Source organism: Echeneis naucrates, chromosome 12 (assembly GCF_900963305.1).
Source record: "Echeneis naucrates chromosome 12, fEcheNa1.1, whole genome shotgun sequence".
Taxonomy (NCBI): Eukaryota; Metazoa; Chordata; class Actinopteri; order Carangiformes; family Echeneidae; genus Echeneis; species Echeneis naucrates.
Genome location: NC_042522.1, coordinates 12,500,329 through 12,572,417, shown reverse-complemented (window position 1 = coordinate 12,572,417; position 72,089 = coordinate 12,500,329).

Here is a 72,089-nt window from a genome sequence, read left to right as displayed (position 1 = left end):
TTTCCTTAAGTAGATTTAACTGTTGATACTTTTGTCTTTTTACTTCACTACGATTTACAGCATATATACCTTCTACTCCGCTACAATTGCACATCACGTTGCGGGTTTTATTGTTTGTTTGTGTTATTTTAAGCCATTTTATGGTTCCACGGAACACTGCAGACAATTCCATTGAATTGAATGGGCCATCAGATATATCTTATTATGACAGCTGCAAAAGATGAACGACCGCTGCCACATTAGCAAGGGGTTTTGTGCTTCTGATTCACACCCTTCATATCACTCTGCATTCCTTATTTAGACTTATTTGAGATAACCTGTCCAAAAATGATTCATGGAGATTCTGGTGCTATCTTTGTCTCCCTCAAAAAAACGAGATACTCGCTTACAAAAATTTGCTTGAATGTATTTACTGCAGTCAACATAACAGAACGGTTTTGCATTAGATGGCTGTATCGCAAAATAAAAACTTATGGGTGTCGCAGGGGGTAAACACAATAAGAACAATAACCTTTCAAATAACTGATATGAGGTTTATGCCAGTGTTACCAGTAGCATCGTCTGTATCACTGTTGATTAAAATGGCACAGTCCATACTATTGATGTGTTAAAATGTACATACAGTCAGCGCACTCAATGATATCGTAGGCAATACATTCAGCAAGTACTTACTTACTTTTACTCAAGTAAAAAGGTTAATGTGGTACTTTTAGTTAAGTACAGTGGAGTACTTCTTCCACCACCGCAGACGGCTGTGCACGTTTGCAAAATCTCCAAATTTTAAGTGTGTATATCCACCATTTCTGTTTGTTGGCGGGCAGTTGTTGGTGGATAAAGCCCAATGAAACTAGAGTAAACAGTTATTGATGAGTCCTCAGAAGAGTAGGGGCTCTCTTGATATCGTCCATTAGCTATGCTTACAGTATCCTAACTTGTTTTACTCCCTGATCAGTCAAAACATGCACTTAAAGAAGCACACTATAAATAAATAAATACATATATTTGCTCTGAAGACAAAGAAATTATACAGTTCATCATTATCCCTCATAAAAAGTTAAGGTTTGAGATAGTATTCCCTGCTTTAGTGCAGAAGCGTGTTAACAATGCTGAAGCCAATGGCTCACAGTTAGACACACAGTATAGTGTGTAACTCTGTGTAACTCTGTGTATACACATCTCACTCCTTGTGTTTCCTGTCCTGTCCCGTTATTATTATGGGAATGATTGTGAGTACTATATAAATACGGATAGAGATTAAATTAATATTGTCATCTTATTATTATGCTTTCAAATGTAAGTATTTCTTCAGTTTGACAACTTTCCTCTCTCTGCTTATCTTTTAGCTTGTATCTTTCCCACAGTGTGTCCCCATGATTCATAGAAGGCATGTGTTGGGTCAGTTGTTCACAGCATCATGGTGAGATGAGATATGTTTAGCTTTGTGACATAAAGGTCTTTCCAGTTGTACATGCTGCACGGCTTCCCGTGACACATCAGTTGGATCAGTCAGTAAGTGTTGTTGGTAGTCATCTGTCAATGTGATAGTGTCAGAATATCAGAGCCTGCACTTACCCATTTTACTCTGAAAAGTCTTATTTTAGGAAGACCAAGGTCATGGTAATTTCAGCTGCTCAGCTTTTGCCATTTACCATTTGCCATTTATCTGTGGGAGCTGAGCAAGAGAAAGGTGACAAAGACTTTCTATCAAACTTGGACACCTCTGCTGACAGCACAACAATAGAATCCAGATTTCTGCTCCCTTCCGTGGACACATGATATCAAGAGCGTGAGCTTTCAGTTCACGCATATCCTCTCATCTCCATGTTGCTCCACAAATCACATACCAGCTACCCAGCAATCACCGTGAGGGTCAAAGGGCATCTCCTCAAGCTTGTCACTCACAGCAGTGTCCAATTTGAAGTCCTGGCCTGCCTGAGTACTTTTAACCAGGTTGAGAGAGTGAGAAAAAACAACATACAGTGGCTAAAAGGGGAAACAGGAAGTCAGATACAATAGAGGAGACCTTTGATCCATGATGAGGGGGAAGACTTCCCCTCTGGGTGCAAACTATTAATGTGAAAGTGACTCTGCCCATTGCACATTTGTTACAGCAAATAATGGGCCTAAAATTAGCACACAATGGCAGGCAGACGGGCGACACTTGCACCCAGCCATGTGCAGGAAGGGAGCGGGAGGTAATTGTATAAAAATGAGTGATTTGCTGGGGTTGGGGCTGGCTAAGAGCGCCGGCCGGTCGGCATCAGAGGGTAAAGGAGGAGAGGGAAGAGGTTAAGACTTTGATGATTGGGCTCATCCACCACCGCCTGAATGTTACTGTAACAGTGTAAGACTATTAGGTCTGCAAATTTGTCGCTGCTTAAAATAGATATTTGCGAATCCCTTCCTTGAGGTGTTATTTTCCATGTACTGTAGGTACAGTAGCCAACATCCAGAGAAGCTAAAGAGAAGGTCAGTGGCTTTAGTAAGAATTCACTGTTACTACACATAACATTACAAGAACACTGGATTAGAATAACATGGTGCTTGTCCTGCAGAACACCGGAGTAGATAGATATCTGGTAATGAGTGTATGAGACAACACCCCTATTTTTAGGAAAAATTATACCATCTGGTTGGATAAATAATGAGCAGAAATCAATAACAAAAACATAACAGTGCAGAGCCAGATGAAGTTGACACTATAATCTTACAGGTCACATATTTTTGTAGAATCATCAGGAGAGCTGAAGACCTCCATTGCATCCTGCATGGAGTCTGCTAACACAGTCTGCTTACTGCTAGCGCAAAGAAGCAGATAACATTAACAAAGATCCTGTGTAGTTGAAAGGCAAACTCTAAAAACCCTTAAAGCCACTGATTCCCGAACAAAAACAATTACAAAACCTTGATGGAAAGCGGATTTGATATGCTAAGGTTTTACAAGGCCAAGTGGAGAAAGAGAGGGAGAGAGTGAGAAAGTGGTCTGTTGTGCATTAACTGTTTTGGACAGCAAAAAGATTTTCCCAGGTGCTGAGGGATTCCAGAGATGCTTATGTATTATTCTGTGTTTGTGTTTGTTTTGTCCTAGACTTGTATTATTTTATAATTTAATACAGTCACCTAAAGAACAATGTTCTGTTCATGAACAATTGCATAGTACATGTGCACAATACAAGTACCAACCCCCCAAACCTTGACTTTGATACCACTTGTTCCTCTTTTTACTTTTAAGAGACTATAGCCAGCAGCAGGGATTATAAGATCTAATTTCCAGCACTTTCCGAACACTGGTTACTGGAAATATCTATATAAGGATGCATGCAAGTGTGTCTGCTCACAAAAGCATGCCAACTCCATTGCCAGCCCAAAGAGAGGTGAGGCCGTTAGTTTTTTGTTTATGTTGGTGGATGTAAAACTGTTAAAGGATGAAGTTGCAGTCCACGAAGCCAAGAAGTGGCAGCTCCGATGTAAGTTCCAGTCTCCACCAGCTGAGAAAAGGGCCTGAGGTAGACGGACCCCTACTGAGGACACTTTCCATGACCTCCTGTAATGAGAACGGCAAAGTATGTGGCGCAGCTCGGTTGTGGAGGCAGACAATAGGGTCTGCTGGGGATTATAAAATACCTGTACTGGACTGATTAGGAAGAAAGCAAATATTCATTGTTACACGCTCATGGGTGTATTGCTGTTACTGTAACTGGCAACTATTTACTGGCAATGGTATGACAAGGGGTGTTTTTTTCCCCCAAGTTTCAAGATCAGTTTCAAGATGAGCAGTGATAGATAGATAGCACAGTAATAAAATGTTTAATGTAATGATGGAGTGCGAGAATATATTATCAGAGGCAGGAAATTCTGAATGTTGAGACAGAGAGAGGGAGAGAGAGATGGAGGAAAACATTGTCCCCAGCTGGTTTTGGCTATCTAATAAACATGTAAACACTGCGTTCTCTACCTCATTAGGTGATTGCAGAGGCCGCTTGCTCTCCATAAATCAGGGCCCAGGTTATCAAGGCCTCTGATCTTAACTGTAGTGGGCGCCCAGCTGTCTACAGCCGCACTGACAAGGAACAGCAGGCTTGGAGGAATCCAATTCCCCACCTCTCCCACCTTTCTCATTTTGCAAATAAAAAAGGAGATATGCTTGTAAGTGCATGAGTACACATGTTAACTGGACATCAAGCTCATGGTATGTTGTGGGATACTGACAATATAATGTCTCTTTTACAAATGACAGGTGAGCTTGATTGCAAGACCAGTGCTGCTGTGTTTTTCCAGCACATCCCTGAAGTGTTTCTGCAGCATCAACAAACAATTTTATTCATCCCTGTTGTGCGAAAAGCATAATCTCTAGAGATGAAGCTTGAGTGAAAGATGAAAAAGTTAAAAGAATGAAAAACGGCTGTGTGAGTTTTACTTCAACTACTTCTCATGCCACCATAAAGGTTACTACAGACCAGGTTCAAGCACAGTATCACTCTCTGATTCCCTAATGTAAAACACACTTTGGCTGCGTGCTTGTGAGCCTACTAAATGTGAAAGTGCGAACTTTCCATGGATAGACTTTCTCTGACAGAGCTTCAGTTTCCTCTGCACTATTCACGCAGTTGACTAATTGTTCCTTGTCGTGAATATGCACAGAAAGGTTCTATTTTTAAACAACGCTGACAAGGAACATAGAATTGAATCAGCTCTGTGCTCTCACAGTGATCACCAATGAAGTTAAAGTAATTTAATTGAAATTCTAATCTGATGCAATGCAAATAGTAAAGTGTCTCATTTGGCTTCTAATCTAATGTAATCTAATCTAAACTCGCCAGAACTGAGAGAAATATGCCAAAAGAATAGAGCCCAAAACAATGTAGAAAATCACAACATGCAAAACATATATGATCTGAAACCAATTTAAATGAAAAGATACTGAAGGTCAGAAAGACCCTCATCCTGTTGCCGTTTTTGATATTTCAGTTATCCATAACTTCTCTATTTAACAGGTTGGTTCATTGACGATAATAGAGGCCAATAATAATATAAGGTGAAAATTTCAGAGGTTGAAATGAAAGAGTTGATCCTTTTTGGCCTGCCTTGAGTTGAACACCCTCCCGCCGTGGACTTAAAATTCAGGGCTAAGGTTTCAGGATAAAGGGTGCAGAAGGAACCTTTCCCTAATTTGAGCCCATGAGACCTTACCATTAACTGATTCAGTAACAGGTGGATGTGGATGTTAAGTGCCCGCAATGATGGAAGCATTTCACTAAATGTTTAGTTTGAGGGTACAAGCAATGGTAGTGCACCAAGTGTGTATGGTTATAGCTGCGGTGAGGGGGCAAGCTGCTGTTTATCTGCTTAAATCAGATATTGAGTTGAAATTTGATCGAGAATCACAGCAATAGTTTGAAACAGCAAAGGGAACCAGAAGGAATCGACTCTGTCAACATGATCTAAAAGCGCATTTAGCTTGCAAACTTCAGTCCACCAGATTTTATTAAAACTTGGATGAAGTTTCCTTTTGAAATCAGAGCACAGTAACTGAGCCACTGTCACGTTTAAGGGACATAATCAGAATAAACCCGGATGAAAATAAATGAAAATAAATCACAAAATACAGTCATAATAGAATAAGATATACTCTTTACTGGTGACAAACTTTGCAGCAGATGTGATATCTGTCAGCAAATATAGCCTTTAAAGTTGGTGATTCATCCCAGTTTCATAGTGGCAATCCAGGTGAGTCAATATGACTGCCAGACATCGAAGGAGTTCTGAGCAGATTAATGTTGTCATATCTTTAGAAATGAACTCTGTTAAACGATTCATACTTTAGTTGTAAATAAAGAGAGCCCATACCTGAAGCAACGTTTCCACTACTGGTATTCTCCAAGGCTACGGCCCATATTGTTGCACAGTTTTCTTTATATGGACAAAAGGGACAGGAAACCTGTTTAAAATGAAGGTGGCAGTTAAGGTGTGACGACATAACTGTCAGCTGATCATCAAAAGCAGCAGGTGATGGCGGTGCTGTGACCAACTTGACTTTCATCTTTTAACAGCTTGTAAGCTTTCAGTAACGCACAGAACTGTCTTTTCTATTTGCTGTGAGCTAGGACAAGTCACAAGATAAAATCCTTTTCATTCGTCAGTGTTATTTAATATTGTGCACAGAATACAGCAGCACTCAGCCTATGAGTGCCTCAGGGTTTATTTCTCTAAGGAATAGCATTCACCTCACTTTGTACAACAACAATTTCTGCACACTAACAATCTTGTTTATAACCAATAGTCACCCTTGGTCAATGTGGGACTTTATCGATTTATTTTCTATTGCTGCCTCCACAACATAAAGATAACAGCCAAAGTATTCTTAAAGCAGTAGGATGCAAAATCTGATATGTTAGAAATGTGAATGTAAATGTCTGTGCATATGTCTAAAAGCACACCAGGGACACATTTGTCCAAATAGATGGAAATGATTTTTCATTGAAAGCAGAAAATACACTACGAAATACAAAACGTTTTGGCTTACTCCATGAAGACCTTAAATACAGTAACTTGCTATCTTTTTTCTTAACAATGATATCTTTCGATATTTTAAAAACAGGCTTGTTAAAATGTACTCTCCTTTTAATGCTGCCTCATACTTCATTGTACACACTGTATGTAAAATAAAATACATTTTACATGTAAAAAAGCGTAAAGTTTACTGTCAATTTCAACAGTTGCTATGACAATAACTACCCTCGTGATGGCAATGCAGATTTGGCCTGAATTGTTTCAGTAACATTGCTTCATTGTGGAGTTGATGGCTGAGCACAGATGTTAGTCTGGCAGAAAATGAGGAGTATGATTGTAATCTGGGCGTCTCTCATTACTCACTTAACGCTGCAAAAGTGTTGTGGCAGAGAGGTGAAACAAAGGAGAAGAGAAGAGAATAGAAGAGCCACAGTTCGGTAGAGAACAGGCCAGAAGAGCTACTCTTGGTGTGATTAGTCAGGCTGGTGGAGGTGAAGTTAACAGCTATTGACAGGCCAGGCAGACCACAGCTACTCTTCACCTCTAATCAGCCTCAGCCTTTAATCAAGTCCGAGGCTGGGACACAATCTGCAAACTGCTGATGAACAAGACTATTGGATTACCTCATGACCTGGATATGGGCTAAACTTATGTACAGGAAAATAAAATGCCCATGTACTTGAAATATATTCCATTGGTGGAGCCAGCTACACATGATTTTAACCATCAATGAAATTGCATTTACATGCATCCCTTCCCCGTTTGAGCCAGCTCCTGATGTTTTTTAGTAACAGAGTCTGCTGCCGCGGCTGGCAACATGTAATGTGTGTAATTTGATGGGAAGCTGCAGAACAAGGAAGCAGGGAATATGCTGGCCACATCTTTAACCTATTGAGGCAGGATGATGTCATGATTAGAAGAGGAAATTGGGATCCCTCCAGAACCTAAACACCCCACGGCTGTCGGGCCAGTCATCCAGACGGCTGGAGGGAGGGAGACAGAGCCAGAGAGAGAGAGGAAAAAAAAGAGAGAGATGGGGGCTTGGGTTGACCCACAGTGTCAAGATCAAAGCGTAGCAGCACTTGGCTGACAAGGAGGGGAACACTCCAGGGATAAGTGTGTGTATATGTGTTTGTGCATGTGGGCAATATGTCTGCTATGGATCTCATCCTGCATACCCACCTCTTCACCCAGGCCTCATGTCAAATATGTCGCACGATTAAATATATCTACTCTTATCTCTCTTCTCTTTTCCTCTTTGACTGATTCATTGTTTCCCTTGTGCACACACACACACACACACACACATGCAGACAAAAAAGAAAGAAAGAAAGAAACACAAAAAAACCCCCACACCTCATATACAAACTCAGTACGTTAAGCAGATCAGGCTGCAGTGCTCTTCATGGCTTCCTTCCCTCACAGTGGTGAGACACTGAGAGGTGATGAGGTGAAGAAGACAGAGAGCAGAGTCAGAAGGGAAAAAGAGCAACAGAGAGCATAGTTGTACTTTGCACTGACTCAGAAAAGATTTTCTTGCATGGCCCCAAAACAGTCACACACATCTTCTATAATCACATGTGTGAAGTACCTTAATGAAGTCCCAGTGCTCACAGTTGAGTGCATAAGAGGAAGAACTGATGGGCTGTAATGATCTGGGGTTTTTTGACATTTGTTGGCTTTTAGCAGCACTAAATCTCTCTCATACCGTGATCACTGAAAGAATTATCTCCACTTTGTCCAAGAACTCTGCTGAGTTAAACTGGATCAGGTCCAGGATCAGCAGAAGGGATTCTGCATGACCACACACTACAGTCATTTGTTTGCCCGTTATCAGGTCCCATTTATACATATTTGTTAGTTTGCCTTCTTCTTTTCATTTTATTAGTGCAGCCAACCAGAAACAGTTTTCTGTTTTTTTCTGATTCGTGAAACAGGAAAGTCCCACGTGTGCTTTCCCAAATTCTTTTGAATTTTTCTTCGTATGGTGATAGCGGCGGTTGATCACTCAGAAGGTCACGTCCCTAAAATGAACTTTGTATTCATAGAAAAAGAAAGAGAACTATTGAGGGGCAGATTCTGGCTGGTAAAGAGTATCCTGTTCTTAGCAGATGTGACCTATGATCTAGGTGCTGTACTCACATCCTGACATTATGATCTGATTGGAGCAGGTGACAGTGAATTACTGAAAGAGAGATAGTAACTCCCACCTTAAGTTAGTGACCGCATGCTGCCCGCGACAACCTCTTGCAAATCACTTTTCTGTCGATGTATGGCTTGGGGCCTTGTTCCGTTTGGGTGTGTTGAAACAAGTCTACCCTCGCCCAGAGGCCAAGACAGTGAGAGAATCACTTAGAGAGCTTTAAAAGCTCAAATTTCCCCCCTCTGCCACATAGAATTTGACTTGCCTCCTGACCTCCAACACTGAAATGTGTTCTTGCCTCCAACTAAAGCAAACAAAACATTATTCTTCATCAGCATCTTCCTCAACAAGCTGAATGATGGGGGCAAGAGAAACAGCAAAATGGTTTGCAACAGGAATAACCCGTGTTTGCATTTGACGGCCTGTTGGAAGAGGGTGGGGGTCATTGCAGGTGTTAGCTGTGTGTCAGTCACATGGCAGATTTAAGGCTTGCATGCAGCTTAAAAACATGCTCATTCACTCTTTCTTTAAACATGCCATTTTTCTTTGATGATGAGACAGTATTTGAAGGTGATGATTTAGGGGAAAAAGACACAGCTGGGTCAATTGTGGTGTTGCTAGCAGGCTTTTAGTGAACTGTATGTTTTTGGCCAAGGCTGTAAGAAAGACAGGAATCTTGACACGTTAGACATGGGAAAGCAATGCATTACAAGTCAATCACAACATTGCTGTCAGGGCGTCTCAAAAGCCAGAGCAAGCTCAGCTAGCAACTCAAAAGAAACCCAGCTGTGCGTCTAATGATTAATTACAGTGATCTTAAAATATTGGTTCTAATGGCATTGTTGCAATGTTGACTTCATCACTGCTGGATGGGAAAAATAACCACATTTCAAGTTTTTTTCAGGGATATTAATCACACAATACTGATGTAATATTTCCCCCAGAGTCTGGGTTCCCTGTGTGATTATCTGGGCAATGTGCATGCACTTGCGGAGGATATTCAAAACTTTAACTAGCGCTCATCAGAAGTCACCTGATCCACTGAGGAAGTGCGTTTTGAGACCCACACTCCCTGGCATCCTGAGTTTGTTTAGGCCAGAACTCTGACTTCCTCTTTGTGTGTGTGTGTGTGTGTGTGTAAATCTAAATACATACGCTAGCATTAATGTGTATGGATGGGACTGCACTTATGCTGTCAGAATTTCGGTGAATGGTCGGTTGATTGCTCTGATGTGTGTGTGTGTGTGTGTGTGTGTATATGTGTGCATTTCTAAGCCAGCAGTTGTAAAATGTGTTAGCCCCAGGATGACCCCTGTCCTTCTTTCTCAACTTGACCAATTTCACCTGAGCCTGAGCGGGTTCTGGGTGGGAAATTATAGGCCTGGCACAGCTCTGGAAGCTATTTGCCATCAGCGTGGATTGATTGAAGCTGCAGTCTGGCCCCTGTCAGCCTTGTGTAGGGCTAGTGAAGAGAGGTTGCTGGTGAGGTAGAATTAGTAAAGGGTGGTGTGGGGCATATGGGGCCTCTGGTCGGGTGTCAGGCCTGATTAGGAGGATCTGTGGCCCCTGACATGCTGCAAACAGCATGCAACAAAAATCTTACACGTGTCTAAACACTCATGTGTACACACACACACACGCAGGACATGGTGCCAAGGGCCTGGAAAAACAATCTGTAAAAAACAAATTAGTCTCATCGCTTTCAACAGAGCATCAGCCAATTTACTGGAAAGGATGAGCTCGAAGCCACAGGAGACATAGGAAGATGATGCCAGTGCAGGAATAAGGGAAGCCAATGAAGGAATTCTCACTGATTTAACATTTCACATCAATGAACATCGTCTCTGAGGATTTCCTTGGGTAAAGCCTGCCAGGGCTCCCCTTCCTGGCAGAGACTGAGGAAAAGGAAATGGATGTAAATGTCGCCGGCATCTCGAGAGTGTCTTTTTGTTAGCAAATCAGAGATTTTTTCAAAAAACGCGACATGGCTTCCAAATGTAATATCCCCCCCGACGTGCGAGTGGAGAGCACTTCAAGTTAGGCCATCAAAACCTGCTTGATCTCGCACTTGTCGTGATAACGTGGCACATTAAAGCCATTTCAGTGCCAACACCCTTCCACCGCTCTTCTTTTTTCCCTCCACCATCACAGACCTTTTTCACCTGTAGGAATGTCTCCTTTTAATAATACACAGTTCCAGTTTGCAGTTTTGGTGCAACAAGGAATTGTCATAACTCCAGCTAACACAGCTAGACTAGGTCAACACGAAAACTGCTAAATGGTGCACAATGAAATTAGTTAGACTTAATACAGGCTATGGTGAGATGAAAGAAAAAGGAAGTGTGCATTGATGGCCTGAAGTTCCTTTTCCATCACAATTCAACCCCATTAATTACAGACTAAAACTTCAAAAAACTTCAATCTTCAAACTTCAAACTTCAATCAGTGGCAGCTCAAGGTTCATCTTGAGGTGCAAAGTTTTTTACATTGCTCTCAGGAAATAATTAGATGGTGTGAGGAGATTCAAACAATTATTTGAAAGAGAATAAAAATCCTTTGTTTAAGCTAAAACTGACATCTGAAAACAATATTTTATGTAAATTTCTACATGTATGATATTGCAATAATCGCACTGTTCCGTGATAACCAAATAAATACATTCTACTTAATTCTCAACTTAAGACAAAATATATGGCAAAACCCCTTTTGAGAAACTGAACCATCTTCCTTTTTCTTTGTCTAACAGAAATATTTGGCAGTGGAAATCAAAGAAAGGCTTTGTAGAAAAATGTGACACAGCTGCCAAATTCAATATCACTCCCGACACACTAGTGGAGTGCGCGTCCAACCGTTAGCCCATCAAAAGCCCGCCTGATTACACTCGTCGCGATTATAGCAGACATTACTGCCATTTCTGCTCAGACGGGAATCAAATATGAATGGGTTTCCTCTCTGAAGGCCGCCGAGAGGTAACGGATGTCTCTGGAAGGAATTTGGAGGTGAAAAGTTATTTTGAGTTGATTTTAGTGGAAATGGTTTAACTGAAAGATGAGAGTCGATGGAGAGAAGGAGATGACCCAGTAAGGGCAGCAAGGGGGAAATGAGGAAAAGTGGTGACAAGGTGGAATGGTTGGTGAAACGAGAGGCGGACGCATACTTTACTTCTGACTGCGGCCAATCACGCAGTAATAGGCTACTCAACAGAATATTTTTGACCCTAAATCACAGATACACCTGCTGTAATATTTTATACACCAACTTCACTTTTCAACACAAAAACTGCGGTAAAATTGCAACATGTGGAATAAAGTGAAATGACTCTGCAGCTGTGTACATGGGAGTAGAGTGACTGGTACTGAGAACAGGTAGGTCACAAATCACGCAGACAATTGTCAAATACCTGCACAATATAAATCTGACATCTTATCCTGTATGGTGGTGATGGGTTTTTGGTATATTTCTGGATTTCGTCAATGACTGAAAATTTGATCAGATTTTTCATTCAGTAAAACTTTCCTCGTATGTAATTTTGCATTCATCCCACAAGTCCCCGATAATTAACCCTAACCCCATCTGATTTTGCTCACATAAGCGAAGTGGAGGTTTCTGGAACAGAAATAGATTATTAAACCAATTTCTGCATGTGGCCTTCTGGATCACCCGCAAGCTGAGGTTGTTCTAATTTTTGCTGCCATTTAAAATTCTGAGGCTTAAATTTGTAATTTTGAGTGAAATGTCACCTCAGCCATCTAATGTTTTGGTTTAACCACCGCTAAGCACTTTGCTGACCTCTATCATTTCCATCCAGTTTATGATCACCATGTAAAAAAAAAAACAACAACAACAAAAAAAAACCCTAAAACCTTCTGATCCTGCATTTGCTTTAAATTTGAATTACAATGCTGTTATTGTTTGTTTCAAAGATTCACTGTCTTGTGCACGGTCAGGATCGGCATATGGCAAACTGGATTGGTTTCCATTGTTCTATTCCTCCATGTGAACACTGTGTGGCTGCTCCAGTACATTTCAGGGTGCTGTCAAGGATTGTGGCGCGCCAAGACGACAATGTCATTCAGTCAGACAGGCAGGCAGTCAGTCAGTCAGTTTCAGTCATGAAATATTCAGCAGTATATCTCCTGGCCTCAAAGGCAGAAGCCCACCCCAACACTACCATTTTTGTCTCCGGCGATGATGTTCATCTAATCTTTACATTGTACAGTGTGTCTATATATAAATATTCTGCACCCTTTTTTATTTGCTGTGTGTCTTTAAGTTTGCTGCTGTAACATGAATTTCCCATCTTGTGATCAATAAAGAAAATCTATCTATTTATCCATCCATCCATCGCTTCTTCTCTTCTCCTAATGTCCACGTGTGAGCTACACGGATGAACTCTCACCACATACAGCTGCAAGCCGTGTGTGGATGTTCAGCAATATCAGCAGCAGCCCATTGTGTTGTTGTACCAAAAATAACAGCATCGGGCTGGTAGAAAAAACAAAGCTTGTTGTTAGCTACACACAGAAACCAGAAGAAACTTTTGTTTCTCTTGGCTGTTACAGTATTTCCTCCATAAGTTTTGGATTTTCCTTCCACTTTTACTCTTTTTCTGCCCCCCTCCCTTCAACCGGCACCCTACACCTCACTCTTATCACACCATCCACCTCTGCACACTTCTTCCACTGGCCATATCTTTGACAGACAGGGATTACATGGAGGTGCTAATGTGGGCTACTCTACTCCAGATAAGCCCATTTGTCAACACACTGCAATTTACATACCAGACACTGTCAAATGATCGAAAGAGTAATTTTCGTACAGTAAAATCTAATTAAAGCTTAGTAATAGTAGTTAAGTGAAATTGTAGCCAGTAACCTGGGGTAATTAGATAAAGCTCATATCTTTCATCTACATTTTTCAGCAAACAGGCAGTACATCAGAGGATTATCCATGCATGGTTAATTCTAAAATATTGGCAGGCATCACATGACACATGTAACTTAGCATTTCTATGAAACAGGCTTTCATAGACATTTTTTGTGATTGTATATGGTTTTTAAAAATTACAGTATATGTGTTGCATTGACCTCCTGATGGGCTCTTTTAATGAGGCTATTGAGTTGGTGTGTAGCAAGCACTGAGTCCTCAAATCCAGTAGGGTCTGTGGATGGCGCCACTCGTAGCCAGCCAGTCTCTCCCCCACCTCTGCCCTCCTCTCACCTCCCCAGTGAGGAGCACTCAGAGCCAAGGTCCAGGAATTAGCCCCAGCACCCGGCCAGACAACAGATCAATGGGCCCGCTCCTGTATTGATAGGGCCACTTGGGTTCCCGAAGTGCCTGCTAATCCCTGCAGTTTATCAGCCACACTGACTGCCTGGATCTGTTGTCTGGTACAGTTCTCTGTCAAGCAGACAGGCTTATGCTTGTGGATACACACTCTCACTTGCATGCATCCACTTTCCTGTACACACACATTCTCGCCTCAAACCACCACCCACCCACACACACACACACACACACACACGGGCAGCCCTACCTCTCTCATCATCTTCCCCTTTTACACTCCAATGTGGCGTCAATTGCATTACCTCGGGTGTTAGGGCCGCAGCTATAGAGTTGCCTTGTTTGAGTTAGCCGCGGCTGGGTGGCTGTAACTATATCCAGTGTCCTGCTAAAGGGGCAGGAGGCTGGCTGGCTGGTAGACAGAAAGTCTGACCGGAGTGTGGCCCATTGATTCTAATGGGCTTTTTAGGGGGCCTAATGATGGGAATCTGTTCACGCCTCGCTTGTCACGCCTAATTAAGCCAATGCAAAATGAGTCCATTCACACTGGCTCAAGTTACCTCTCTCACCCCTCCCTTTGGAGCCAGTTTTGTTCAATTTACCCAGGGTGAAGTGACTGGCTCCTGGCTCATGGACATGGCTGGATGGTTTACATTCATTTTGCCAACTGCCAAAAATCAAAAACCTTTTCTTGCCGCACAATGCATTCATGCTGCCTACTTCAAATACATTGTCAAGCTGTAGCATTTTTGTCTGATTCTAATCCATTTGCGGATAATTTTTAAATCAATTAAATTGGTAAGTTATTCACATTTTTTTCAATCCTGTCTTCCTTTAGCCTTTAAGTAGTTTCACTTGGCTTCAGTGTAGCATTTTGGTGAGTCGCCACAAAAAGCTCCTTCAGCTAACAACATTGTTGCTTTCCTGATCACTCACATGGGGATTGCAGTGATTGGACTCAATTGGGATTTGGAGTTCGGGTGAGTCATAGTATGTACCTTGAATCATGCTCCTGCATCATGGACACCAATTTGTCATCATACTCCATTATATAAGGTTGTTGCTTGGGTGGCTGTTGATAGTAATTTAGCTGAAACTAACAGAGACATTCATGCCAGAAAATCAACAGATTTCATCAGTGGAACCTAACTAAGCAATACCAGACACATTAGTCTTCAGCTGTCTGCTTTTATCCATATTTGCCACCTTCACCTGTGTTACTCCTGTCTGCTTTCTGTATGATGACACGTGATGCATTATGTTCATATTAAAACTTTTCTGTACAATCAGGCTGAACAGTTTCCTGTCAAGCTAAGCTGTATATCTGGTATGTGATGGAGACGGCAGATAAACGGCATGCACCACCTTGCACTCCGAGCTTGTTTGTGTACACATGCTTTTAGCCAGCCACTTAACTGCCAGGATTACTTCTGTGAGGAGATAATTGCTGGGTGAATGTAGACAGTGGTTGCTGTGTGACACAGAAGATCCATAGGCACCTTTTGTCAACCTTTAGCTGCGCTTTTGGCTGAGGTTGGAGAGAAAGGGTGTGTACCTTTGTCATCTGGGAGAGTGTGTAGTGGAGTGTGTGGGCTGGACGTTACCTTAGCAGTGAAGACTGTTTGTTCGCTCTGACATGAATGCTGATGTCTAAAGCAGGGGAGTGTCTGTAAATATTGATCTCCTGTCTGTTACTGCATGAAGCATTCTGCTGCAGACTAATTCAGCCTAAAGCTTTTCTCTGTTCATCTCCCATTTCTATTCTTCAGGTTGTTTGACAAGGATACAACAGTTCAAATATTGCATGATGAGACATATAATATATGGAGCCATTTGCCAAAGGAAGATCTGAAGGTAATTTTTGTGAGGAGAAACTTTCGTTCCCATGCAAACCGTATATATCAACACAAAGGGAAATAACGTGAACACGTGCAGCCAGCACGCATATTCTACAAATCAATGAAGCTATTCAGACAATTTTGTGGATGAACTTTCCAAAGTGGTGTTCGTGTTGAAATTTGGATTCAAGCTGTCAGTGGGGAGATAAATGTGAAATCTGATATGGTGTTGCATATGACAGGATGCTGTAACACTTAAATACAGGTATGTCATGCACTGAGACAGAGTGTGTGTGTCTGTGTGTGTTACACTGCTGGCACTAAGCAGTGTCATGCTTCTGCTGTATATCATCTGACCTTGCCCTAACACTTCTCAAAAGCAGGTCTTGTGATTGGTGCAAAGACAAGAACGTCAAGCCCCATTTGTGGGTCCTGACCGGTACTTCAACCCTTGTCCTTCACAGACAGGATGAGGAAAATTGAGAGGAGATAAATGAATGACTGCAAATAACAGATACTGATGCATAATTCCCTGCGGCTATCATTAAACTTTTAAGCCAACAGCAGGCTGTGATTTAACAAGGGAAGTTTTTTTTTTTTTTTTAATAAACACTAATGCTTAGCATAAAAGGAAGGGGCTGGGAAAAGGTAGGGTTCTGTCAGTGTGGAAATTGTCTGTGTTTGTTCTCTAATCTCAGCATGTATGGTTGTTTGTGCATGTTTGTTTTGTTTTTTTTTTCTTTAGAGTATTTTTCCAGTCAGCATTAATTGTTTGAGGCTTTTGCTGGTACATGCTTAAGAACATGTCTGGAATAGAGCACCCTCCTCACTAAGTTCATGCGGTGCCTAAAACATGGCCTGAAGGTTCTGTGATCAGTCAGGGGCCGTGATGACTTTACTTCTGCTACAGTATGTTCAGAGTGTGTCCAACAGATGGCCCCGATAACGAACACTTGCCTTTGAACAAGTGTTCGAGGCCTGGCGTCGGCACATCACACCTAACTTGGCTTTTTGATACTGTAAATGAGTATCTTCATCCAAAATGGGCACATGAATCATGTAATGCAATTCATCAAAGAGAGAAACAACAACAAACATATCACTGAGACTGTGAAAATGTATTTACCAAAAAAAAACAAAAAAAACACCTGTTGTTGATGACTAAAATTTTTTAACTCAATTAGACAATAACCCTTCAGTCCAACTGAATAGTTGTGCAGTATGAAAGACCCGACAAGAAATAAGTAATTATATGTGTTTTAATTGTAACCTTAGTCATTTAATAATCTTACAAATTTATTTAAAATCCTACAAACTTGACAATTTAATAACTTGTCCTCTTAAGGCCTCCCATCATGTTCAAGATAGGGACTAAATAATAATAACTGAGTTTCTGAGAAATACATAGCACTGGAGCGAAAAATTTATGAATTGCTTGTTGCGCCAACTGTTTTATGGAATGACCCATCTCAGGTCACAATTTTTATACAGTAACAGAGAGCAGTGTTAATATGCTTTCCTCCACCATCTTTGTGTAAAATCATTTACACCAGGACAGGAAGTCCCTGGGGATGTCAGAAACAAAGTCTCTGAATGGTGCCTTTTAGCGGCAACACAGAAAACAAAGGCATCCTTTTCAATCTCTCAGCATCATGAGAATCCTTTATAAGAAACACATTGCACAACCCAGCTGAAGTTCTGCTGTTTCACAATTGTTGTTTTATTCCCAACAGCTTGGCTACATAATGTGCTAAAAACCATGAAGAAGAGTTTACCACCCTATTTTTTTTTTTTTGATAAGGACACTTAGCACCTCAGGCAGAAGTTAGAATAAACTGAGTTCTAAGCTAAACACTCACTTCACCTATGTTATGAACAAACTGATGGCCAGTAATGTGATTTGTCATAACCTAAGGATTTACTATCCATCCAGATAGAACAGTAGGGCACTGTCTTATGGAAAAGTTGCTTAACTGAAAGTTCATAAAATCTGGTTTTCTGTGAGAAAATTTCAGATCAGCTGCTTTTCCTCAAACGGATATTAAACACACAGAGTATGTGCAGACATACATATACAGAGACTCCTAATCTTCGAGATGCAATACACACACACACACACATCAGCACCATGCAGAGACCATATTCACAGCTGTCTCTGCTGAGCAAAATCAAAGATGATGGCGGCTGGTTGACATGGCGAACATGACATCTTGTCCTTGCGTTTTCTTCTTGACAGCCCCTGGTTCTTGTCACCCCAACGCCATCATGCCTGCCTTCATAACCTGTTGGACAGCACTGCGTGTCACAGACTGGGCCTCTTGGCGTGTCACGGGGCTGATCAACCCTGTGTGGCAGCTACCTGACGCCTTGTCTGGCAGCTCACCTCTATCACTGTCACGCTCTCACATTCCAGTTTCTCAAGGCCCCATCACAAGCCTGATTTATAGCTAAGAAAATGGTTGAACGCTGGGGCAGTGCTTCAAAAGTTTATTTCACTTCTTCTTCTTCTTTTTTTTTTTTACCCTCATGCTTCTTTTCTCAGGCAACTTCACACAACACTGATGCATACCAACAATAATGGCTTTCCTGAAATTATCACAATTTTCTTAACTAAATGTGTGTTTGTAATGTGGTGCAAAATCACTCTCTCTGGCTTTTTGGCTACATGATAATTGTTGAAAATGGAGGTCTGGCCATCCAGCCCAGGGGTTAGAAAGCTTCTAAAACATCTTTGTATTTGTTGGGTTTGACAACCAGGGTCATCTTGATGGCTGACCTCTCTGTCGTTCAGGCCATGATTGAACAGCAACTATTTGTATTGAGGTGCAGTTTTCCAAGCCACCCGCAGACACTGAACAGGCTAGTGGTGACAGATAAGTAGCAAGACGAGCCCTGACAGGTCACAGCTTCTAACACGACGTGACACCTAATAAGTGGTGTTTTTCCTTTAGAAAAACATACACACACACACAGCGACTGTGTGGCCTCAAGCTTTCAAAATAATAAAAGTAACAAGAATTTTTGGTGGCAAGAGATAATAAAGAGCGGGAAGGAGGAGTTAGCGAAAGCCCCTCAGAAAGGTTTAGTCCTCCAGACTTCCATATTGTAATGTTTTGGGTGGCATGAAAATAGTTTGGCTCTCCTCATTTTGTTTGCATGATATTTTAAACAGTCAGCAGCACTGACAGATAATTTCTATTTTGCCTGATCCTGGTTTTTGATTTTGTGTTTATGTGTGCTCACTAAGTCTCATAAATGAAAGGAAAGAATTGGGAATATCAACAATTTTGTGAGTATCGTGTTAAAAAGCCCCAGATTATGGTTTTGTTTGTTTATGTGGAGCTTTATTCATTTACATTGTTTTCCTCAGGCACATTTGAGTCTACAGAGATGAGGTTAGGAGCTGGTTATGTCTCTGTAATACTTCACATGATTTAGTCAGTGTGAATGGTGCTGTTTGTTGGAAATGGGCAAGGAATAGGCTCTTTGTCAAATCTGGGGGATTTTTTAAAAGAGGGCACAAACTGTTCCTCCATCATTTTTAGAAGTTTAAAGGGCAGACTTGTGGTAATGGCTGGCAAGGACATTTTCTTAAAAGTGAATTACAAATCATTCAGTAATTCACTCTGATGGTCTTTACAAGGTTACAATTCAGTTTATGATTTTCATGCACAGAAAAAAATTTCCAGAGATAAATTTGTTACTTTCAAATGTATTCCTTTGCTTCTTTGCTTTGCACAATTGTTATCATTGTGCACAGTGACTGATGACAGTTAAAATGTCTATCCTCTGGTTTTTCAAGTCTACATGACTGTTCAGGTGCGAGTAGATTAAAGAATTATATGGTTTGTGCCTTCATTTGAATAATTCAGCATTTTACCATTCACTGCAAATGTTTTTGAAAACCCTTCCACATTCTTTCACTTCCTCTTGTCAGAAACATTTAAAGTCTATGTCTTCAAACAGCACAGTTACAATTCCCCCTGGGAGCCACTGATCAATGATTTCAGTTTTACTCGGTAACCCAAGACTGTTTTGCAGTCAGCAACATTACCTGCTTCCTTGCCAGCCCTTTCAGTCCAGCTGGCACTTAGTCCACCTGACACAAGGGAGATGAATATGAAATGCCTCTTGCTTTGTTTCCCTCCACAGCGATTGTTGCTTCTGTGATTAGATTTTAGATTGAAGTGCCCCGTAAGCTGATCTGTAGGTGCAGTGTAAGGCTGCCACCCTTCAGAAAGTAGCCTGGTTTAACGTGCAGTTGATTGCTGTTGCAGTAGAGTTTACAGCTTCTGGTACATGTTGCCTATGGATCAAGTTGGGGATCACGCTGACTGATCCATTTTAACAAAAAGAGGTTAGTTTTGCAATTTTCTGTGGTTACAATGAGATCATGTTATTTAAAAAATAAAAACATATATATGTTGATAATTGAAACAATGATCATTAATTCTCCAACAAACTTTCATTTTAAATTCCAATAAAATCATAGCATTTCCTAAATGCCTGTATCATTGCCTACATCCTGCCAGGTCAATGACCCTACTGATTTCTAGCTTGCAGCATTCCCCCTTGCTGAGACTATATTGTCCATGAGGTCACAAGTCATTACAGTTATAAGCTCGATCACAGTAGACAAGGTCTGTCCAGCAGCTACAGTTAGCAGCTAGCTCCCCTCGCTCGGCTCTTGCTGCCCCCTAACCTCAGACCACTACAGCCATACCAGCTCTCTTTAGCTTATCAGCCCCCAAAGAGGCAGTTTCGCTGGATGGGAAGTGCATCTGTTAAAGCATGTAGCTGTCAGAGCAACTTAGCCACCAGCCTCTCAGACGTAGCCCAGGGGGAGCTGTCCTCTCTGGGCCACTAAAGCCCGATGTTGTTTTGGGGCCTCAGCTATGGTAGCATGTTTGTAGCTGCATGGCATGACGGGTCGCTTTGGTATAAATAAAAAGGTGGTTTCATCTTCTTTTAACAAAGACTGTGGTGAATTCTAACCTGAGAGTGCCAGCTGTGCTTGAAATCTGATGGTGCCTGGATCTACAGATTAGCTCAGGGGCTGCCACTGTTGGCAGCAGTAATACTGGTGCTGCTGGTGCTGTGTGTATATATCTGTGTGTGTGAAGTAGGAGTGGGGTTTCTGTGGTTTGGGTGTGTTGACCATTTTGTGGTTCCCTAACTCCATGTTTTAAAGACACACAGGGGCCTTGGATTTCCAAGTGTTTTCAGGAGGAAATTTAACACTCCAAGCCCTCCACCTCAGTGGCAGCAATGAACTTTAGCGATTAGATCTTTTACCTCAGCAGAGAGACTTGTGCTTTAAAGGAAAACGACAACATTGTCACTCTAACCTAGATTTCCGTTTCATCTCTGAATGCATAATTTGTGTACAAGCTACTATACCACACACGTTTGAAGTGTGTTTGTTTAAAGCTAGGCTCCTTTCCAGTGTTTTCCAGGATGTGGATTAGAAAGATTTATTTTACAACCAAGAGTGAAAGTGGCAAACTGACGGACAAAAGACTGACAGATGTGTAAACAGACCGACAGACGAAAACACACAAGTACAACTTGGAATGGCAAGAAGGTTTTGCCTTTTGAAAATCTTCAATATGTTCAAAGTCTCCCTGTTTCTCCCCAGCATCTCTTTGCTCTGCGCGCCTTCAGGAACAGGTGTTAGCCAGCAGATACGCCATTTGGATTAGGACAAGTTTGTGAAGGATTGTTGGTGAGTGCTGAGATTTTGAGATTACATATATGGCCAGGAGCAGTAATAACACAGGAAATTCACACTTTAATCTGCATGTTGAGGATCTAAGGGGGGATATAACAGGGGATATATTTATTTTGTGAAGATATTTCTATAGTGCTAGTGTATCAGTGAATAATACCAGCTAAGCTGTCAAATCCAGTGTAAGGTATGCATGACACCAATAACAGACTCGTAGACAAAGAGGACATTGGCATACATGTTGAATAAGTTGTGAAACTATTTCACTTATGACAATATCCATCTGTTTGTTATGGTTTGCACCGTGATCGTATGATATTATGCTCCCACTAATTGCAGCTATATGATTACAGTAGTTAATATAATAATGTCAGTTTAATTTATCCAATTGGCTGGCATGTCTCTGTATTAACTGATGCCTGCAGCTCCAGTCCCCTCTGCACTGTCTTCTAAGAGCCTGCAGTCGAAGAGGGTCAATATCAACATATTACTGAGCTGTGACAGAGCCGCAGACAGTCACAATGAGACAGGATCAGCAAGTCAGCAGCACCTGCCGCTCTCTAACAGACAAGCACAAACACACACACACACACACACACACACACACAATCACGGAGAGCCCAGGATGCACAAGCAATACAGTGACAGACACAAACACAGATGAATAAACACACAAAGACACTTGCACATACACACAAACAGAGCTCAGCCCCAGCTTAATCTAATCAAGTGCGATGGCTAGCTCGATTAATAAAGCCAGCTATTGACTTCTAATTGGCGCCGCTCTGCTCTGCTAATTTCCTGGGACGAAATTACACTAATGCGGTTTGCCTGATGGAGTACTTATAGTTGGCTCCCAAGAGAGACAGGCCTTCGAGACGGATAGATAGCAAGGTTGGAGAGAGAGAGAGAGAGAGAGAGAGAGAGAAAGGGAGAGTGAGAGAGAAAGAAAGCAAGACAGAGGGAGAGGAAAGTGGGATGTTAAAGTTTGATAAAGATCAGAGGCTGTTGTTTCAGTGCAGACCATTGTCTAATCAGTGGCCTGCTGTCTTTGGAAATGTCATCCTGACTGGTGTAGCTTTACTGTTCACACAGAGAGACACAGAGACAGAGACAGACAGACATACAGAGAGAGAAAGACAATGAGAGAGAGAGAAAGAGAGGCGTGCAGGACAACTAGGGTTTCTGACTTTAACTGGCGTAGCGTAACATTAGCCACCTGTCTACACGCTAATGAATTCTCTCCTAACCACTCACTTTTGAGTTTACCACAGTCTCACACACACAGACACACACAACCTCAGTCCAACACAGTCACTCTCACATTAGTCTTGGCAAGAAAGCTGCAGATATCTGGTCGCAGTCAAAAGAATGTGTTAAACAGAGACACATGCATACACACACACACGTAAGTTTGTGTTTGTTTGAAATAAAGGTTGTTTCCCCACCATTAAAGACAAAATACCATGAATGTTGGGGTTGCTTATTCTTATATATAATAATTTAAGCGAAGCATTCAAGTCAAGTGTAGGTTCCTCTGCAATAATCCCAACCTGTCCTCACACAGACACATGCGCACAAACGTCTCAATCGTAATTCTGTTTTCACATAAGGAATATTTTCATCAAGGCATGCTGTCAGATTATCTTGTGAATTTAGCACTATCTGCGTTTTATTCTGCTCCTAATCCATATTTGTAATCTTAGTTCCTGTGACAGTAATTCTTGAGGAACGTTCACAATCCCTCAAAGACACATGGCATAATCTCCGGCTGACACTGATCTCGGAGACCGCAGCACCTGTTCTTTCCCAAGATGGGAGAAAACACATTGCACTGCACTTTCTTTGACGCTTTTGGTGGTGGTTCATCTGAAATAGAAGATTAAAGGTTGATAGTGTAAACACACTGTCAAAAATAAATGGGGATTATATGATTTGTCCAGTGCTTGGGCCCTTTAAATAAGATGAGGAAATTCATCACAATATACATGCAGCTTTTCCATCAGTGGTATTGTAATGGTGTATTATTGTTTTTGGTTTCTACAAATATCAAAACAATAGAACATTAATAGCTGCTGCTTAGCCCTTCAGGGGTTTTTCACTCTAACTCTATCAGATACTAAGTGGAACAATGAACATTTTATCGTGAGTGTTAGTAAAATGAAGCCTGTGTGTGAAAGAAATTAGATTTATATCTTGTATTATATTGAAATATATTATAAAGTCGTGTATTTTACTTTCTTATGATGAGAGTGAGTAAAAAACAGTAGGGGTGGAGGGGGTGAAAGTTGGAAAATCAAGAGTCCTTTCTTAATCTTTCTTATCCGTGCTTGCGACCCGGATTGTGGCAAGTTGTCTTGATCCAGTGTTAAGATCCCAGATTAGGAAAGGGATTGGTATATTTTTGAGGGCCCAGATTACCAGTAATGCCATCTCCTCAGACTACAAAATATTAGAAAAGTGCAAAAGGTGAAGTACTTATTGGGCCAATAGGGATTCACTTCTGTGAATAAAATAAATATTTCTCGCAGAATCTGGTGCAACTTTAATATTATCAATTTGCTGATCTGTATTTGCTTTTTTTCTGCATTGTAAAGTCTAGTGAGCTGAAAACAATTTTGGTTGATACGTCTTTGATATTGGACATCATACATGTGACACTGGCAATCTGTTTATACATGTATCTTTTTTTATTTGTCTAAGGGATAGAAAAAAAGAATAAAAAAAAAAACACCCTTGGATTTAAATATGATCATCGTCATTTGTGTTCATTTAATCTGTGTGAAAAACAGATTGGGTGACAGTGGTGGGACCATAGAAGGAGGTGGAGTAAAATGACTGGAATACTTTGCTCAGTCTGAATCTCAGTGTGTATAGACCCATTTACAATTAATAAAATTATGAGATCTACTGTAAAGGAGAAGCAGCTGGATGCTGGATGTAGATTCACATAGATACATCCTTGGAAATGAATAAAACACACACACACACAACAAAGCAAGCATGTACACACACAGATGCACGCACACACTTAGATTTACACACACACACACACACACACACACACACACACACACACACACACAACTGAGGGCCGCTGGTTCCTCTTGAATCTGGTCCAAACACACACTCTCTCAATTAGCAGGGGCCGCCAAGGCGACGTCAACGCGAACTTCCAAACAATAGGCACAGGGGATTCATAAAGCACAGGGAGGAAACATGAGCTAATACCACTATTCCAATTAAAGAAACATTTGTTGCCTCTGACACCTAAATGTGATTCTCCACAGCTGTGGCGTGCTCCAGTACAATAGTAGCTCTGCAAGGGCAGGGTTTGTTGCATTGTTGGCTCTCGATTGTGTGAAAGGTTGAGTCAGGCCCAGGCCCGGTCTCTTGAGAGGTATGCTTCATCATAGCAGAGGAGACCTTTTGTTTTCCCTTTTCAAAGGATTTCCAGCTCCCCCTGCTCCAATCACAGCCCCTATTCATAAAAAAAAAAAACAAAACAAGAAAGCTCAAGTGGACGGTGATGGAAGATATAAAAGTAGTTCTCTGACTGTGATGTTTACTGATCGTTGCTTGTGGTCAAGGCTGTTTGGGAGACCCACATGTAGCACAGTGTGTTCTCTGAGAAATATTAGCTGATGGTTCAATTTATGGACAGTGTTACATTACATCAACACCACAACTCTCTGTATTAGATAATAATCTGTACTGCTGCTCCCCTTTAATTCAATAAAAGGTATATACCTTGTTTAAAGTATTTCATTGTCTAGTTATTGTATCATCCTCTACATAGTATGTAACCATAGTGTACTTTCTTTAACAGTAGGGGTCACTCTTCTCTCCTCCCTCATGAAGTATTCAGATCAGACTTTTAACACACACACACACATGCAGTGACAAGAGAAGATTCAATACAACATGCATGCATGTCTTTGTAGCATTGCATGCACAAATGCCAACATGCTTGCACACAGCCACCAAGATGAAGTCAAGCACACACTGGCTGTTCTGTCCTGTACCACGGAAAGCAAAGTATGCTTCCTATCACAGTAACATAGACTCCGCCAGCAACAGCGGTGTTGTCTGTCTTGTGGTAGCTGTGGTTAGTGTCATACAAGAGCAGCTACTGAGACGCCAATGGACTCAGAGAAGCTTCCTGCCAGGGGCCTGTCACTGACTAACCCAGGCCTGGCGTGTCAGTTTTCTCTGTGCCCAAGAGGAAGGCCTTTCACTCTGAGGATCCATGGCTCCGGCCCACCACCACACGTCAGCCCTAGCCCAAATCACTAATGTGGCCACAGAAACCACAAAGCCCTGTATCCAGTTTAAATTGACAGGATAAGAAAAAACAGATCATCTAACTCTAAAGAAATATTCAACATCAGAGAAACACTGAACATAAAATACATAAACTGTGCTGTAATGTACATAAACTATATGCATGTGTCGTAGTGTAAATATGCTTTATTATCTGCTAAAGCTGCCATCTGGATGTTTTTCTTATACATTCAATGTCATCAGGAAAAGGATCACATTGAGATTGTTTAAGATTTTGACAAACAAGGGAAAATCAATTCAATGTATTCACAAAGAAATTATGAAGATGATCTTGAATTATATTGTACTGTATAGCGAAAGTATGCAAACTCCACAAGAGGTGAAGGTTGCTTAGGATTTCTCTTGACTTCTGTCATCACTCAAAACTTCTAGTAGCACTGGGGCATTGATGAAATCCAGAGGTAAAATAGCTTTGGTGGGTGTTTTCCTTTTCAAATCTCTCATCTCAACCAGGCTAACCTGATCCCAAGCAGCCAGACTCAGAGCCGGAGATCTCTGCACTTCCTGGTGTCCCAGTAATGATTGTTAATGATGTCATCTGATCGGGAGAAGAGGATGTGTGTGTATGTGTGCGTATGTGTGCATGTGTGTGTGTGTGTGTGTGTGTGTGTGTGTGTGTGCGCATTCAGACAGCAGTCTGTGTGTACATGTGCATATATTCATGGGTGAAGATACCTCATTGAGTAGGGGGTCATTTTATGTTGAAGGGGAAGGAGGGGGACGCAGGAAGCGTGAGGACAATGAACTCCAGTGTCTCTTCATACAAACATAACCGTCTTCATCTTCTGTCTGAGCAAGAGGCCTCCTCTCCTCTGTTCTTAATCCCCACCCCTCACCCATTACTTGTAAACCCCACCTCCCCATCAACCCCATGAGCCAAAGCAGGGGGTCAGCTGGTAATTACTGTTCAGCCTGCTCCTTTTAAACCTATTCAACTCCTTCAGGACACAAACAGGACCTGATTACAGACCACGGATCTCATCCACCAAACATTAAATACAAATAGGCTTTCTGGCTAAAAGTAGTCACTTTAAAACTGACACCAACAAATCTCAGTGTTGAGTCACCTCCTACAGAGCATTCATGGTGTTACTCGGGATCCTGTTCAATAAATATGTCTCACACTGACTAATATGTCTAAAATGTACATTTTAATTACCTGCACCAGAAGCAAAAAGCCAGCACATGGCTGCAGAACTCAGTGATACATATCCAATATATGATTTAATTTGTCCATAATGTAACTCTAGAAACAGGGTAATAATTCAAGCTATGTGTAAAGGCTATAAAGAGTTAACAGCAATTAACAAAATAAACTTATTACCATAGATGATAAGTTATTATTAGATAATATATTACCTGTCCAAAAGGGGAGGCACTGCAATATCTGCATTAATCCTTTAACTCCTTTACTTTCCATCCAAACCTGATGTATGAAAACTAACTTGATGGGGGAGCCTGTATGAGAAGCTGCAGTCACTCGGAGAGATTCATGCAATACGACTTTAGAGTGATCATGCAAATAAAGAAGACATGAGCAAATAGTCAATTTGACTGCAACATCACAATGACATGCGCTGCAACATGAGCCAATGTTATATTATATAAGCAGGAGGATGGAAAGAAAGAATACAAGAACATACTGAAGCTGAACCATTGACTTTTGAAATTCTATTTTATTACAGTTGTATGATTACTGAAGATATCAGCAATGCACACCTGTATTTGTAATGAAGACCAAACCAAAAAAACCAAAGCTTCAACTCATGGCTAAGTAACTCCATGATGTCAGAGAGTGAAAAATCAGTGAAGTGTGTAATTTCAACTGATTTTATTTATATGGTAAACAAGAACTGTGACTGAATCTTGTAACACAAAAATTTACAAAAAAATTTAGATTCAGATTCCAAATAACCCAGTTATGGATCATCTGAGCTGCACATCTTTGGTCTGGGTAATGTTGAGCAAAGTCACGGAGACATACAGAGACAGGAAATTAGCATCACTTCAAAACTTATTTTACTGCTGTTACATGTGAAAATCAAAACAGTTTCCGTATCGCCGCTTACCAGGACCCTAGAGAACAGGGCTGAGCTGTTAGATAGCCTAAAAGCTGCATCTGTATCACACAAACAATGTTTAATGATTTCCTCATACAAACATAAAGATGTAGGCAGACAAGGCATTATAAAAGCCCTGTAGATAGTGCTAATGGAGCCGTGGTTGTTAATGGGCCAGCAGCACTCTCAGTGATAAATGATGCTTATCATATTCAAAGCACCGAGGATTTGTTACACTTCTCCCTCTGCCCACTCTTTGATGCAGCCACTGATAACATCCTAATGATCGGTGGCATGGTTGTGGCTTACCATATACGGCGTAACAACATGGTGTCATATGAGGAAACCGGTTTCCCTATTTTCTTTCATCTCTGAAACTACATTTTTAAATGTGTAAGAATGAAGATTAATTTGTATGGGCAAGCCTTTAAATCGTGGCGTGATAAAACTACGAGACAATAAATTAAACCACGATTTTATAAGAACAAACCCGTATTACTGTCTCCTCAAAATGCATGCTGATCCCGCAGTAGTCTCAGAGGTCCGTGGTTTACAAAGGTAGGTCATGGCCCTTTTTGGGCGGCCTTGTCTTTGGAGACAGGCACAGAAGACCACAGACCACTTGCCAGTCCTGTGACTGGTCCCTACCTAAATGGATGTAATTACATCGTGTTTGGCTCCCCAGTCTTTGGTGGGGTGGAGGTGAAGGGGCATGACCCTGCACTTCCAGAACATGACCTGGGAATGTAGACATGAGGCTTCAGTCTGCTTGTGACAATAGCTAGCATGGTGACCTGACTAACGGGCCACAGCTGATGTCCCCCAGCACCCATCTGTTCCTTTCACTTCTATGAATGGGGAGAAAATGTTTGGATGGGAGAAAACTCAGCCAAGATGTTGGTATTGCATGAGATTTTAAATACTGTATTATTGAGTCACAGTTATAGCCCCGTGACCAAGGTAAATTTTTAAGCTCTCTATCTGGAAGGTGTTTCTACATTTTAAGGTCCAATCACAAAGGAAAGCAAGCATTTGGATGATGTATCACTTACAAAAGGCAAGTGCAATTTCAATTCCTATGCAAACCCAACAAAAGTGACAAACAAACATTTGTCTACAATGACATAAAAATCCATTGCTCATATGCTTTTCTGCAAAATATCATGATCTAACTAAGAGCACAAATGTGCTCATTCATCAGAATGATATTTTACTATATCTACCCTGATACAGAAAACATATATCCTCATTAGCCATGAACTGACCCAGGAAATTTATATCATCCTGGCTAATATAGTTGTCTTTTGATCGTAGTCATTAATGCACCATTAGGACCATATTTTATGTACTGTGTTATGCAGCACTCACTACCTTGGACCTTATTATGAGAAAAATGATCAATATCCAGATATATGTGGTTCTGGAAGGAGAGAGTGTTTTTTAGTTAGAAAGTTAATTGGGCCCAAACTTTTCTGTCAAAGCAGCAAAAGACATCTTGGAAATTTGTGGTAAATCAGAGGCAGATGTGTATGTTTATAAAGATAAATTGAATTAAAGTCTAGTGCGTGCTTTGTAGCCCAGACTCTGGGTCCTCAGTGGCCTTCTAATCATGCTGTCGGTGATTTAACTGGCTTCAACAGGTAATGCTATTTAAGGGGAACTAAGGCAGGCACCAGGAAATGAAACACGGTCGCCTTAACATGGATTGTTGAAGTAGTAGCTTGACTCTCCCCCTCTGTACCCCGTAGCCCCTTCGCCCTCTTTAGGCCTGGTCAGAAACGAGGCTAACTAGAAGAAAAACAATTAAGCCTTGGAGTAAAACGCCCTCTATAATGTATCTGGCTGTATCTGTTACTGTGAGACCTGAACTTTGTGCTCACAGATGACTATATGCGCAGAACAGAGTACCACACTAACATCCACACGGATAACTACCCGTATGCACATGTGCATGTGCATACACACACAGACACACACAGACACACGCACACATACTAATTGGACGGGCTACAGCCCTGTTCACAAGGTCACGTTGCCTCTTCATCACCAAATTTTGCCACATCACTGGAAGACATTTTACTAAAACAGTTTCTTTTCACTGTGCAGTACAGCTATGGTAACTGTTCAATAACTCAGGGCATGCTTTGTATCTTACATTGTAGCAATGATTTGAGCCTATCAGTGCATTTTCAAAATAAGTGCATCTCCCATTTACTGAGATGGTGTGGTCCTTAAAGCCTAAAGACCAAATCTTTTCAAATATGCCAAAAATGGCCAACCTAATTATTAAAATACATTCATTTTGTGAAGACATTTTACTTTTTTGAGAGATATATTGTCCTTGTTTCATGTGTAGTGGCGTGTGCTATATTCAGTGTTAGTTTTGAAGGGTTGTTGGAAAATAACAAATGCTAATAAATGTTTTGACCTTGTTTATCGCAGGAATGTAATGGTTTTCACCACAATGCTTTTATTATGAAGTGAATGAAACAATGGACTAAAGTTTACTACTGATGACTAACTAGTTCTTCAATAAATATGTGAAACAGCAAACTATGCCAGGCATTTTCAGAATTTTTTTTAGGTAGATCAAGAAAAATATTTCTTGTTATATGAATATGTGAATATAACTGATGATTCACACTATATGTAAATGGCTATGCTAATACTAGTGTTAAAATATGAAAACATTTTGGCCCTCATAGGTCAAGAATCATAGGTTCCTCATCAAGAGCCCTATCATCAGCAGCCAGCTAACTTAACTTAGGACACAGCCTGGCTTTGTCCAAAAGGAGCTTGATGATTAATGTAATTGTATAATATTGTTTAAGCCATAAAACGTGAAGGTTAACAACAACACATTCCTCAGTCTAAACTCTGTACATAACCCAGTAAAACACTGATTTGTTATTCGTATCAGTTTTCTCCTCCGCTTCAAGAACGCTGACGGGCGTGTTTTGCCAAATGTCAAAAAATTCCTTCAGGAAAGTGGAAAATAAATGCAACCACGTTTATAAAGTTATACAACTGTCACATAAAACGATCAATTTCAGGTCTAAATTCGCCAGTAATAAATATGTTTTATTGATGAAATTTTGGATTATAAATACCATCATCATCCATGATGGCTAATTTACAGCATCTAAACCAGGTTCTGTGTCGTCTGACATAACTTGTCTAGTCTCAAGGCCCTCAGTCCCTCTAAAGGCCAGACCCAGCCCTCATCTAGGGGAGGGTCCTTCATGATTCCCAGTCAGGTCTGCCATTTTTCACCTTTGTCTAAAAATACAATGGAGGAGGTGGTGTGGGGGGGGGGAGGTCTGAGAGATTGCACAAGAATTGGCGGAACAAAGGGAACGAACTTGGATGGGCTAAAAATACAGCACAGCGTGTGAATACGATAAAGGACTACATGAGAGGACGCTGACAAAGCTTTGCTGACTTTCAAGTGGGAGAACAATGTGGCAGACACTTTCAGGGCGTTTGGCTACACACTGTGGCGGCTGGACAGGCTGTGAAGCAGGATGTCAACATGAGCCCTCATGGAGAGAACTGAGGGCTGCTACAGTGACGCATATAAAGCAAGAGTGAAGGAATGAGAAGTTCTGGTCTTTAAGATGTGTCATATTAAAGCTCGACAAACACTAATATATATGTTATACAAAGATAATGTAGGTTTTTATGGGCCTGTAAAGAAAGAGAAAGGTAGAAAATTGAAAGAGGGACTGAGAAAACATCCAGCGGGAAAGTGCAATGTGAGATGTGAGCCTGCGACCCCTCATTTCATCGATTCAGACAAGGAGGGCTGGACTTAATTACCTTCAATTTCCCCCTAGCCATCACTTTCCTTCTTGATCACTTTTCCCTTCAAGTGAATGTGTATGTGTGAGCACTTGGGTGAATAAGTGTATGTCGGAGACAGAGGAAGAAAGGGAGAAAGGAAGAGGTGTATGTTTTCAAGGCCAAAGCGTTTGTGGTGGATGCAGTGCTCTGGATATTGTGGGCTCCCTCGTATGTAATCTGATTTCTATGGCACTGCCTTGAGAGGTTGAGTCAATCTGATTTTCTGCCTTGACTGAATGACCACGTTGTTATGTGTGTGTGTGTGTGTGTGTGTGTGTGTGTGTGTCTCCACTACAGGAGGTTAAATACTTACAAGGCACCACTCAGTCAGTCAGCCGCTTTCCTAGTGAAGCATCATGGGAGCGTTTGATTGGTTGAGTTACAGGGAGTGGAGTCAATTAGACAACATGGAGTCATATGAGATTATGGGTAAAGAGGAGAGGGAATCAAGAAATCAAAGGCTGGATCAACAGGTGGCTCACTGCTTTCTTCAAAATTATTTTATGTGACACCATTCATAACGACACATACACGGATTGAGCACAGAGTTGGAACTATTTCCGCCCTATTCGTTCAAGTTACCGGTACTTCAGCCCATACATAGCACCCAAATCCAAATACCAATCACCACACTGATGATTAAGTGTTCAGAAGAGGAAGTGTAAAAATAGATGAGAGGCCTCAGTCTAAACCCTAAACATCCCAACCCGAGGCGATCAACATGAACAATTAAACACCCCTGATTGCTGCTTTCGGCTGATGTGTGGACCTCCCTTTTCCGTGAATTAAGCCTTTTCAATTTGACTACTCGCATGCAAACACACATGCAGGCACACGCACTCAGATGTGCTCCTGTTTACTGTAATTAGTATCAGTTCATTTACAGCCCACTGACCCAGAGTGACCTCTTGGATCTGGGTCAACAGGGACAGCCAGCGCCACAGCGACGGCGACGAGTGGGGCGCAAGGTAAAGCAGACTGTCCCTGTGAGGGAGCATTGTCGTTCGTGTCTGCAGAGCATGGATGTCTGAAGAAAAATGCGTAAGTAAATTGTGCAGTGTTTGTCTCTCCCTCTCTCTCATTTGTGTGTGTGCGTGTGTGAGTGCAGATACCATTTGTGTAGTACTGTCTGTCAGCAGATGACAAAAGCTGGTGTGTGTGTGTGTGTGTGCGTCTAGGTGTTTAAGCACACGTGTGCGACTCAGTGACTGTGTATGTGTGTGATCTTATTCCTCATTGTGCTGGACTTCAGAGGCCCAAGCGTCTCCTGCTTCCTCTCAAAGGCAGTGGGTTAAAAATAATGCGGTGTGCAGTGAGCGGCAGGGAGCGAGGCGCAGACAGCTAGGAGCCAGAGCGTCACACAGACACACACACGCACACATACACACACACTCTCTTGGCTACAACTATAAGGATTTTTTTTTTCTTTTATGTATGTTTCCCTTGCTGACCTAATGTGCCCATAAATGTTTGCATACACAAACAGAAAGAGATGGTCTTCAATTTACCCGCACCAACTGCTTTTTCTTTTAAAGATAAGAAAAAAGAAAAAAAAATCTTCTTCTCATTCATTCTCCACCCTAAACTCCCATTTTAACCCTTTCTCCCATCAGAAATATGATTAAAAACCGGGAAGGCCTATGAGATTTATGGACAGGGGTTAGACTGTAAACAAACTTTGAATTTGAAGAATCAGCCAGCTCAATGATTCAAGTACAATAATTAAATTGTTGTAAAGCCGTAGAGCTCATCCTTGTTGGCGTGAGGGTTGAGTTTTGCCTACATTTAATTTCTCTTGGGTCCAAGCTACCCCTCATTTTGCAAATAAAGGAATATCCTGGTAACACAAGGTGGCACTGACATCTCGTAGGTAACCAATTACATCTTTGACGCACACCTGACATGTGCCAGTTGGCCTCAACTCTCTGCGAAGCGTAGGAAGACACGAGTGATGACTCACAGGTAATTGGCCTATTGCAACCTCTCCCCCATCTTCCTCCTCTGGCCCTCCCTCTGTTGCGTGAGGAAACCAGGGCGGCTGCAGTCTTTCTCCTCCCTGAGATAAGCCTGTCTCCAACCGGCCCCGCACACCTCCTGTCATCTGTCTGCTCTCCTTATCAGCTGGTTGGTGCAGCGCTGTGGTGTTGACGCTCTAATTAAAGCCATGCAGTCACACTTGCCCCCACCCTCTTTGATGTATGACAGTGAACGTTATCAAGAGTAAAGTTCTGGATAATCGTGTTTGGCTCTGCCTGGGAATGGCAAAGTGTTTTTCTTTATGCTTTAGGGTAATAGAAAATGTCACTGTATCATTTTGATTGTATACAATTTCATACACTGTAGAAAGTGTCAATAAACCATATATCACTGTGTAAGACAGCGCCTCGAGTAAAACAGACATACTGTATCATGCCACTATTCGATTAAAATACGGCAAGATGAGAAGAGGAAGAAGAGCAAGATAAGGGAACAGTTGTTTTGGGGACTCAAGAAGATGAAAGAAACCGCTAAATCAAGAGTCAGTGGGCTTTCTTACTTATGTGTGCTCTCCAAAGGTCCTGTCTGTTGGCCTGTGTATCCTCAGATAGCCCCTTTACCTCAAGGTGTGACTCTGTTAATACGTTTGTCAGCAGATCTGTAGCTTTCTGATGGATTGATGTCCAGTCTAAAATGTTCGCCTGTCTTCTGTCACTTGTTATTTGAGTCGCCAACTTGCATTGGCTCCTTGCGTCATCAATCACATTTTGAGGTATTGTGTATTCTGGGATTTGAATGGGAGTTTATCTTCTCATCTCAGTGTGTGCGATTTGAATTGAAGATGCGTTTCAATGTGACAATGCAGTAAAATGAAAATGTTTTCACCTTTTACTGGTTAGCCCAGAAGCAAAATGTGCCTCCTGCCTCTTGACCCTGAAAAGTTACTGAGCAAATAAAAATGAATGACTGAATAAAAGTTTGAGACTTGGTTTATTCATCCAAAAAGGAAAGCATTGTAACGAGAAATTGTGTTTCACAGAATGCAAGGAGATTTTAACTAATGATTTGTGAAGTGCTTTTGACAGCTCTGGATAACAGCTGTGATGGTAGTGAGTCCATACTAACATTTTTTCTTTGCCGTTATCTGATTAAAGTGTTTGCAAAGTGGGGGTGGTTTAAAAACACATCTCTTGGATTATTTTATGTTCCTGTTACTCAGAACGTTCAGGATTTCACACCTTTCTGTGTTCTTATCAGTTCCTTCAAACCAAGAACAATTCAATCATCCAGGCAGACAAAATCAGTGCGCGTGGAAGGGACACTGATCATACCAGCAGCTTATAAATAGTCTATTTTGCGTCCATTCATTCTATCTGTGACACCGGGTGCTTGATAAAGTGGCACCGATAGAGTTCAGAAGAGATACTTGAGTAGAGAGTTGCACACAAAAGGCATACTCATAAACGTTTATGGCTCACCATTAAACTTTGCTTAGATGTTGAATGTGTCACTCACTGATAACGGAGCCTGTCAGCTGATTTATGGTCATCCCTGAAATTGCCTTAGTGACGCCTGGGGAGGATGACTAACCAACTCAGGTAGGGTCAACAAGCTCAGACGGTCAGATAAGAGGGAGCGAGGCATATGCAGACACAAAGAGAGAGACAGACAGGGAGAGCCCTTGGGATGGACGAGAAGAATGAGGGTCACTCTACGTAAACATGGCAGACATCTCTTGATCTGCCCCGAAGACACAAGACCAGACGCAAACTATTTTATCTGATTGTTCAGCTGTTTGTGTGAGGATTTCGATCACTGGACATACAAGTTTTTATTTTACATTTTCAAATAAATCCAGCATCTGTTGGTTTCTTTTTTTTTTTTTAAATGGAGCTCTATTACCTTTCTGTCTGAAGTGTGTTTCAGTTGATCCTTGCAGGCAACATGAGCACTAATGTGGCATTTATCCAGCATGATGTCATTACACAGAGTGTGTCCATCTTTTGCGCTCTTTCTCTCTTCCAGTTGAGACATCAGGCCATGACACTATTTGTCTCAATCAGCTGCCACCGTTTCCATTTGGCCTGTGCACCCATTCAATACTGACGCCAGCAGCTCCCAGTTCAGACATTAAAACTTGAACTCGCAGGCACACACTGGGAGCAGCACGCAAGCATGTCTTGCAGCCACATATCCCACAATAATGCCATTTAGAATAATAGCACTGTGACCAAATAGCAGTTAACCGTGTTAACATCTGAATCTCGTCTACCGTGCCTACATGAGCATCTGTCATCTTTATCAATAAGCAGAAGGTCTGACAAGAATCCAATTTACTGCTTGAAATCTCTTGTTCCTATGTCATTTACATTCATACACAAGCACTTGCATTCACTGACAACAATGTCACAGGTGCTTGTGCTGTCCTCTGACCTCAGGAGTGTGTGTATGTGCAGAGAGGGACTTCCTCTTCTCCCGATTAAGGCACGGCGAATCATGTTGGCGTGCCCCCAGCTGAACCCTGACCATAAAAATAACACTAATTTTTTGGGGGTGGGGGTGAGTTCGATTTTTGGGGGTAGGTTGCAGCTTTAGAGGGAGAAGGAACCGGGCCTTCCTCCTGACACTGACCTCCTGACCTCCTTGACATGTGGGGCAGCTTGGACAAAGGAAGCCTTTCCCTTTTAATTCTGCCCAGGGAGCGTTATAAGGGACCTGACCTTGTGCACCTCTTAACCTTTAGGACCTCCGGCCTGATGTCCATGATTTAGGGCAAATTTCATTACATGCATTCTCCGGATGAGACTGTTGGCTAAGAGGATGTGGCACTGCAGCAAATCAGCCTGATTAAAATGTGAAGTAGAGCAGACAGCTGACATGACACGCTCAACTCACTTGAGAGAAAAGCATGCTTTAACCTTGTTGTTATTGTTACAATTGTTGTATTGTAGAGACATGATTGGCAAACTTTATATTATTAACCAAATGAAAGTAGATCCAGATCAGTATATATTGCTCTCAGCTAAAAAAAATTAATAAATAAAAATATTTTATTGTGCAGAACTAAAAAAAAAAAAAAAAAAAAAAAAAAAAAAAAGACCCACAAGCATAACACAACAGGAGATTCAGTTGCATCTGCCAAATACTCATTCATCTTTCGGGGAGTATATGTAATCTGAGCTCTTGCCATTCACACAGCCAGAGTGATAGCCATCGTACTCGCAGTAAACAGCCTGGATTCGGGACATGTGAGGCTGCAACAAGCTGAACAGAATGCCGACACCACAAGGGACAAAAGATGAGTGAGCAGCGTCAGAAACGGAGCACTCTTGAGAACGGCTGCCATGATAGGCGCCTGGGCCTGTGTGCTGTCTACCTGCGTCTCTTCCCAACTGCCATGTTCTTGTCAGTGTTGACACCCTGTCAGCCCCACCTAGCTGGGGCCCTGTGGGTAGCAGGCAGGTTGCTGAGGTGGAGGTACACAAAGCAGGCAGGCTGAATGGGACTGACTGGGCTAGGCTCTGGTGGAGCCAGCCTTCCAGACGCAGACAATAGCAGGGCCAGAGGCCGGGGCCTGAAACCTGAAGCCCTGGCCTGGTATTTTAAGAGGCCTGAGTGGCTCTGGAGCCAGTTGTCAATCAATAGGTGCACACAATCAGGCGAAAACAAGACTTGGAACCGCGGAAAAAAAAAAAAATTAGCCGATGAAAGAGGACAGAAAATATTGACAATCTTTTTTTTTCTTCCCTTTTTGGTGAGAAAATCACCACCTTCGGCTCTTCTCACACACACCAGAAAACTACACACACTGATATGCTGCCACTCTTCAGGCGAAAGTTGTTGCTTACACACGAACACACACATATTTTCTGAAAAGCCTCATGGATAAGTAGATGGATGGAATGAACAAATTGTGATGATTAAATTGTCATAATATTGATGATAATTATTTGAAGACTGCAGTCATTACATACTGTACATTAAGAATTGTGATAAAGCTGGTAGGCTTATTTTCCTTGGGCTCTTGTAATGCCTAACAGTCTTGTCTAACAGTCAGTCAGCAAGAAATTATTAATTAAAAATTTAGCTGACACTAGTTCAGCTTTTTAAAATGTGAGATACAGAAAGCATGTTTCATTTGGTTTTCTCTAGATCCTGTTTGCAGATGGGTTTGGCTTTTTGTGCCACACAAACATAGCTGGGGAGGATGGGGCAGGGGTTGTGTGCGTTTAAAATCCATTCATCAATACACTAACGTGTTCTCCTTCCTAGGTCTTATCGTGTGTTTGTGTGCATACATCAGTTTAAATACTTCAGTTGCAGCAGAGCTATGTTCCCTCTGCCTCTCACAAACACATGCAGCAATTAGTCAGGTAGGGAAAGGCGTGTCTCTTTCTCTCTCTTTTCCTCTCACACCTCAGACATCTGAGGGGACAGCGAAGGGTTTGATGATGTCACTCTTAAAAGCAAGGACCTGTCTGTATGGACTAACAGACTCTAATAACACATCCAGAGGACCAATGGATGAAGTGACTGTGATGGATGAAGTCTTCCTCTGTTGTGCTCTGTACCCCACCCCCACTTTCTGCAGCTCACTGTGTTGTCCTACCTGTCCACCAGATGCCCTCAATGTTTCCCCATCAGCAGTTTGACATAACACCTTCAATCAAACAATGAGTTTTTTTTTTTTTCCTTTGGATTCTGCACAAATCCATGCACTTGCATTTTGTTAACATACTTGTCCTTGTCCAATATATAGTTTTATTTCAAATGATTGCAAATTAAACTTTATAATTATTTTGATAAACACAATCACTGCCTTTGAGGTTGAGTTTAAAATTTGGTAAATGGTCTTTCTTCTCTGAGCTATGGCTCCACACATGATTGGGCTGTTAAGCCGTTAAACTAAAAGCACACTATGTTGAAATTGTATTAAATGAAAAGTGTTCATTGAATCACTGCTTACCACAATAACTTCACCTAAAAGTTACCCTAAGCCTTATTAAGAGAATCAATGGGATTCTTTGCATTGAGTGTGACCTTCCCATTTCCTTACAAGAAAATGTAATAAAATAAATTGGCTTCAGCCCTTAAAATGCAGTCTAGCCTTAACGTTGCTTTTAAGCTTGTCAAGCAAGTACCGAGTTAACAGTGATGCTGTTCCATTAAGCATCGGCTCCAGCAATCCTGGAGTTTGCATTTCACTGTAAAGTTTGTGAGTATTCAGGTATGAAAGACAAAAGTTGCAAATGCACGGATTGGAAAAGAATCCTGCAATGTAATTTTTCAACAAAAGTAAGAGCGCTACGCAACACAGAGTAGCTCTTTAAACTGTCACAAGTATATACAGTGTTGACAACATGTTATTGCGCCATATCACTTTTACTTAATAACTTGTTGAAAAGAGATGTAGCTTTGCCATCATCATAATACCACCCACAAACCATCTGAACCCACCAGTTTATTTGCCACACTAAGAATATAAGACTTTCTTTGGTTTGCAGGGCTGCCTTTGTTCACAAAAGTCATACTGTAGCTGTCCAGTGTTTGTAAAAACAGCTGTCAGAGATGTTTCACTGGGGCTTAGAAGAATTTATACTGTAATGCAGCTTTTGTTGATGAGACTAAAAGGAACCAAATGTAAATGGTTATTTTTACTTTGCAAATTCGCGCTTGTACATTCAGAGGAAAAAGTTTTTAATCACGCTTACATTAAATGTAATAGTGTTGGAGCACCTAAATCGAGGTAGATATGTAAGCTATCAGAAGATTCGTCAAAATATCCAGTCATAAGCAAGAGTCAGTGGAGTTGAATATCTGAGACAACACACACTAGCTCTGACTGGAGTATTGCAGCTCCGTCTCCGGCAAGATCCAGATTAGAAGTGACCAGTGGTACCATCAGAGAGCGGGGCCTGCCTCGTGTTTGTCAGTGAAACATGCATGCAGACACATCTGCAAGCAGTTGACTGGGCCTTTTCCTGCCCCTCTGTTCTTGAGAGGTCTGGAAGGGTGACACGCCAATGCTGACCTCACTGTGCCCTGCCTGTCACTTAACCTTCATGTTAGATGTCAGCTCCCCTGCCGCCACTATTCAATTGCCCCAATCCTGACACCAAGCACGATGTATGCACTGTTTAAAGTTGTGACCTAAAACTTAAGGAAGAGAATGGAAATAACTGTGATGCTGTGATGTAAATATACCCATCTAATGAATTGTAAGCAAGAACTACTGCAAACATTTCAAATCAATCTCCTAACTAATTGCCTGGTTTTAAAGTTACCCTGCAAAACGGCATAGTAGGCAAAAGCAAACCAAAACTTTGCCTATGAAAGTACATTTCAAGCAAGTTGCATTAAGATGATTTTGAAACTTTGAAAACAAACAATTTCTCACCAAGATCGGATATGATCCTCTGTCTTTAAAAATACACTGGTCGCTGTGATAAACCATTTCAAAAAGTTTACGTTTGCTTTGCCTCTAGAGCCCTAGAAACACAAGCTTGTGCTTTATAAATCTGTCAGGGCTACAGAGTTGAGCATATACAGAGTCCTGATTTACACATTCCAGATGGGAGATTACAGGACTGCAGAGAAGCACTGGAGCATCACACACACTCTGCAGCGTCCATCTATTGCCTCGCTCCTCTTTGATGGAGACCCCTCTTGTCTTGGCGGTCAACATTATGAACTCTCTTACAAATAAACAAAAGCACAAAAGAAATGTAAACATTGGCTTTTGGGGAGGCACGTTGCAAACAATGAAACACATTTGTGTTATTTTGGCTATATCTGGTCTGAATAGAAATTTACACGAAAAAATCCCAACATATAAAACTATGAGCATGTATTAGATTTTTAATATATATCGATCCCCATCGGTTCAGCACAATAAGACATTGTTGATTATGTATTCAGACATTTCTCCACAGCCGTCTCCTGAGTGAACTTGCATAATAACTATTTGCAGAAACAAAGGACTTTCACAGTGGAAAAAAGCACTCATATGGAGGCATTTCTCTTGGTTAGACCAGTATGTGTGTGTGTGTCTGCATGTGCTTATGTGGTGTAGGCAGCACACTTTCCTCCCTAAGGGCTTAGCCAGGGGTGCATAAAGAGTGATCCTATCGTGCTGGGCGGAACAATTCAGTGTCAGGGAAAAGGTCAGCTATCGCTGCCCGGCTCTATCAGGTCAGAGAAAAACACAGAAAGAGAAGAAAAGAGTAGGCTAAAGCGGTAAGAGCCCAAAGAATATGTTTCCAATAGACCCTCGTCAGGCTGTGTTAGCATCTGCGTCCAACACGTGCACCGCAGGGATCATGACCTTCCACTTCCCCTTCCCTTCCTCTCCCCAGTGGGCAAAGCAGCCCTGCAAGGTCACCACGGAGCTGAACAGGGTAGAGGGACGCACAATATAAACTGACCCCCTAGCAACCACCCTCCCCTAAACCCCCCCACTCCCCGGGACGTTTCTAGACATAAGGGGATCAGAGAGGTTCTACCCCATCCCTGCCAGGGTCACTGTCAGCCTGCAAAATCACACCAGCGCCTAAAGCATCCGGTTAGAAGGAGGAGAACAAGCGAGCTCGAGGTGCAGCTTGTGCCTTTGCTCTGTTCATCTGTGAAGCAGGTTGATAGCTACAAGAGAGGGGCTTGTTTGGGTTGAAATTGGGCGAGAACACGCCTCTTACGCAGCCCACTATCACCGGAGGCATCCTGTTGATCACACCGTAGCCAGTGGTACTGTCGGCCATGATCACTGTACACAGAAGCCTAGTACAGCTTCAACACAGACCGACCGCAGAGACCTTTACGCTGTTTTTACTCGCAGTAACACGACTCATGTGTGGCATTATAAGCCATAATGGAAACCGATGGGCTTACATAGAAGATAAAGATCATTGCCAAAATATGATCTTTTTCAAGCTTGTGCAATCAGAGTATTGAACTTTATGTATAATGATGTGAAGCAGTATACTACATATTCACCACTTCAATTAAAAGACAATATTAAGTTGCTGTTTTTGATACAACTAAGTTAACGAATCGATTGAAAATAAAGGAGAATTCATGGAGACTTAAAAGCATAATGTAGGTTAAATGGCTCTGACGCAATTCACACAAAATACTATTACACACCTTTAGGAAATAAATGATAATAATAATAATAAAAAACTATTTAACATGCATTCTTTATTTTACCTCAACAAAGCACATTCACTGAGAAAGAGGAGAAACAGATGTGCTGTAGTTCTATTTTTATATTATAAAGGCTGGGGATGAGACAGAAATGAGCCAGATTTTTTCTAAATGTTTTTAATCAGACTTTTAAAGCACTGCCTGAAAAATGGCGCCAAATCAGTAAAAGACAGAAACCACAATTTAGGTTTAACAATGTTAAGTTGTTAAATATGGGGATAAAAACAAATTCTTCCGCTTGACTGAGGCAAACTAATCATTAATTAGGATGAAGCGCCTCATTTAATTAGTTCTTTTGTCAAGGACGGGGGAGAAACTCTGATCGAGTATACGTTGATGTGTTTTCCAATGCATGACCACGAAAATAATAGGAGGGATTGGGCAGGAGGAGGGGAGGAGGAAAAAAAAATCCCTGGCTAATTTAAATACAGTCTTATTAGTCTAATGACCAGAGTCTGTGATCACTACTCATCACCATTAATGCCACGACTCTCCCCTGCTCTGATTGCCGAAGGCTTAGCTTTTTCCCCTTAGCCCACATTCGGCTGGGGAACCAATGCGTTTTCCCTTCCGCTACACATGAAATGTGACATGGGGACACTAATGTATGTGGAAAAGGGACGGAAAGCAGGGATGTGAGACACTGCACTCCTCCTTTCATGGTTAATGATATGACGTGCTGCACGGAAACCAAAAACTCCTCTCCTTTTAAAAGCCATCAGCTCTGAGGCATGTTTCTATTAAGAACACTCTTAAATGTTATAATAGGTGGCCCTAACGAGCTTTGGCTTCAGTCTCCTATCTGCTTTCTTCAACTACCATATTGGCTGCATGCTGATGCTTATCAAAATGATGAATGCAGCATTAAGTTCAAATGAGTTGGAAGATTGGGAAAGGGGAAAAAGTCATGTTTATCATTGCATGATTTGGCCCTGTTTTCTGCTTCACATTGCACAAAGACTGCTTATTATTTTAACCACATGTTTTCAGATAGCAGCGATCATGTAATAAGATGATAATATACAAAAAAACAGGCCAGTTTTATGTGAACGCTTTGGGAAATTGAGGGAAAAAAAACCTTTTAGTGGTAGAAAGATGCCCAGACAACAGAGAAACAATGGTGATTAACTTGAAAAACGAGCATTCTGCCTTTACACAGACATTATATTTCCAGAGTAAAGGCCTGCCTTAGATACACGCAATTTCTGGAAGACTCTCCTGTCTTTCAGCTTGCACAAACACAGATGCCGTGTGTTTTCCCCGATCATCACAAGTTTTTTTTTTTTTTTTCCCCCCATTAAACTATCACTCAGTAGGACTGTCTAGCCTTTTATTATTGCATTTTCATCGACACAAATTCACTGCTGTAATATTATGGAATGTATTCCCCATGCCATACTTTATTATGGAAGACTGCCTTCCAACAGCTTTATAACCTTTATACAGCCAGAATGAAAGAGGTGTTGTCAAGGGCAAAACCCCAATGAAAGGAAACCTTGGTCCTTATTATGACAGAAAATAAGGTCTGAAGTCATTTTAAGCTTTGAAATAAAAGTGGTGTCTCTTTGATGAATGAAAACCTGTCACACATTCGCATATCAGCACCACATGACAAAATAAACAGGCCACCAGACATTAGGTGAAAACATGAAAGTCACACGTCTAATGCCCTGCATCGTCGGGCGTGATTCCACTCTGCCAGACAAAGTGGCACAGCTGGCAGAGAAAAGAGCAAGCAGAAAGCAGGCAACGTGTTAAATGACCCAGGGATGTGAACAACCTTGGTGACTGGGGAAGGCCAGCACTAATTAACACTGGACAGCCATGTTGGCTGTCAGAGGATCATCACAGCGGCACAGTCCTTGGATTTTCCCCCATGGATGTCCTCGTCACTCCTCTGCTACTGCCCCAACCGAGGGTCCCAGTCACCCTCAAGTGGACTTGTTCACCCCCTCTCACGCCAGCCTCGACCCCATGCATGCTAATGAGGGTGAGGTTTGTGAGAGGAAAAGACTGACCCAAACTGTGTCGTTCAAACGCTAGCCTATAAACACAGTGACATCATTACCGTCACTTGGTGAGTCAGCATTGTACTTTTGGAAATTCACACCTTGAAAACTGAAACTGTGAAGGATTCATTCAGTTTAGTATAAAATATATTTACATAATTATACATTATGACAATTAGCAGGGTGGTCAACATTTTGACATTCTCTTACACATAAAGAGTGGCTGTGCTGCTTTCTCCTCAGCATGGGTGAGAGCAGCACTTACAGCCAAACAGTTCCGTCAATCATGTATTTTGATTTTGACATGATGCCTTGAAAATGTTGAGATACTATTTCAGTATCAACACCGCATCCTTTTGCACATGGTTTAGCATTCTCATAATGCCAAAGCACTAAAGAATTAATATTCATCGCTGGCAATTTATGGATTCATTTATCATCCACATCTTATTTGTTTCTCTTAATCGACCCTGCGGCTCAGACTATGGCCTTGGCTGGCCACCAGTGCTGGAGCTTTATTCCTCTTCACACAGGCCTAGTGTTAACGCCGCTGGCCAAGTTCACAGATTTGACTGACTGTGGACTTAATGCCGCTTGCCTTGTTTTCAGCACTTGTCCCTCCAGATTTGCCACCATGGCTGCACAATTTCCTCCAATTCTAATTATTCATCAGCTCGTTATGCCTGTGCCTGGGCGCCTCCCCTAATTAGAGGCGACGCACGGTTTGGTCCCAGGCTAGCCCCGAGTGAAGGAACCAGTTCAGAACCAGTCCGCGGCGAGCGCTCATGGAGGACTGGGTAACTGCCAGCCTCTCCAAGTGCAGAGGGAAGAGGAAGGGCCTGTCTTGACAGTGTGATGTGACGCCCCTTTACACGGTCTCTCTCTCTCTCTCCCTCACGCTCTTACAAACTAATCATTCTGCTATGTCCCATATCTATTAGCATGACCTCTAGATATTTATAGGAACCCTGGAACAATGGAAATTCTGTTGGTGTTATGTATTGCCAGTTCAATGTGAATTTCTTTTGTTGATTTGTTATTACGCTGTGAAGCTGAGATGGTGAGGAGGCGGGGCTGCTGAGAACAGTGTCAGTGTAGAAGAGCGTGAAATATTAAATCATTGTTCCCTAATTAACATCAGGCTTTAGACACAAAATAGCCTCTAGAGCTGAGAACAATTGAAAATACAAGGGCTTATTAAAATAAATAACTCTGGAAAATAGAAAACAATCACTTCACTTGTTCATTTAAGGGCAACATATACTTTTCAGCAGTCAATCTCCACACCAAAGCATCTCTTAGCAGTCTCTCAAAGTCCACTACTGTCTTACTTTACTGCATTAGATTCAGGCTGACTTTATAGTAACAGGCTAACATTATCCTACAGCTACTGAACTGCAAGACCTTTTCAGCTCCAGCTGTTCAATGCCCGATGGACCTTTTGGAGAGCAGGTTTAACTTTTAGTAAAGAGGCTAGCAACTAAGACAGCTGGCACCTGATTATGCAGTTCATACAACCAACCACTTCTTATTGCTACAACTTAAATTATTAATTCTCCCATTCGGATTGGTTCAGCAGACCAATGACTCAAAGGTTGAGAGCCCCCTTTAAAACCTTTTATCACCACAGCTGAATTGATGCTTCAAATCATATCATAAGCTGATTATGGGTATGTCAAGATATTTGCAAATTCTCAAGAGAGATGAATGATTTTTCTTTTTGAGTCTTTCTGGTGGCCTCAGGTTTCAGTGTGACCCTGCGTAATATGTGTTCACATGTGTGTGTGTGTGCAATTTCTGCACATTAGCAGATCTGCTACCATGGTTAAATGCGATTCCCCATCTTTTTCTCACCTTTCCCTCCTTCCTTTTTTGCCTCCTTCAACTTGTCAGCCACGCTGGCCTGGAGTGAAAGAGGTTGGAGGGTAGTGAACGCTGAAATCTGCACATGATATGGGAACCAGAAGTCGCGATAACGACAGTGTACGTGACACACACCTTCATAGAGTAAAGTGACAGACTTAAGCACATTTATTCCCCCTGTCACGCACAAACGCACTTACACACAAACACAAACTTACACAGTAGTGTTAATTAAAGCCCTCAGTGTGAGCAGAGAAATATGTAATCCTGACATTTAGTCAAGGGAGATTTGGGGAGACGAGGAGAAATTCTAGCGCTCGGCTTGAGCTGGGCCTGGGGCAAGCTGGCAGACAAAAGGACAGCGGCAGGCAGAGAGGCTGGGATAGGGAGCGGCGGAAAGGTCATCTCCGTGAAAAGGCTAACGTGTCAGTGCTTTTGTTCCTGGCCATCAGAACATATGTTTGGCCCTCCTCCATGGCTGCCCATGCTATCAGGATGAAATCTAACCTCCAGCCCCTTAAACGCAAGAGCAGAACACACATGACAGAATCTCTCTCACACGCACACACACACACACACAAACACGCACAGTGGACAGTGCTAATGTTACTATACCACAGTTGTTTAGGATAAATGGATAAAAGTTGGGTGGAAGGTGTTGCCTTACCACTCTCTGTGCTGGAAAGTAACACCAATCAGGAGCACCTGTCTGCTTCTGTGCTCAGAAATCAAGATAAGCAAGAGGCGATAAAAGAGGAGAAAAGAACAAGTGTTCAAGAGAAATCAAATATAGACACACACACAAAGCGATTCATGGCCAAAAAAGTGGTTACAATTTTGTTTGACCGACAGTATGTTGATAGATAGATAGATATAGAAATAAATGGGAAGCACCAGTTGCTTCGACCTCAAAATGTGGTTTGTATCCATCTAAAAGTTTATTCATCTGTATTCAGTATTTGAGAACTAACATAGAGGAGTCCCCTCTGCCTAAAGGTGACAAAGTCTGCCTGCCATCATTCACTCATGCTCCGGCAAAACTATTTCCTAAAAATCCACAAGTAAAACATGAATTTGTGGCTTTAAGAGGGGTTACGTGGGGAATGTGGGGAATTTTTTTTTTGGGGTTGGACACAAGGACAACACTGTGCCTGAGTTTCTGTCTTTGCATTTGCATGCTGTCAGCTGTAACTTCATATTTAGCCAACAGAGATTTCCACTTTCCTCATCTTACTCTCAGCAACAAAGCCAAACAAAGATGCCTCCAAAAATATCAAACTGCATCTTTAAAACATGGGTATATACTGCATTAACCTGCTTATAGTCTGTTTCCAGTAAACTCTAATGGCTTTCCATCTGACATGTAAATGCAGTTCGTCGTCTCCAGGCATTGATTTGTCCTGAACACAAGGTCGCTTCTTCTTCTTCTCATAGTTTACATGTCAGCTGGCATCAGTCGGAAGAAAGACGACAAAAAATGTTATTCTTATAGGAAAATTGAACACAGACATATTTAGTAGCATGCCTAATGTGGCAGCATCTGCTTCCTGTCAGGTAGGACAGCTTAGAAGCCTTTTTATGCATGAGGACATTGACTCATAAAAATTTATGATCAGGCTATTTCATGACATACACTAAAGTATGGGATGAACGTAACCAGTTTCATCAGTTGTTAACATGTGCCTCACATATATAGATAGAAAAATAACGCGAACTACCATAGAATTAGTCACTCCTTCGAGATAAATTCACAGGCTGCTGAGCCACTCCTGTAAACTGTGTTTGACTGTCATAATGGGATCCACAAGTGAGCATGTTGGCACATTTCCATTTATTCTAAAAATACTTTGAGTGAGTAATAATATTGAAACAAGATATTGCAGAGCTTTGTATTAAGTTAAAATTAGAAACAGTACTTTTCTCAATGCTATTTCCAAAAGTTGTGTATTCAAGCAATAATGTAAACACAAAATAAATGTATCAAATGTGGAAAATTCAAGAAATGCGAGAAATATAATTTGCTTAATCTTATACTGCAGATGGTAGTACAAAGGAAGTGGGAACAGTGTATTGTACTGTATTTTTGTTGTATTTGTTTGTGCATAATATTAGTGGAAATTCAATTTAATAATTAATTTCAATTCTTTGTGAGTGTTACATTTCTGCTTGTGGTATTTAAATTTTTTGACAGCATTAATGAAATATCAAGGAAATAGACAGGACCTGTGCTGACATACATGCTGAAATTAGTGGATGTATGAGTAATCCATGTTGCCATAACAACTACCACAGTCCGACTCTGGGCCATTTTGGCAGACTCCTCTCTTTCAGTGGAGGCTTGATGAAGCCTGCAGCGTTAGAAGTCCTGCTATGAAGGTGATGCTGGGAGGGATGAGGGCCTGTCTGGCGGGCAGTCAGTCTAGTAGTTTACATGTCAGCTGTCAACCTGCTGATGCCATCCATTCATCGTGTATCCTTGGGGCCCTCAATGTTGAGTTACTGTTAAGACAACTGGATGTTTTATAGTGATTTAGAAGCAGGCCACACAAACTGTAAATATTGCTCAAGGTGTATTTCAACTAGAAAAAATCCACTTCAGTCGATGTCTGACCTATTACTATTATTAATACTTGATATTACCAAAACTTTATTTTGTGGTCAGTTTAATTAGATGTTTACAAGATAGATGCACGTTTCATTTTGGTTACGATACTGTATATTAATGACGGTGTGATACAGCCATCAGCTGTCTTTGCCTACACCCATAAATTAACCAGACCCTCCACCACCCACACAACACAGCCACTACCACCCCCATCCACTACAAAGCCACCCCATCAAACAAGCTGTCCAGATGCATCAAGGATGATGCCAAAATGGCACATATGTCTGTGTATATGTGCTTGTGTGCCAGGCATAGAGAAAGGAACAAAAGTAAGAGGTCACTCTCATTAGTGAATATGTCACTTCAAGATTGTAAGTAGTCACCAGATTACACGAACAAATCCACCATTCAACTCCTATCTGTAGTTCTGCCTCTATAACATACACACCCCCCCACCACCCCTTCACTGCCTGCTTCTATGTCATCTTGCCCCTTCACACCAATAACATGTATGAGGCATGATGACCTACTTTTGCATAAAGTCTCTGTTGGCAGATTGGATTTGGTCAACAGTTCTGTCCACCTATCCACCTGGTGATCAACCTGTCACCCCTCAGAAAAGCAAACTATAACAAAGATATTAATGGCCAGAGATGTGGTGTGAAAACAGACAAGGCTCCAAGTTGTGCACTTTGTCCGTATGTGTTTTCCTTTTGCGTGTTTTCAACCTCGCCTTTGGTGCCATCTGGGTTCTTTTCCTCACAAATTGGGACAAATCATAGTGCTGAAAAGAAAAACAACATTGAAAGAAGGATAAATAAATAAATGATGGTGCGTGGATAGAGTGCAAATGCGAATGGCAGCCTGAAATGCTAAGGGGAAGAGGAGAGGAGAAAAAGAGAGTGATTAGGCAATATGAGTGCTGGTGATAGGCCCCTCTTCACAGTCTCTGTGGACCCTAGAGATGAGCCTGAGAGGGAGTAGACAGCCGACATGGCAACCTCTCAGCCCGCATCAGGCTGTCGCCGACTGTGATGTCCACCCGAGAGACCACAGTGTGCTCTCTTTCAGAGGAACACACTCATAAAAGCTATTATTGCGCAGCTGGTTTGCGCTCTTTTTTACTCAAAAGAACTCAGCATTCAGTGACAACGATTGGAAAAAAAAAAATAAACAAAAATCTGAAAATGGAAAACGCGCAAGATTATCAGGAGTCACAATGAGAAGCAGAGAAGGTTCAAGCCCTCATCCATTCAAGCTCATCTTGACCTTATCATGTTACACCACTGAGTGACTGTGCGTTTGTGGCTCTGCATCTATATAAAGAGTTGAGTATGGTGTTTAAAGTGGCCCAGTGTGTGCATGTAATCCTTGGCAACTAATTCTGAGGACATGCTGCTGCCTCAGTGATGTAGGCTGACCGAAGGAGCTATCTCACAATCAGGGCGTGAAATGCTAAAGAGCTTCCAGCCAACACGCCTGCATGGTGTTTTCTCCCCACTACTGTTCATTTGACATTTAATAAATCATTACTTCAGCCATGCCCTCAAGGATCACTCACACACTATTAAAAGTTCACCATACATAGACATACACACATACGTATAGCCTTGATGATAACTGTTTATTAACAAGTTAGGTGAATGACCTGATTTCATTCCGTTGCCAAAATTATGAGCACTGTGTGGTTAAAGCCCCCAGAGCAAGCTGCCGCATTACAAATCTGATTAGCAAAAACCATTTGTTAAAAGGAAAAACATGCTCATCAATAATACCTCTAAAAATAAGACTTAAGTCATTGACTTGATTTCTTTTTAACAGCCAGTCACATAACATCCATGCAAGCCCAACCATTTCTATTGAGACCTCAAGTAATCTTTGAACCTCTGTTGGCCTGCGTGTGGTGTCTGGGCCCGTGTGCAGGCAGCCCCTGTCAGGCTTTCACACATCCCAGATGTGTGCTAAGCCTCCTCCTAGCCCTCTAATCGTTGCTGGACAGGGGGATGATGAAAACCAAAGTGATACGATGGCAACACATTTGTCCACTTGTCTCTCATCTCCTCCGATCCACACATTGTCAAGCTGATGGACAGTTGAAGGCTCGAGAACATTTTGAAAGATTGACAGGTGACTGAGAGAATTCAGTCAGGGAATTACCATAGTCATGGGTATCCATCCGGTGTGGATCAAATAAAGACAAACATATCAGTTGAAGCATATTCTTTCAAATATATAATTGGTTACATCAATTCTGAGCTTGTTTTGTTTGCACTGTAAGTCAGTAACGTCCTAAATCTATAAGATTCCTGAGCAGTCATGCCTATGCAATGTTGCTGTCGTATCATCACTTGAAAAAGGCCAATCTCAATTTATCAGCAGCACTTGCTTAATTGCTGCGATATAGATCAGAACCCCCTTAATTAATGCAAATGGAGCAAACAAGCACTGATGCTTGCAAATAACCCTCTCTCTCTTTCATTCCATTGTTTTATAGAAGTGCTTTAGGACCATTGTCTATGTGATTAGCTAATAAAGAGCCTAATGTCTTGTCTTGCACTCATAGCACACATCCTCCTTTTAATCCATAAGCTCTTAAGGCAGCTATAAAGAGTAAAGTGTACAAAAGCAACCTTAACAGTCCATACACATTCACGCACACTTAATATCAAGGAGTGAAGAGCAGAGAATTGAGTGTGTGTGTGGATTAGGGTAATACATACCATCAATTAAAGATGGAGATAGGAAGCAAGACATTTTAATGTTGGCCTTGAGAGGCTTGAGTGGGCAGATACATGGAATCAATAGGATATGAAAAGAAAAGGCTGATATACTCTCCTGTTGTGTATTTATTTTGAAGGACAAAATGCACTTTGAATATATGAAAAGAAGTCAATGCATGATTTTGGCATTATAAATTATACAAATATGAAAGTGGACTTAACTTTCCGCATGCCATTGAGACATGGATCTTCTTCACACACTGGTCTTTTTTGCCCTCCAGCAATTCAGCGCTTTACTTGAATGCCATCTTTGAAGATGTGATTCATTCAAATTCTCATTAATCCTCAGACTACCTTCACGGCAGCCCACGTGTACTGCCCCAACACCTCATCATCACTTTGGCTCAGAGTGAAAGCCTGCGATGATGCCAGCAGTAGGGAGGCATCGTCCGCTCAGTGACAGTGAACATGTTTATTATTTGTGGGTTTCTCTTCACCCTGTCCAGCACATAAGGTTATCTGGACTGCGTGGAAGAGAGCAATGTCCGTGTTCCAGCCCCAGAGGCAGGATGAAGAAACACGCTGAGGTGGGGAGTCGAGAGGGGAGATGCTACGACTCGCACGCGGCGGACCTATTGAGTTCACCCTCAGGGTGTGTATGAGTATGTGTGGTTTGGAAGTGGGAAGGGGGAGTGTTTAGCTGTCTCCTTTGTGGTGGAAGTAACCTGGGCTAGGGGACCGCGTGAATGGACGGAAAGAGGGGAGGGGTCAGGGCCGGAGGAAGCGAGGAAATGCATACGAGAAGGTCATTAAGCTTATTGCACTAGAGAGTGTAGTTGCTCAGGGAGCCGATATTACCAGTGCCTGAAGCCTTGGTTATTCTCTCAAAACAGACAATAAATTAAAGGCAGAGCGTCACACCACAGAAAGGAGACGGTGGCTTATCTGAGGATTTAAGTGCGTATCTCTGACATGTTACATTTTCATACATTTTAGCTTCAGGCCAGGGTGACATCAGCTCCATCCCAAAAGCTTTGTGTCAGTTCAGCCTTTCCTCCTCCACTGAAGAAAACCACTTATTGAGGATTTCACCATGAAGCAATATGAAAAGCACAAATCATTGCTTTTTCAGGTAAAGTCGTTTTAACCAAAGTTTTAACCTTTCACTTAGCTAAATTAAAATTCAGGCATTCATTTACTTATATTTGCAGAGATATTCACGGTTGCTGTTAGTATATTCCACCCATTGCCACTCTCAAATTCCACCTTGTCCACAGGTTTATGACACCGTAGATATAAAGAACGAACAAAGGTAACATGCAATATTAGTTAGTTGTAGAATGTTAGTTAGTTTCTTATTTCATCTGATCAGGAGGTCCCAGTCCATCCATCAATGCCCAGAAGGATTTGATGGCTATTTTTGGGAAGACTGATGAATTGTTGTTTTACAGCTAGCTAACATTCGATCACTCGCTGGCAACTTTCAGTTCATCTTTGTAATTTTCTCCAACTTGACCAAGGTGACCCAACTCAGCCGTTAATGATCTAACACATCAACTTATAATTACAGCAGCCACTCACTCCAAAGGCCACCTGCTCTTAATTTCTCATTTATGATCTCAGTGCCAAAGTGTGAGAAGTGAAATTCATGTAAGGATGTTCTTAAAAATAAATTGCAGCAATTCCTGTCTTTCAAAATCAATGCTAGGAAAAGAATAAATGGTTTTCTGCAAGAATATGTGAACAAACTGCAATATTTCAAGGAGATTAATATTAGAAATTTAAGTAGCAAATGCTCTTTAACATTTAGATTCAGAGAAAAGCTTAATCCCAGTCAATACCGGAAAATTAAGAAAATTGCATAGAGCGTAATTTTCCTGTACAATCATTTTTATAAGATTTTCTTTTATCTTCTCAATATCTACTCAAAATAATCCATCATAATTTAATGTGAACAGGTTGGTTGCAAAATTAAATGAAACGAAGATGGGATATGAAAAGGCTGGGTCTGTCCCAGCTGTTCCTTTTTTCCCTGATCTCCTCAGAAACAATATAGCATGTAAGCTGCTGTTGGCATGCACCTTAAGAAAGAAGGAGAAGAAGAAGAGGAAGAGGAAGAAGAATCAACCATACACTTTAGCAATCAAGCCACCTACAAAAGAGAAAGAAGATGAAAAAAAAAAAAAAAATCAAAACACGATAGCACGGATGGCAGCTTGATGGACGAATGGCAAAATAAGAGAAAAATAGGTCAGAAGCTGACAGGATTAATAACAGAACGGAAACTGGTCAAATATTCTGCTTTTAAAAAGTTGCGATTTTAACGCAAGTTAGTTTGCAGCAGGTTGCCTCCAGTGTTTGGTAGCTAACTGTTTTGTTCAGCAAACTGGCAAGTTCTAGTCACAATCGAACTAAAAGTAGCTAGAGAGCTACTCAAATTACACCACGATTAGCACTTTAGTGTTAGAGCATAGGGTTGTCTCAACTTGTTGTATTTTATTTATAGTGCGTTAAAATGTACCACCAGATTTTGTAATCTATACAAACGTGCTCCCACAGACACCCCCCCCCCACACACACACATAACAAATCTCAATTTAACCACTGCAAAATGGGAACAAATGTTCAAAGACTGACATGAGTTCAATTAAATCTTCCCTGAAATAGAAAAGCAACATGATATCCTGCTGAGTTTATAATGCAAAACATATCACAACATGTTTCACATGCGTAGGCTATGTTTCTGTAAAGGATTTCGATTGTGAGCAGTGTATCCGTTGTTTTTAGCTCTTTGTGTTTTTGTATACATATCACTTTACTTAAAGGTAGTATTTTTTCACTGTTGTTTTGCCAATAGTGGAGTCAATATATGCTCTAACTCTACAATGTAAAGAGCCAAAAGGCAGCAACTGGAAGGAGGATGTTGCAGTAACTTGTCAATAGTGCAGCTGGAAATCAAACATTTGCTTTCCAACCAAAACACAGTGTCTCTGGAGATGGAAACCCCTGTGCATATTTTAAACAATTATTCCTTGTAACTTATGCCAAAGTAACCACACATTCTTAAAGATGTGTGCGCCAAAACATAATTATAGAAAGCAAGACAGTGCACATGCATCTATATGCATAAAAAGGGACACTGAGACTAACACACGAAGAGGCTAAAGAGAGGAAGGCACACTACCCCATTATTAATTTTTCATAACATCATGCTCAATACAAAATGCAATAAGTGTTTCTTGTAAGACGACTCCCGGGCACTTACAGCACTTGAGCATGCGGCAAGGTTCTCCTCAGAGGTCCAGCCTACGTGTTTGTCTGACTTACTTTGTCTCTGGAAGGATGACATCTGATGCTGAATACACCCAGGGGCTGAAGGAGAGGAGAGGAAAAAAGATGCTGTACTCGACATAAACACACGTTAGGACAGAGAAGAGGGCAGTAAAACAGAATCACTGTGAGCTCCCAAATCTTGCATAAACAGATTCGCAGCACTGAGGAAGAACAGCTTTAATGCTTTTGTTGAGTGCCATGATACAAAAATAAATTGAATTCCTACGATTTTCATTATTCCTCCAAATATGGAAGACCTTGTTTTCTCATCACCTGGACAGCTTATTCTGACCAGATTGGTCTTGTGTGTTGGTACACCTATCTTTAATATTCTAGTCAGTCACCCTGGGCTCCATCTCTCTGTTTGCCAACAGTAACCACCCTTACTGCCTCTCACACACACACACACACACACACACACACACACACACACACACACACACACACACACACACACACACACACACACACTTTCCTCTAAACACTCCTACTAATAATTGTATGCACATGATAAATTAATAGCCCTTTTATGACTCTATCTCTGAATATCAAAACTGGAACATTTCATGCGTGGGTTGACAGATTACATAGCAGTACAGGACATGTTGGGATGTAGCTTATAAAGGCATTGTGTGGTATGACCAAATTTTTCATATTGAATACATCAGTTGACAGTGTTTTCAACACTGTATATAAAAAAAGATCTCCCAAGAAACAATTCCTTTGCAATCCTTCCCTTTGCAATTAGCTGTCTGGCTAATTCATAGCAGTGCAACAGAATCACAGCAATCTTGGGATTTGCATGAGTCAGCTTTATATTTGTTAAGGCCTTGAGAAAAAAAGGACACTGACACGCAAGTGATTGTCTTGAACTTTATTGAGCGGGTACATTTAAGTTAATTTGCCATTGGGAGTGGCTAATGGAAGTAGGCTCCTCCAGTAACTCTTAAAGAGTCAATCCACCTGATTTAGAGGAAGCAAGCACATAGATCTCTTGATTGACAGAGCTGTTACTGATTGACAGAGCTGTTACTCTGCATGTGACATAACTGACTGACGGAGAGAGATGAGAAGGAGGTGAGGGAAAGGTTTTGGGAGGTTTTAGTTCCTGCATCATATCAAGATGCCCTAATGTATAGTATGTTCCAGATGTTGGGGTTATCCTTGTGGGATAGGCAGTCAAGTGTTGTGTTAGAGCCTTCAGGGTGAATCATAAATGTTGCACAGGAGACCTCATGAAAGATGCAGCACACATGCCCCCTTAGCTAAAACAGTGCACTGATGGACCTTTGGGAATGGACCATTTCAGCGTAGCATCATGCTGCGATTACAATCATAACAGGGAAGGGACTTTGTGGAGATGGCATTAGAAACACAGGAAGTTAGTTAATCTTGGAAATTAGAGTTCATTACAAAGCATTAACATCTAAAGGCCTTAGTTCTAAATATGAACACCACATCATGGACGTTCACAGATGACCAGATGTGTGAAAATGGGATGCATCTGTGTTTGAGGTCAATGACGGTTAATAATGTTGTGTGAAATAGTGTGTATTGAACCTCTCAGGTGAGCTCTTCCTGACTCTTCAAGTCTATATGTTAGGCATGAGTGTATGTGTGCATGCAAGCATATCCAAGTCTTTTCTTTTTCTTTCTTTTTTTAATAAAATGTGCTCGTCTGACGATGCCTAAGACACTCTTGAATGTGTGTGTGTGTGTGTGTGCATGTTTGCCCTTTTATAGATGTGTGCGAAGGACCCTGCAGAGGAGCTAAAAGTAAAGCGTCAGGCCATAATTGGGTTACACAGACCGGTGATGGATTAAAGCACGGCTTGGGAGACGCTGCAGCAACATTAGGGTGTCTGAGATGTCAGGGGCAGAGCGCTCTCATTAATCGCCTTGGCCCTTACATTACTGCATTAGTTGTATTAGCAGCTAGGAGTCGGCAAGCACTTTGGGATTTCTCGCTGAGGCACGCCACATTCCTCTCTTTCCTTTCTAGTTACTTTGCACAAGTGGGCATGATCTTTCAGTTTTTTTTTTTTGTTTTTTTTTTTTGAGAACAAGAGAAGGAAGGAAGGAACAATCAAAAGAGACTGAGCGGATAATTAATTTTATTTAAAATCTCCATTTTATGTTTTAAACTTGGAATTTGAGTGAGGTGTCTTGAATACAAATTGGATGCAAGGTTACAGAAACCATTTGTCATGCTTTAGTACAAGTTTCAAGTTCCTTTTGAAAGTTGTTGGGTAATTTACAATAAGTTCACGCACATACGTGGACACACATACACACACACACACACACACCCCACAAACCTCAATCAGTCATCCCACTTCTCAATAACCTAATAGTCTTCCTGTGTGAAAATTGATTTCCAGGAGCAAGTTCTTTGACCCAGGTCCCACCACCCCACAACCCAACACACACACACACACACGCACATTTCCTAAGCCCTACAATCTCGGGCCTCTTTTTCTCCATCCAATTCCATCCATCTCCTTTGCAGTACAGATATTTACACTGTAGCTGTTATTAATAAGCAGAAATTGATTTTTCGGTGTAGTAAAAAATATTATGTAAGCAGTGAGGATGGTGTCGCAGACTGAGACATACTGGTTATAGGTTGTGGAAGAAAGGGCGGAGTTTAGTATTTGCCTGATGGAAAGGAACGGGCGCTCCACCCGGCAGATGTCATGGGTGAAACCTATATGAGGATGTATAGACTAACATTAGAGATCATGAATGTTCAACCCTTGTACTCTCCCCTCTTCATGGAGTGGGAGATTCATCATGCATTACCTCGTTCCTTCCTCTTCCCCTTCAGGGCCTTAAGTATGTGACTTAATCACAGCTGAAGTATCCCTGATTGCCTTAGAGCTGCTGGTGGCCTAACCAGAACCCATAGTGTGCATGCAAGCCGACTGTGTGGTTACCCACACCTCAGCTCTGGCAGCTAAACTATTTAAACCATCCACTTTTAAGTGTTGGGTCACCCTAACCAAATGATTTCCTGTAATTTACCTTTAGAGTTATCTAGCTATCAGTGCTTTGCATTAAGGCATTACATTAATGTGATTTTTTGGCAATAAAGTGTAGTGGAGGGAGAGCACATTAACATTTGTAACATATTCTGTCAAAAATAAATACGACATTAACTTAAAATGAAGAGAAACCCAGCCTCGGATGGCTTAAAAACACTATGTAGAGCTATAGAGCCAGCAGTAACAGCAACCCAGGAGACATGTCGCCCATAACCATAAATGTACGTAATTTAATCAGTAGATCAGCGATGCCATCTGCAACACACACACCAGAAATCTAGTGTTGGTCCGTCTGCTCCGTCACGCTTTGATCGCTAATTGTGTGTTTTTAAAACGTACTTTGGGTGTTGCACTCACTCGTGCATGTCTAAGCATAGCACATAACTGCTGTGTTTTTGATTTAACTTCACTGCTTTAGGCAGGTGACAGATCTGTTGCCTTTGTAACAGCGCAGAAAAAAAGGGGTGAAAATTAGGTAGGTGCTGCGTTTACATCGCTGTTGATCAGAGCTGGAGTCAATAAATATGTCCAACAACTGCAAAGTCCTTTGACTCTGGTGTGAATGTTGATTGTACCCCTTTGCATCCTCGACAAAGGTCGCTGTAGATGTTTCATTAGGTTTTTTGACCAGCGTAAAAAGGACCTTATTGGGTTTTTTTCTTCTTCTCAGCTACTAGACATCCATCAATATCTTTGATCTCAGAGCGTGTGAATATTCTGTGTGTAATCGCTGAAGTAAAGCTATGTCTTGATGGGCCCTAAACACCTCTGAAAAGCTCGCTGATTTATTTTCATACTTAAAGACACCTCGGAAAGTGAGGGAAATGAGCTGTGCTGAATAATTAATGTCATGAGAAATAACTGCATGCTTCAGCTTTTGCTTTTTTTGCTCATTTTGAGAAACGTAGTCGGTAAAACCGATGTCAATGGCAAATGTTCACAGAACTGGAAAATTACATTTGAAAATTCATCAACAGCATTTCATTCCAGAAACAAAACTAAGTAGTGACACTGGATAGCCCAAAGACCTCCCAGCAAAAAGTTTTCTCTGCATCTACTTCTTGAGCAATGGTCCTGGTGGAAACTGTTGACCGACCATTTAATCTCTGCCCTCTTAAAAGAAGCAGGAAAGACACATTATATGGGTTTACATAGATCACTTTCTCATGGAGGGATGAATGGCGAGGGGCAGAGGGCAGCGTGTGTGAGGAGGTGGGCAGAGGAAGGATTGTTTTTGGCTCACAGTTACAGCGAGCACAATTTCCCATGAGTGTCCTTGGGTACCTGATCTGTGCAAAGAAATACTGGACCCCTTTCCTATTGTTCCTCACACTTACTTGCTTATGCTCGCACACAAACGCACACACAAACGTACAGGTATCTGTTTGTCTTGCGAGTACCTCTGTTCACATGGAAGGGGTTGTCCTCTCGCTCCAGGACGAGGTATTAGCTTTCCCCTGAGGGAGAGTTCTAATTAGGTAATTGACTGATGTATAAAGCAGGTGCATGTATCTGTTACAGCCGACTCGACCTGTTCATTATTAAACAGTGACCTACTCTGCCACTTGTGCCAAAGCCGTCAGTACAGGGGAGAAAGTGGCCGGGAAGAGCTTTCACAGGAATCAGGCACACTCGTAATTACACTTGCTAGTTACCTGAGACATATTCTCTTTACTGTTGCATGTTGATCAAGCATCCCTGTGCTGCATTAAAAAATTAAATAAAAAAAAAAAAAACCTTGATGAAAAATTCAACAAAAGGCAAAAGGGATTTGCAGGGAAGAAGAAAGTTTGTCTCTTTTTTCTCTTTTTCTAAGTTATTGATTATTTTGTGGAAAATGCACAATCTCTGAATTGTTGAAAATAGCATTACAAATGACAAGCCACAAAACTTTTCATCCTCACACATTTGTACATCGATCAGTAAATGAAACTTGAGCTAGACTTGGCCAGAAAGGAGAGGAGAGATTTGCCAAGGGCCAGCAAGCAGCACTTCATTCTGACACATTGACATTGGTGAAATATATAAAGTATTGGGTTGCTGTTCGGACTATAGCCCAGTTTATTCACATAAGGAGGCCCAACGATCGAGATATGGATTGATAGCGGAGACAGGAATTGATTCGAAGTGTGTGTGTGCATGTGACAGCAGCTTCAGAATGTGAGCTGCTCGTTCCATTTCAATTCAGCAAGTTACACATCTCATTTCCGAGTGTGTAAGTCACAGAAGCCAATGAGACGGGAAACAGCAGCTTTTGAGCCAACTCTCTTTGTACCGAGCCAGGCCTGGACGTTGGCCAGATTATAAAGTGTTACCATGAAAAACCAATAATGACGTCACAATTTTAAATTGGCTGAACAATATATATTTTTTCATTCATTTTTGTTTGTCTTCCTAACAATTTCAACAGTTTCATTTAACATGAATTAATCTTCTGTCCTTGGCCTCTTTTCAAATTTGGGAAAAAATGCTCTCCTTAAATTAAGGCCAAACTCATTTGATTATGGTGGTCAAAGGTCAAAGTAAGGGTGATCTAACAGAACACAGTTTTGACCAGGAGGTCATAAAGGGAATACCTTCAAATTTGTCACACATATTCCCACACACTGATGGACTAACTAATTTTGCTGCTCAAAGGTCTTATAAATATTACAAGTGCACATATAAATGGGGAAAATTACTGTTACTAACTACCGATTGCTCCGAACTGAGTGACAACTGCCAGGGAGGCAAGTTGCTGTTTGAAATCCTATACAACACAAAATGAGTCTTTGCCTTTATGAAGCTCGAAACAAGAAGTTATTCATCTGTCTTTGACCCAAGTGTGGTGATTTTATCAGATACTGTATCATTCTCACTAGTAATGTCTCTGGATTAATATGTTTACTCCACACACACACACATTAGTAACAGAGCTTTGCTGTCTTTTGAAAGGAATCGCACAGCTACTTGGGTAGTCTTGCTCACCATATGAGAGATATGCATTGAAACCTACATGTGCAATCTAATCCAGCATTTGCAAAACCAGGGATATGGAAAAAAGAGTAATGATAGGGCACAGATGATGGCAACTGTGTAATTCCCTCTGTGGAGTCATTTCAACCAAATCTGGCCTCTCCTCTGACCTTCGCCAGCAAGTCTGCCAACAGATTACAGGACTAGAGAGTCCTGCGCAAGGATTAGTTTCATATTGAATGTTTATTCTCAAACAATCCCTAATCTGATGTAGCCTAATCTAATCTGATCTACAGTGATCACTGACAGGGGATCACGCCTTCACACAGCCACCCACGGTGACTCTACCAGCACTCTGCATTTCCTCAGAGAGGTGAGGGAGTTCATTTTTGACATTTTCTGGGATTGCTGCTTAGCCAGGATTCAGCCAAAACAAAAAACAGCTGCAAATAGCTTTTAAATGCAGAGTAGACCATTGACACAAAAATAACCTAAAACCTAAAACCCTATAAATACAGATCCCACAGTTCCCATGTAGCTTCAAGGCAGCATCAATCTTTGCTTTGAAAAAAGCAAATAAACAAACAAACAAACAAAAACTTCCTCAGACAGTCATTGTCATGTAGCAATGGAAAATGATCATTTTCAGTCATGTTTAAAGCAGTAATCCACTTTGTTCCCCATCTTACATAAACCTTCCAGTAGGAGCTGTACTCACTGTGTGGTACAGGAGGTACAGCTGTTGCAGACTAGTGAAGTGCCCACAGTATTTGATTTCAATATCCAATCACAAAGGTTTAGCAGTTATGAGATTCATTACACTGATGCAACCTCCTAACCACAAGGATAATCAACCTGTCTTCCAAAATTTGGGGAGAAAATCGACTCTCAAAAAAAGAAAATTAAAGCAGCGGTATGGCTTGTTCCTTTGATTGGATTGGTCCTGATGACATTTCCAAAACAGTAAATAAAGCCTTTGCTGCTATAGCAATAATACAGAGGCATAGTGACATACCACTGCGGCATAGTGGTTAGTGCTGCTGCCCCACAATAAGAAAGTTGTGAGTTCGATTCCCAGTGGAGTTTGCATGTTGTCAGCGTGGGTTTCCTCCCAATGACATACTGTACATGTTTGGGCTAAGTGGTGACTCTAAATTGTCCACAGGTGTGAGTGGCTGTTTGTCTCTAAAACTTCTGTGTACATTAGAAGTTAAGACTTTGCGAAAGACCCAACTTTAGTTCGAACCCTGTCCTCTCATCCCTAACTTGAGTCCAGCTGTTCCTGTTCCTTGAGCAACTTCTGAATTCACTTTGGTTAAATGCCTACGACCCCTCCTAACACTTCACAGCGTCTAGGTTTCAGACACTAGATAAAAAGAAGTCTTTAAAACCCCAAACAGCTCACTTCCATCCCTTTTGAACCCGACCTCTAGCCTTGTGGAAATTCTGAACTCCCTTGAACTCACTCACATCTCCTTCCTCTTAGCATCAGTGTCATCTCCCCTGAAGAGAGAAAGATGGATCTCCTTTAATTCCTTTCTCCTCCTTTCAAATGCCTGCCTGCACACACAGAGTGGATTGTAAAAGTGAAAAAAAGAGTCCAAATAAAAATCATTTTTATGAGACAGTAGAAAGACGAAAAAGCCTCCTCCCTGTGAGCCTTGTCGTGTTTGGAGTTGACCTTATTCTACCCTCTTTCTCTGAACCACAGTGTGGGATGCGTCTGCAAGGACACAAAACAGCTATTAAAAACTAATGAAGGCAAAGAGACAACCTTGATTTGATGATGTAACTTGGAAACCCACAAAAAGGCTTCAAGAGAACATCATTCTCTCCTTTACTCTCTCATCCTTCTTCCCTCTTTACCTGTTGGACATTGATCATCATAAAGCAATGAATTAGATAACAAGGAGCAGCCACCGAGTTTAACTGGGACAGCTAAGGATTTAATCTCTGTGCCTCAGATCTAAGACGAACTCTAGTCAGGATATTTCAGAGGCCATTAAATCATCAGCACACAGAGAATGAGACACCTCCCTCTATGATTAAAACAATAAATCTGATTAGTCCTCTCCTTTTTCATTTTTTACAAGGAGCCCACAATGCGTGGGTGCTTTCAAACCTAGCTTATTTCATTCCTCTCCACAGGTGTTCTCATGCAACGTGTGAAACCTGAGAGCAGATTAAAGTGCCAACCTCAGGGAGGAAAAAATGCTTTTAGGAACTTTTAAAACTGTTTTTAACAGTGTGTTTTAATGCCCACTAAAAACAAAACATTTAACCACATGGCCAAGATGGAGCAACGCAGCATCTCACAGAGAGAGAAAGATGAAGCAAGAGCGATGGAGAGGATGAGGAGAGATATCTTAGATTAGATTTCCTTCATTGTCCCACAATTGAGAAATTCACATCTTCACGTCATCAGCAAAGCTTTCAGCAAAGCTGTCACAATCTGCTGGCCTTTTTGTGACATCATACATGTTTGTTAACAGAGCTAAACATCTCAACAACTGGCTACCACCTAGATTGAATTTGATATTATTATGCATGTTCCCCAAATTATGATTCATATGATGCCATCCATGTAGAAGCAAACAGCTCTAAACGTCCCCATCGCCAATAATACTAAGTTCACTTTAAAACTAAGCAAGATAAAATGAAACAAATAAAACAACTTTCAGTTCCACATTGCTGAATGACACAATCAGTGTAATCACATCCATAAAGTTTATATTCTTGGATGACAACCAAAGAGGCATTTAAGGGTGTGACTGTTGAATGGCACGATAAACAGGAAGTTATTGATATGAAAATGAAAAGTGATAAACACTGAACATGATTCCTATGTTTATGACTTTTATACACTGGAGACATTTTTGCTGTGAATGGACTGTGGACTTTGTCCTTTATCTGTAGTCACTCTTGCTGTAGTTGAGCTTCCAACAGTCTACACGGGTCACCCTGCAGAATGTGTCGTATCCACATTCTGCGCAACACAGAGAAGCCTGTATATCACAGAGTTACAGAACCATAAGGATGTTCAGATATAATAAAGGAATAGGAGGGTGAAACACTTTTACAACAGGAGGAGGTTGTTTCCACTTCTGGAAACAACTCAAAGCATGAATACTGTAACACTTAACACTTAAACACTTAACTGCTTGGCAGGATTCATTCGGAGAAATTTGATGTCCCGGTCATTCGGCCCGTGAAGCTTGGAACAACAGTGGTTCTCTGCAGCTCAGGAAAAGGTTTCCAATTTAAAACCATTATGTCACATTAATGAAGAAATGTTTTTCTTGCAAATATAACATGCAGAATTGTATTTCACTCTCATCTCCTCTCTGACCAAGCCACTGACAGGAGTGCGCTTGACCTCTTCATACCTGTGCTTGTAAAAGCAGCCACAGGGGGTCCCAACAAGTGAAGAAATGGAAGCCATGTGACACAAGACAGTGCCTATAAATATGGTCGAGATCACAGGGGCACTTAATGCAGGGGTGGGCAGACTGCCTTTTTACCAGCGCGTCTACAACATCTTAAAAAGGTTCTGTCGTGTCATATGAAACCAATAAAACCCAAACACTTCCTCCCCGACAGGGAAAGGCCTCCTAACCTACCACAACTCACCATCTGCCATCCTATCAAGCCGCCCTTTTTGCTTTTAAGAAATGTTCATTCTTACTTTTTTCTTTTTCTTTTAACAACGCTTCTCACCATAGCTGTGATTTATTCCTCTTTCTGACTTTTCCTCTGCCCTTTGACTGCTGTCTTGCACTCTCCTTTCCTGACTGCAAGCCATGGAGCATACTGTAAATTTGTGGCAGGAAATGTGTGCAGATTCATGGTTTGAGAGGACTATATATAGTCCTATATATATATATATATATATATATATATAATACATACAGCTAACAAAGTCTTCGATAATAAAATGAGACAAATATAACATGGCACTAATCCTCTCTACTTCACATGCAAAATCCAGAGATTATTGCGGCCATACTTTATGTGGAAGAATGAAAAGGTCACCTTGATCATCTGGCCTTCTGGCCTCATTTACCCACAAAAAGTTTCCATTAGTTAAAGAAATCTTATGTTAACATAGGACACATACGCATTATTCCAAAGACGCGTCAGTAAGTGCAAAATAGCACAAGGTTGCTCAGCTTCAGTGCATACCTCATATATGCATAGAGGAAATATCCATCTTAGTAGTTACCATCTCATTAATGTTGGATCTAAAGTAAGGGGAGGACTTGCATTTAATCTGGTGACTAATAGTTAACCTGTTGACAGGTACAAGCTACACAGGTCATGATAGCAGGGAATTACAGCTCTTCGAAGGTTCGCACAACAAGTGAGATAATCTTATCTATTTTTAATAATTAACATCAGGAAAAACCAAGATAATAGATAAATAGTTCAAAAATATATTATATATTAATTATTGCTCAATAATCTGTAGATAAACCATCCAAAATGAACGTCAAATGGCACCGAACTGCTCAGAGTCAAACTGTAAAATCTTATCAGGTCAGGCTTAAATTGAATAATTCCTCAGCAAACAGGTGACCTCAAGTTTATTTTATTTTTATCATTATTTAGTTCAAGTAAACAATTTGGATGTGCATTTATACTTTTGTTTTTTTATTAACATGCGTGGTGATCTTCTTATTAACAGTGCACTACTGTGCAACAGCACCATCTGATTGGTTCGGTGATGTGTGCTTGAGGCTATACACACTTGTCCTATGAAATTAAGATTCAGCAACCGAACCTGGGTGCCAGCAAAAACACAAACCGTACCTGATGCATCACTCAGGTCAACAGCAGTGGATTGGGGATTCACTCTTCGTGTTTCTCTTTGATACAGTTCAATTCTTTAATCAGTCCGTGGCCTGCTAATAGAGTTGGGTAGACGACCCAGAGAAGCAAAGAGGAAGGCGATTTCTGGAAATGATTACAGACTCATTTCCTTGTTTATCCTGCCTTTGAAAAGAGAAAGAGACCCCCTGCCCTCTATCCCATAGGTCCTCCACTCATTGTGTCACAACTGCTGACGCCCCTCCCCCCCACCCCAGCACCCATCTAAGGCCCTCACTGGTCCATCCTTAATCACTCCTGCTCCATTCTTTTTCACTTCTGATGCTGTGCTTTGGCAGATTTGTTTCACTCTTCCAATAAACAATTTCCTTCGTTCCTCCTTCCTTTCTTTGAATTTCTCTTGCTGTCTCTCTTTCTTGCACTCTGCTCCATTGTGGAATTGAGGGTCCCACTTGTAAACAATTTCCCCACAAGATCAAGCTGGGTCCCGTCCCTTTTCATTTTGGCATTCTGGCTTACCCCAAGACCTTTTCTGCTTCAAGTGGGTGAGCTGGCAAGGCCTGAAGTTAATGGCTGGAAATCTCGAACTAACCTCTCCAACAGCTGCCTCCTGAGCCCCTTCTTTCTCGTCTCCTCCTTTAACCATGTTTCCCCCTTTGCTTTTTTTTTTTTTTCTTTTCTCTCCCTCTCGTTCTTTTGCTCTCTCCTTCTCTGCCAAAAAAATAGGGGATGAGGGTGCTGGTTGATTGGAGGGGAAAAAAGAAAAACCACTAGGAATTTTTCCAGAAATTTGTCTTTTCCTCCAACAAGTGGCTCAAGGCCGGAAGAAAACCAAGGAGGTAGAGCATGCGGGAAAATGAGGCTCTAAAGCTCATTTTTTCCCCCTTCATTTCTTCCTCTCTCCCCTCCTTTCAGTAAAAAGAATAATAAAGAAAGACCCTCCATTGGACATGTCTTTCTTTTTGAAACACAGGTTCAAAGGCACTGGGAGATTTGGGCCCTTTGTGAGGGTTTGAGAGTAATGATGAGAGGGGAGGAACAGCATCCAATCCCAAACAGCTTCCTGGCCAATTCTACATAGAGTCTCTCCAAGCCCTCGGTTGTAGAGCTGAGGCCTAATCCACACAAATCTACACTAGCTGGGGGGGAAAAAAGCTGTTTCCAGCCCTCAAGTGGGTGAAAGTACTGTTGGAGTGGAGGCTGCTGGCTGACTGCTGAATCCCAGTGGTTGCATGTTTAGCTTTCAAGCAAACACATAAATGGAAGGTCAACAGCTACTCCGGATTTATAAGGTAATGGGTATAATCATTTACACAACAATGCATTATCATTGTTCAGACAATCACCACTCATCTGTGGAGGAGTAAAACATGGATTTATGAATAATTGTTTAAAAAGCCCGGAAAATAACAGTTGTTTCCCCAACATAGTTATTATAAATAACCCTTCCTATATATTGCAAGATATTGAGCATGAGGGAAATGTATTTTCCAGGAAAAGGCAACAATTTAACACTGAAAATCTGCCTTCATCTTTTGCAATCAAGATTCAGTTTCGAGAAGGAATGCAGAAAATGTCTTTATTTGAGCAATAAAACTGCTGTGACTGCAAAATTAGGTAGACTTGAACCAAATACTTTCTATAGTTCTATATTCTGAGTAAGTATAGCAATTCAATAGAAACGGTATGTCTGATTTTATGAATTCCTTCTATTTTAACGGACAGCAGAATCCAACGTTCATGAATCTAGTTATATTTTATCATACGAACTGCGCTGTTTTCAGGGTTTGGTCCATTTACAAGAAAGTTGACTATTTATTAATCAACCAAGTGTGCGATGAGTGTTGACTCTACCATTGCCAGACATGCCCTGAAGAGACAGGTGACAAGCTCCCATCATGCCACATTGCGCCCGCTCTATGCCGGTGACACACTTAATTTGGCCTGGCAAGGAAACATTTAACCCAAGATTACATTAACAAACATTCAAAGCAGGCCAGCTGGCATACAAAGAATAGGAGGCACATTAACTTACATCTGCAAGGAGAAATCCAGAAACAACAACAACAACAACAACAACAACAAAAACTCTGATATGGAACAAAAGGTTGAAGATCAGAGTCTATCACAGATGCCAGTGTAATACTGCATATTGAGCTTTAACGTAAGTAAATTTTTAAGATTGTGAAATTCAATAACACGCTCTGGAACAGAGCCACACACACTCATCAATAAAATGCGTGTTGCGTGTTCTTAACAAATACATGCACACATAACATACAGCACACAGGCATCCAGTATATCACAGGGCTCTCCTATGCTGTAATATGTCACACATACATAGTCACATAAAAATAAAAATAAAAATAAATGTTATATAAATGTATGATTATGTATGGACACACAAGACCACACACACAAATACACACTACCCCTGCGTTGTCATGCTGATGGTGGTCACAGGCCATGAGGAGTGATGAGCAAGATCCTGGCCGACATGCCCTGAAAGAAAGGATTTGCTGTCCTCCTTCTATCACACCTACCTGTTTTTTTCACACTCTGCTTCCTCCTTCTCTTTTCCTCCCTCTCTTCCATTTTTTTTTTTTTTCTCTTGCTGAGCAGATATTTCAGTCCAGCAGGACCCTCAAACCACCCTGTCTCCCTCCCTTTACTCCCTAATCTGGTCAGCAAACAGGGGCACCCGCTCACAGTGCCACCCTCCCTTCCCACCTGCAAAACACAAACAAAACCTCCCTCCCTCATCTGTCCTCACAGTAAAGAGCCCTCCCTCCTCTTCTCTGCTTTCCTGCACTGTCAGTCCTGTCCAGCTTTTCACTTACAATTAGCTTTGGCGGGCTTCGCACTCATCAACTGTCGTGAGTTTAGCACCCAGTCATGAGGGGCCTTGACAGATCAAGCTAAGGCATCCTGACACCAGTGGTGTGAAAGGAGATTCTAATTCTGGATAATTAGCTGACGAGAGCATGTTAGAAGAGGGGGTGGGTGATGGTGGTGGTGGTGGTGGGGGGGTCATTGTGGGGGTGGGGGGGTGGGATGGCTGAGGTAAAGTGGCAGTGCATTGTAAGCACTTTGTGTTAACTTACTGTTGATCTTTATTCTTTCTTGCTGTCTCTCTCTTTCTCATCCGTTCATCTGTTTTCCTTCTCTCTTTCACACGCCTCTCTGCAGGGACCAGCAATGGCACGTTTCTTCCTGATTTAATGCCAAAGCTTTTGTAATAATTTTTTTAGGCATATGTGATTATTAATATCCAGCCTATAGATATTGAAATCTTAAAATATTTTTAAACTCACCCTAATTAGCGTAGTCTATATCAGCTCTGTGCTCTTGAGATGTTGTATACTGGTTTGTAAAAACAAATATGTTTTGGAAAAAACGTAAAAGCCGTTTTTACGTCGACAAAATGAAAAATAATTTTTCATGAGCCTACATGCAAAATTTTGTATGCTACATGTAATATTTGTCTTCTAAAATAAAAGCTGGTCATAACAAAAGAAATATGTATCAAAGTCTATGTTTTGTTTGCTCATCATCCATCAGCCCTCCTTTGACTTTCCAGGCAGCTAATGAGTTTCCCCTCATAATAATAAAATTCAATAAATAGAACTTCAAGGATAACAGTGCTGATGTGTGCACTTGCACAGTGTGATAATGGAAACTCTGTATGTCCAACAACATTTATCAAGTTGTAAGTGCCCCACTAATTATAAAGTTGGCTAATACAATGAATGACCCTGTTCTTTGCTTGGGGCATATTGTCACCAGGCAATTCTGAAAGCAGACAGTGTCATGTGCTCTTTGGGTGCCCTAGTTCTTTTGGTAGTCTATTGTGGACATTGTAACTGCATTGAGCAGAAGCAGCACGGATCACATTGATGATATTCACATTTAACGATATTCCATCAAGGCCAGTGAAATTCAATGAAATCAATGGCTCCTCAAAGGGTTTAATCCGTATGTTTACTGTATGTGATGCAAAAACACAAACACAAGCATACATGTGTAAAAGTACATGTACAGGTGCATAAAAGCTTTGGTCACATATGTATACTACCTCCTCATTGCTAAGAGATGCCCGTCACACATTAGGGCATAGATACACAATGCAGCACATAAGCACACATTCCCGTTCCAAAATGCAGATGTGCCAAAACGCACACAAACAGCACCAGAGAGCCTAGATATCTTGAAGGGAGACTTGATCTAAGTTGGGCCTAATGCAGAGTGACATTTGTGATGTCAGATTCTTTGCACCACCGGCTGAGTAGTTAATTGCCATTAGAGGCTGAGCAAAGGCTCTGATTGGTGTATGGGGACAACGTGATCCTCTGTGTGTTTGTGTGTGCGCATCAGTGACATCTTCATGTGATGGATAGTTGAAACAGAGACCCAACTGAAGCAGACACACACCATATCAGATGTCATTCAAATTTATCCCAAAATTTCTGACATATTTTCTACACTTGTAAGCCCGCCTCACATGACGTTACTTATGCCTGAGCATATTTCCAACAATTCATTCTCTTCAGCTCTCCAGCCACATCAACACATTTACTGAGTTAACCATCCATGAATGTCTACATATCAGACCGTGACCCAACAGTTAAGCCCGGCGCCAGGACCCCTGTGCGCCGCACGCCGAGTAGGCCCATCCAACCGTGGCCAAGACGGGCCCCAGCCACTGGTTTGAGCCAGACACAATGGGCAGGTCCGATGGTTTTGAAATGATATCTATTACTGCTACTGACAGCAGTCCCAGACCGTGTGCTTTGACGCTCCTACAGTCTGACAAGCTAAGCAGAGTGATGCTGATGGCTGTGGGCACAAATCAGAATCGCTTTACTGCATCTGCAGCACCCCGGCGCCACTACGCTCTCCCTAACCCCAGCCCCAAACCTCTGCCCTGCTCTATCCCCAGAAACTGAGGGTGAGAAGTAGGGAGGAAAGTCAGGGTGGGACAAAAGAGGAAGAAAGAGTGTAAGGAGAGCATGTATCTGTGACTTATCACTAGGCCCTAAAGTTTCCAACGACCTGCCCCCAACACTGTCTACATCATCACCTTCCCTTTCACCTAACTTTGATGAAGATGAGATGAGTGGAAACCAACGATAAAAATTGAGGAGGGATGAGGAATGAATTCAAGCACTAGAGTAAAGAAAAGCAAAGAGTTGTTGGGAAATATCTTAATACTTCCAGTTTGAGCCATGATGCTGGAAAAAAAATTACCCACTGGAGAAAAAAAAAAAAACAAAAAAAAACAAAACAGTTAATCCAGGATGTGTTGACATTTCTTTGACTAACACACTTCCTTTTTTCACTTATACCTGAAAATATCTTGCATTACATACACAACCACGTTTAAATGAGTATTCTTGACAAAACATTCATGTTGTTCCCTCTGCTGTTTTTATTTCTGTGTTATTGGCTTTAGTTTCTGCCAACATAAAGTTCACGTTTTAGCAACACACACACATATACATCATGTCTGTTATGTGTCATGTACAGACTGCCCGCTGGCACTGTTAGGAATCTCATCAGTTAAGTGATACTGTGGTTCCAAGATCTTAGTACTGATCAGAGGTAACACAATAAACAATGAGTACTCACACAAACAAGCACACCACTAAATTTATAAATGCATGTCTGTGATTTAAAGTGCACACGTCAGGCAAGCACACAAACACAGAAACACTGCCACACACAGCCAGAGATAAACATGATGGTGAGCGAATGCTGGCGATGGAGCCACAGTGGTGTCTGACTGTGCGTTTGTTTGCATCTGTGTGTCACATACACTTCGCCGGCGTCGGAGCACCAGCACACAGCTCCTCGGAGGGAGAAAGGAGAGGTAGTGGTGCCCGCTCAGCTGAAAGGCCTCTGGCCACCATGCCAGCACAATCTCTTCAGCACTTCGGGACCCCCATCGCTTTCTGCTTCTCCTCTTGCCTCTCGCCTCTCGCCTCTCGCCTCTCCCCCAACCCACGTTTATTTCTGTCAGCTTCCATATTCTTGTCTTCACAGCGTGTTTGCCCATACTCACAAGACATTTCTAGTCCGTGTACACGAGGCTCTACTGCCAACTGTGGGGACCCCTGGTAAGATGATAAACAGGCACACCAGTTTCGGCTAGCAGGCTCCCCACTTGTGCTCAGGGCCTGGGGACATGTTGAAGACGGACCTTACCCTCATCTTTATTCTCTACAGGGACAATCAGCAGGCCTGTGAAGGCCCTGGTATGACACCGCCTGTCCCGTACAATACACCAACACATGCACTCGTCTCTGACCCTGCGGTTGTACGGCCTCCATATGCACACATCACTACAATGAGAGTCCTTCTGTGAAGGCCCCAGTTTTGCAGATATTCAGGTTATTATCTGGAAAGATTGTTGCCAGTGGACAGCAACAATAGGTCAAAGGAGCATTTGCTGATAGTGGCCATGGTGACCATACTACTGGAAAATAGAAGGACAGCATATGTGGGCTGAGAGCTGAAATGTCATACTAGCATGCAAACACTGAAATTCTAAAAACTAAATCTGTGGCTAAGCATTTTGGCAGTTTTCTCTATTTCCCAATGTTACAGTGGTGAACTGGAAAACAACAATACAACACAATAATAAACTCAGAACAGAGTGTTTAAATAGTTTTTCTTCTTAACTGGGCCCTGAAGAAAACTGAATGGAATATGAAGTGTAATTGTAGTAACACCCTTAGCCATAGCACTTAAAATGTTTCGAACAGAACTCAATGTCAAAAGGAAAACACTTAACTGAAAATAATGCTTT